Here is a 72,089-nt window from a genome sequence, read left to right on the forward strand (position 1 = left end):
CCGCCTTACGCTGCCGGAACTGCTCATCATAGCGGAGCCATCCCACTCCGCCGTAGACCCAATATGCCTCCCTTATGGCATCTTGGTAACAGAATAGCGCCGAACAGCATTCCGGGGACCTTTCCCCAATGACACTTGCTAATATGGCAAATGCTTGCAGCCAATTAGCAAATGTGCGTGGAATCAACCTATGCCGCCGCTTATCCTCCTCCTCCTTTTTTCACTCATCTTTTTTCCCCCTATCCAAGTTAAATCGCTCCAATGGGAGCAGTGAAAATATTTCCACATACTCCCCTTTCCAGATAATCTCAAAGCACACATACACTTCCCCGGGCGCTCTGTCATCCAGTCTCTGCCCCTCCTCCTCCCCCCCGCCTGAGTCTCAACAGACACAGACCCCACTGTTCCCCCACGCGTCCCAGCTACCGGTCCTGGCAACACCCCCCAAGCCGGCAATGGCGACCCCCCGGCCGACCCCAAGCTAGACAACCATCCCGCCAGTCCCCCCAAAAACTGCCCCAACCCTTTTCCTAACTCACCAATGCCCCCCCCCAGCACCGCCCACTGGGAAGCCGCCCACTCGCTGAAGGCTGAGCGGGCCCTCTCTGCCGCAGAGGGTCCGCTGAGGGGCTCCCTACTCGGCGCCGGACCCAGGGGGGTGCTTTCAGGGCTCAGGTGCGCCGGTGGGTGACCCCGCCACGGCCGGGCAGCCTGTTCAGTGGGGGTAGCCGCAGGAACAGGCAAAACTACACAGGCACCAACCTGCTCCTGCAGCCAGCCAGGCCCCCGCACCTCCGCCTCCCTGCACAGCCGCTCCAAAAGCTCCTCCACCGATAATGCAAGCGCAGCCATTATACAGCCTGTCCGTTCGCTTGCCCTGGCCGAATGCTCCTGCTCCCGCCTCCTCCTTCCTCTGACCGTTGGCCACCCCCCCCTGTTCACCTGGCAACTCGCGCCCTTCTCGCCTTCCCTGCCTCTACCACTTAACCCCTACCTCACCTGTCCCCTCACACCCAAAACCCTCTTCATGAGCGGCCTCCCCTTACCTCTGCGCTTCCCGTCTGGCCTGACTAGCTGATCGCTGTTGGCCATAGAAGTGGGTCATTTTTTAATCAGCTTACTGTTACTTCTAAAAAGTTGACATTGTCCATACTGGATAACCCCTTTGACTAACCATTCAATTCCAAAGGAAAATAATGTATACACCCAATCATTTGTCATACCAATTAGTAATGGAAGACATCTGACATCTTCAGTGAAATGGAACCTGGCTCTTGTTCTCTGGAGATCCCAACTTTCTGTTTATCAGACTATGTTCTATAAATCTAATGTAATCATTTCTCATTCCCCACTGTGGAGCTATTAACAAGCATGTCTTCCCTTCTGAGAAAGGCAGTTATACTTTAAAAAAACAACAACTTTTCATATGTGGGGATCAGGATGCTGAGACCCCCAACGATTGCTAGAGCGATTAGAAAGAAGCACCTGCTCTTCACTGCAGGAGATGGGCTCAGTAGAAGGTCTATGAGCTCTTATCCTGCAGTAAGGAGAGACAGACAGCGCTATCTATGAATACATCTTTCTCCATGTTCTGGCAATCGGTGTAGTCTCAACAGACGGCCCCCACTTATCAAAATCTTTGATATGTCATTATGACTACTTAAGTTTACTTAAAGCTTTTTTTTACATACCAGGACACTTTAAACTCTGTGGATATAACACTGAGAGGCTGGTACCATACATAGAACCCATAGAATTGACCCCAGCAATGATGCAGTCAACAGCAAGGCTTCCTTTATTATATTTTGTTGTTGCTCTACAAACGGTAACAGTCTTTTGTTAAATGTGTATCCCCACCTTCTGTCATCATTTTGTTTTACTGATAATTGTTTTACTATATCTTTTTAGTGGTAGCTCAGTTTTTCTGATACACAGCTCCAAATCCCTCACAGGAAGAAGAAAATGTGTTGGCCTCCTGTTTCCACTAGATGGAGCTAGGGAGCTCACTGCATACTGCTTTGTTATCAAGTTCAATGTATAACTGTATTCAGTCAGCTCCTATGCTCCCTCTAGTGGTGCATAGAGCTGGCATATTATCTTACAAATCTATGTCTATGATATGGATCTCTCTCAGTATAAACTGAGCTCCCACTTCTAACAAAATATATTAAGACATAATTTAGCACAGAATTTTGAACTTTAGAGAAAAAAAAGGATTCAAGATTGGACAGTCACTTTAAGCAAATAAGCAGTCTAGTGCCATTGGAAAGGTTCACCTATAAACTGGAAAGGCAAAGTTAATATGTAATCTTTAAACATCTCTTTAGTCTGATGCAAATAAGTTCTAATAAATGAGTTGCTAAAGCCTTGGCAGTATGTCATGGAAATTGCAATGGCATGTTACTCCATTATCTGCTGCTTGTACAAGTGTCTAGAAGGGCTCTAAATCTTGAACGGTGTTGCTTCCAGCTTATTCTGCAGAACTTCTCTCTCATGCCTGTGTTATACGAATTACCTCTATAGAGTAAGGCCCCTTGCAGACGAGCGAGTATTCCGCGCGGGTGCAATGCGTGATGCGAACACATTACACCCGCACTGAATCCGGACCCATTCATTTCAATGGGGCTGTGTACATGAGCATTTTTTTTCACGCATCACTTGTGCGTTGCGTGAAAATCGCAGCATGTTCTATTTTCAGCGATTTGCACGCAACGCAGGCCCCATAAAATGAATGAGGCTGCGTGAAAATCGCATCACATCCGCAAGCAAGTGCGTATGCGATGCATTTTCCACTGATGGTTGCTAAGAGATGTTATTTGTAGACCTTCAGTTTTTTTATCACGCTCGTGCAAAACGCATTAAATCGCATTGCACCCGCGCGAAAAACTGAACAACTGAACGCGATCGCATACAAAACTGAATGAACTTGCTTGCGAAATCGCACATTTTTCACTGAACGCATCCGCCACGCATCCGGACCTTTTCCGCTCACGCTGGCCTGTAATGGGCGTAACATTACTAGTTGAATGTTGTTATTCTTTTATTTTACCGGCTATAGATCCCCCTGTGTGATATCTACGACTCTGTCATATGAGACAACCCCTCTAAACTCTATGTACAAGTCATAAAAAGTCAATAAAGTATTGATTATCTTCTTAGTTATCTAGCACATTTGTCTGCTTCATGTGCACAACCATCTATCATACCATATGCCAACCATAAACCCATATGGACCAGTCAATATCCCTTCTCACGTCAAGCTTACACGTAGGCTGTTGTAACAATGGCTATGTCAAGCTTTGTTCACATTCAGTTTTTACACTGTCTTTAGCATTAATAGTGTAATGCACATGGACTGATATATGAAGTTAAAGGCCCAAACCTTGAAGCTGCACTACTGAGACATTCTGATGACAACAGATACAGGTTTGTTGGAGACCTTACCGTACGTATACATACGTTACTGCTACTTTTCAAGCCGTTAGGTTTTGTAATATTTGGTCATGTAAATCTGCACAACTCTGCCATACATCCAACAAGGACCTGGTCAGAATGGGACAAGGTGACATCAGTTTCTCCTAGAGGTACAGGCTTTGGACCTGTAGCTTCAGGCAAAATATTAGCATAGATGTAAAATGTTAAAAAAAATTCTCACACTTTTAATGTACATTAAGGAGCCTTATTACTAGATGTATTGAAAGGGATGTCACAGGATAAGGCCTCATGCACACGACCGTTGTTTCATTCCGTGTCCGTTGTTCTGTTTTTCGTGATTTTCTGCGGACCCATTGACTTTCAATGGGTCCGTTGAAAACTCGGCTAATGCACAGTTTGTCATCCGCGTCCGTGGTTCCAGTCCGTCAAAAAAATATAACCTGTCCTATTTTTTTCACGGAAAACGGTTCACGGACCCATTCAAGTCAATGGGTCCGTGAAAAAACACGGAGGCACACAAGATTGTCATCCGCGTCCGTTTTTTTTTCTATCATTTGCATGGCAAACTTGACTTAGACTTTTTTTTACTTTCCTTCATGTCTGGTGATCCTCCAAAAATAAAGGAAGACACACGGAAACAAAAACGGAAACGGATCACGGAACATCGGAACAGCATTTTGCGGAACGGAACACAACAACGGTCGTGTGCATGAGGCCTAAGACAAAGAGGGTGAATATCCGGCTTGGGACACCCTCTATGAACCAGAGTGGAGAGCCTTCCACAAAGAGTAGCTTGCTCTCCCTGACCCAGCTCATTCATATATCACGTAGTCAGCCATTCAATTAAATGGCTGGCATGTAATAGTACTGTATATTTTTCCATGGAGAGGCCATTGCAGGTGAAACATATGGCTGACTCCAGGATGCTGCAAGCCAGTCCCTTTACACTGAGCAATTTAACAGGCGATTGTCAGGAATGAAGCGTTTCTTCCCGGCAAGCACCTGCTCATTAATGAAAGAGACCATTGCATTTACATGCAAAGATCGCCTCCACAGTATGGGGAGGAGCTGCACTATTGCGATTGCTCCTCCTCATACAGCAGAGGCAGTTTAGATGGCACAATCTGCTGCCGGCAAACAATAATTTAGGTGTAAGCACAAACAAGCATATTACCCGATGAACGGGCGTTTCACTCGTTCACCAGGTAATCGGTGGCACCATTACACCGACGGATAATCGTTAATGAGTATTCCTATGAAGCAATTATCTGGTCGATTCTCAGCCTGTGTAAAGTGGCCTTTAGGTCAGACCTGCAGCAATCAATGAATCACCAGTCCAATCTGGCTTTATCATGAAAAGGGTTTGTCTTCATGATAAAGCCCCTTTATACATGATTTGCAAAACGGGCAATTGGAGGAGCAATTGGCAGATGATGAATTTGACTTGTAGAAGAATACTGTATAAGAGCAGGTTCGCATTTGCGTTGTGAATTCCGTTACAGGACTTTTTTTCCCGTCATGAATAAAGGAAAAAGATTGAACCGTTATATGTGCCCATAGACATGTAATAGGATGGAGCAAAATGGAATGCCTCTTAAAGGCTTCCGTTTTTATTCTGTGCTAAAATTAGGTTATATTCCGTTATAACTCTTTATAACGCAAATGTGAACCCGCTCTAACGGTTTGTACTTATCTGCATAAATTTGGCTGCTAGCTTTACTTACAACGGTAATAATAAAGTATGAAAGAGGAAGTAAGTTTAACTAAATAACAGACTGTTCAGCATTCTTATATAAGTCTAAATCTATAATGCTTTTATTGGAAATTCTGACCAAAGAAGTGAAGAGCATTTCTGGGAAAATACCACATGCATTTGTGGCTGATTTTAGTTTTTTGTGTGGATGGAAAGTTTTTGCCTACATCAAAGGGGATTTTTATCTACAATACAAAAATCGCTAACTATTCAACTTTTTCACAATGTATACTTTAGTTAGATGTTGTCTTCTTCGTTTACAAGATACCCTTAGGGATGACACACACAAGGTTCTCAGCTTTAGGCCTCATGCACACGACCGTTGTTTTATTCCCTGTCTGTTTTTCGTGATTTTCTGTGGACCATTGACTTTCAATGGGTCCGTTGAAAACTCGGCTAATGCACCGTTTGTCATCCTCGTCCGTGGTTCCAATCCGTAAAAAAAATATAACCTGTCCTATTTTTTTCACTGAAAACGGTTTGCGGACCCATTCAAGTAAATGGGTCTGTGAAAAAACGCGGAGGCACACAAGATTGTCATTCGCGTCCGTCTGGAGATCCTCCAAAAATAAAGGAAGACACACGGAAACGGATCACGGAACAACGGAACCTTATTTTGCGGAACGGAACACAACAACGGTCGTGTGCATGAGGCCTTATGTACAGGTGAAACTGAAAAAATTTGAATATCGTGCAAAAGTCCATTTATTTCAGTAATGCAAATTAAAAGGAATTGCATTAATGCAGCTTAAAATTAGAATTTTGTGAAAAGGTTCAATATTCTAGGCTCAAAGTGTCATACTCTAGTCAGCTAATTATTCCATACCCCCTGAGCAAAGGGTACCTGAGATTGTGACTTCGGGGTTTCATAAGCTGTAAGCCATAATCATCCAAATTATAACAAATAAAGGCTGGAAATATCTCGCTTTGCATGTAATAAGTCTCATATGTTAGTTTTACATTTTAAGTTGCATTACTGAAATAAATGAACTTTGCACGATATTCTAATTTTTCGTGTTTCACCTGTATGTACCAAAAAACATCCAACCAAACACTTGAGCCCATGCCATTACCAGCAGTATGGGGACTTTCTATAAGAGCTGCACTTCTGCACTAACATTATTGATTGCAGAGACCTCTGGTTTCTACAATTTACACAGCAAATACTGGTAATATTGATTGTTGGGGATGGAGGTACCTTTGATGATGATCTCTGGGATTTCAATAAATGAACAGACAGCTTTGGGTCCTGTTGGAGTACTTTAGTTATGTAATAAGATTTGCCTTGAAGGTGGCAGCGGGGGAATGTGAGTGAGCCGAGGTAAGTGTATTTTTGTTTTTGATTCAACCCTATACATCACCACTTCTGGGGGACACCAGAAGCTATATATTACCTGGCACTACAGAGCTGGGCATTATTTACTAGGGGCACCAAGGGGGGAGCATTATATATAACTAGCATTACAGAGGGGTTCATTATCTACAGAGGGCACTAAATGGGAGCATTGTATATACCTGGCACTTCAGGGGGGGGGGGGGGGCATTTTCTACTGGGGCACCAAGGGGGGGGGGGAGCATTATATATAACTGGTACTGCAGGGAGGAGGAATTATCTATTGGGAGCACCAAGGGGGATAGCATTAGATATACCTGGCACTGCAGAGCGGGCATTATCTACTGGGGGCACCAAGGAAGGCAGGGGGAGTACTACATATACCTAGCACTACAGTGGGGGTCATTATCTACTGGGGACTATATATATATATATATATATATATATATGAGATACTCAGGGAGAATTATCTACCGGCATTACAGGGGGAGCATTATATGTACTGGGCACTACGGGGTGCACATATATACTGGTACTATGGGCGGAGGAACATTTTATAGTGGAACTATAGGGGGAGCATTATAGATATATAGTGGTACTACCAGGGGGTATTATAATACAGGGAGTACTGTTGATCTCACTGACATTAGCCCCCCTTGTCCTTCTCTCCCTCCCCTCTTGCCCAATCCCCTTTCCTTACCCTCTTTTCCTTTATTGCTAGCTCTATCTTCTCTTCATTCTCTCCTTTCTCTTCTCCTCAACTGGTTATATACTCACCTTTATCTTGACAACTTATAAGTTCATGTTCATCTATGACACAGTCGCTGCCTTATGAATACAAAAATCAGGATATACCCCGCGCTACACCGAATTTATTGAATATGGCTGTACCGTTATTGAATACTTATTTTATTGTTATATATACAATTCACATGTATGAACAAATGCTATGTACACATGTTGCATGCATGAGTATTGAATAAAAACAGTTTAAACATAATACAGGTAGTACTACAGGGGGGTTATAACTGCATGGGGGCATTAGAACAACAGGGGCACTATGGTTATATTACTACTGGGGTAATGTAGGGGTATTATTATTGGTCACAAGATATAGGCATTGCTACTAATGGCGGCCCTCTTGGGGAGTATTATAACTTTTGGGGGCACTATTACTAATTAGGGTAGTCTGGGACTACTGTTACTATTGTGGGACTGTATGGCACTGCTATTTCTGACAGTATAGTGTTTGTGGGAATGAGGGAGCACAGCGGGCACAGTATTGGGAGTAGCAGCAGGATAACAGTGGCCTGAATAAATTTGGGGGCTAATTTGGTGTCTGTATAAATTTAGGGTCTGAGTTGCAAAATCTGTCACAGTGCCCCATCTATTATGTGCCATATAGTAATACTGGTGTCTTCTTATGTAGCAGAGCGGGCTGCACACCCCTGACCAAAGACACCTGCCTGTGATGGTCTGGATGAAAAGGAGAAAAAAAGGAAAGTGAACAAATCTGTAAAGATGTCATCTATAAGTCACTAGATCTGTCCTTGACTGCTTCTTTTAGATGTGTTTTAAAGAGGACCTCTCATCGACCTTCGGATCATATATCTGAAGTCGATTTATCATTTGTTTAAATACTTTGATTTTAATGCTGTATCCATACAACATAAAAATGTATTGGCTCCATGGAGCCAAAGTTTGTTTCGCCTAAATCTGCAGAAGACTTTGGTTAATTCCTACTGTTTGCAAATATGCATATTGAAAAACAAATTAAAATAGCAATCCGAACCAGGATTTTGTACTGGCTGTTACCTCGGAAGCAAAGCCTAGTTCCGATTGCAATAGCTCCTCTTTAATATCTTTATTAGAAAGTAAGTACACTTTAAATTGATTTAGTTGGCGGGGGTCGCAATTTTCCTACACTGCCTAGGGCACCAAAATACTTTGTCCCGGCCCTGGACATGGCCATGCACACTTTAGTCTATACTGGATGTTACAGTTAAGCAAGCTGGACGTACATGTTCAATGAAACTGGGCTATGGACTAAAGGCGTTTCTGGGAACATACCTTTTGGAAAACAAAATCTTTTTTCTTGGTTGAAATTGTCTCTTTTGATCAACTTTAGACTAATATGTACCGTATGGCCTCCTTTAACAGCTCTCTGTCTTTTCCTGTGTGTAAAGGTGGTGTCACATAAAGTAGGGAACAGTGGAGCCCTGTACTCCATCTGAACCACTGTTCCTACCTACGTGCACAATCCTCTGTAAATTGTGGCCCACAGCTTGGCGACTGTCCCTGCCTTGACTAAGTGCAGGGACCTAAACCTAGTTGCCTAAAAGAGTATTCTAATACTGTCGAAAGAGGTCAAAACCAGGCAGGCAAAGCCAGGACTGGATCAGAATCCAAACCAGAGACTTATGCCAGAACCAACACAAGATATAAACACAGAGTCAAATACCAGACAGGGTCAGTGCCAGGAGATAACATCAGAGGAATAGTCAGCAGTCCAGAGTGAGCTCAGGGACAATCCAAAAGTCAGAAAACCAGGAATCCAAACAATAGTACAATTGTCAGGAGCTTGCCTTGTATTGCTATGCAGAGTTAGTCTGGGAAGGTTGCTATGCCAGCTGCTGAACTTGTCAGTATAACTCGAAACCGAACCAATCAGGGTTCATTCTCTGTGTCCAATCATAGACCAAGGCGGGTTATTTAAATCACTGCCTGGTATTTTCATTCTCTAGGCTCTGTACAGTGTGAATAGTATTTTACTCTCTGATTTTGACCCATGCTTGTTTTTAATTTTTCTTTGGTTGCTGATTTTGCTCATATCATCTCTCCTGGCTTCTACTCTGGCTTGCACCTGGATTTCCTTTTGTTTCCTCAATCAGCGTGTTTGTCTCTCCTGGTATTCTGACCCTGCCTGCTGACGCTTCTTGTACTTACCTGGTTCTCCTAAGAGATCTGCTACTAGTGTGCCTGCCCCAGTAATCTGTTATCTGGATCCGCAGACATATTGTGAGTTCTTGGCAGCCAAGTCCATCCTGCTTTGCGGCAATCTCTGGTAACACCTAAGGGTGGCCTTAGTTTCCTACCCAGAGAGGTTTGAGAAGGCTGGTAGCAGGTTTTGAACACAGTAGCAGTGGTCTGGACGGTGACTTCAGATTCCTTAACAACAATACAACCTAGTGAGGCAAAGAAAACCAATCACAGGCAACTGTGGCAAGCAAGTGCCTGTTTAAATAGCTCACCCTCACAAAGCATGTGACGCCGGAGCATAGTTGAATTGGCCCAGGCATCCCTGCTGAGTGATAGGTCGACCAGCCCCAATGTCAGCGGGGTTGGTTGCCATAGCAACATAGCAACACCCATTGTGATGCTTTAGTGCGGCCAGACTTGATGCAGGAGCACAGATTGGTAAGTACATGACAGGTGGCCATACACATTTTACACACAATCTGAAGTTGATCAAAATGGACATCAACCAAAATGATTGTTGGGTAAATTTTAACAATGAAGGATCATTTTAACCAACTTATGATGGACCATTGTTGTCTAAAAAGGGGAGGAGCAAAGATATCTCATGATGTTAAAGTACACTAAATAAATATATGTGCCATCGTATTAGAAAGACATAATCCAGGGAGCATGGAGAAAGAAAATGACTAAACATCTAAGAAGTGATTAGGATGTTTTTAGTAACAGTTATTACATATCCCCATATTTGATATGCTCATACACAGAACAACTGTCAGTAAGCTTAAAATATTAATATCTAAGCTTCTAGTAATGAGGCAATCTGGTCTGGCTAAAAACAAGGCTTTGTACAGCTACATCAACATAGCAACAAAATTATAATCATACAAATGCTACAGGGTAAGGATGAGAGAACCAGTTCGGACTGAATACAGGTTAGTTTCAGACAAATTAACTAAACAACTAGGGAGGAAGAAGAAGGGCATGACCCTGAGAGGAAGTGGGGGAAAGAGCTTGCCTGCTTGCCTCCCAGGTTGACAGACAGCCTCAATGAACCAATCAGTGCTGCAGCAGGCAGGGAATTACCCTAGCAGAACGAGTAGAATGGCATTCTGTGCTGGGCTGTGAATGAGGGTGGTTGAGTGTTAAGGTGTCTGTCACAAAAACGATCATAGGGAGTCAATGACAGTCAGAAATCAATCAGGGACAGTCAGAAATCAATCAAGTTTGTATTTTAATGCCAGGAACAGTGAAGGGAAAGGCTAGGATTACAAAGAAGAATTGTGTGTGTAGAATAGAGACAAGCAGGGAAGCTGTCAGCCAGGGAGAAAGAAGACTGGACTCCAATGACGTTTATGTGCTGGACAGGACCTGGGAGCCAGATCGGGGTGCTGAGGAGGAGGCCACATCAGAGGAGGAAGGTGATAGCAGCAATAAAGAGCAGAGGCAGTGTACCTCCCAAAGAAGAGCCAGGGCCATGTGTTCCTCGGGATCTGGTAATGCCACCGATGCTGTAGGTGGGTTAGGCCAAAAATGTGCCAGAGCTAAGCTTAGCTCGGCTGCCTCTACCTCTGCTGCGCGAGTATCTCCCATCTGGCATTTTTTTCTCCACTTTGCCAGAAGACAATAGCATTGCCTTGTGCAGGCTAGCAAGAGCAAAATAAGACGTGGGTAGGCAAAGACAATTGTAGGCACCATAGCTCTATTGAACCACATGCAGTGGCATCACCCCATCCCATGAGCAAATAGAGGTGACAGACAGCCACCGCAGCAGGAGTTCCCTACTTCTCCAGGTCCCCCTTGCGCCAGCCAGGTCGCATTCACAGTACAGTGTATTCCACATGGTCATCATCTTTTTCCTCTTCTCCTGCTTAGACTCCTCCTCTTCCTCCTCTGCTCCATCATCAGCCATTAATAACAGAATGTGTGGCTAGGAAGCAACTCTAAGCGCCTAACAATCTGATATTGCACAAGCTTAATTCCCACCTGGCTGAGTTGCTGGCGGTCCAGTTGCTGCCGTACCATTTAGTCAAGTCTGCTGCTTTTAGGGAGATAATGGCGTGTAATCAGCCTTGCTGGAAGATTCCTATCTGGCATTATTTCTCCCTAAAAGCCATCCCTGCCTTGTACTCATGTGGCGGACAATGTGGGCCTCTCCTGGAGTTTCTTTCTGTATGGCAAGGTTCATACCACGGTGGACATTGGGAGTAGCCCTTACGGGCAGGAACAGTACATGTATTTCACGGCCCACTGGATCAATGTTTTTTTCTAGCAGCATCAAGGCAGCACCTTGGCAACGAGGCCAGGTCCTTTTGACCCCGTCCATGATTGTCTCAACCTGGCTCCTACAACAGGCACTTATCTGCCTCCCCCCCCCCCATGAACATGTTTTCATTCCCAACAGCAGCAGGGCATAGGGTCGCTCCCACTAGCCCTTTTTTCTATTACATGGGTCAGGTCAAGCATTGCCACGCTGGGATGGAGCTGATCGACCTGGGAGAGACTTGGTACACGGGTGAGCAGTTGAGTACACGGGTGAGCAAGTACATTAATCAGCAAACATCCCTCTGGCTGTCACCCCACCGACTCCAACTGGGCAATGTAGTCAGCTACAATGGGAGCAACATGGTGGCATGTCATTAACCTAGTGGTGCAGCGCTTTCTGAATAAGTACACTGGCTTGCGCAAGGCCCTGGCAAAGTCGAGGCGACTGTCCAAGCACTTCAGCCACTCTTACGTGGCGAGGAACACTCTTCTGGACCTGTGAAGACAGAACGGCCTGATGCTACACTGTTTAATCCGTGGTGTGCCAACTCGCTGGAATTCCACATTGCACATGCTCAAGTGTCTGTACGAGCAGCAGAAAGTTGTAAACGATTTGGTCATGCACCAGACAGCCTCAGCAGCAGTGAGCATGTGGTTCTTTGAGGTCAGGCAGTGTCCAAGACATCACTTTTATCAAAATGAACAAAATCCAGGGATTTAGGAGGATTTTCACACTCCACCGGCTGATTCCGATGAATAGATCTAGCCCTGCTAGCAGTGCCCCATCTTTATACTGTTGCTGTCAACAACCATCTTTCTGTACAGCTGCCGCCTCCATCATGCCACTAATGTGACCTGCCAACCATCACGTTCTGTACGGCTGCTGCTGCCATCTCCATGATGCCACTGCTGTCTGTCTGTTTACCATCACTTTCTGAAAGGCTGTTGCTGTTGCATCCATTGTGCCACTAATGCAACCTGCCAACCATCAAGTTCTGTATGGCTGCTGCTGCATCATGCCACTGCTGTCTGTCTTTTTACCATCACGTTCTGAATGGCTGCTGCTACCGCCTCCATTATGCCACTAATGCGACCTGCCAACCATCACGTTCTGTACAGCTGCTGCCACCTGCATCATGCCACTGCTGTCTTTCTGTTTACCATCACTATGTGAAAGGCTGCTGCTGCTTCCATTATGCCACAAATGCGACCTGCCAACCATCACATTCTGTACCGCCGCCTCCATCTTGCCACTGACACCATCATGCCACTGCTACAACCTGCCGATCAGTATCTTCCATAAGGCTGCTGCTGCCTCCATCATGCTGCTGCCTTTCTGCCAACATATACCATATGGCTGCTGCTGCTCCTCGCTGTTAATCCCCTTCAGTCACCACCATTAACACAAAGCATCTGCCGCCACTATCACTATTACTACTACTACTGTTGCTACTACTACCCATAGACAGCCTTGTATGTTCCATGATATACTGCTCCTGCTGCTGCCACTATTGCAGCTACATGCCACTATATCCGTACCATACCCTTTCATCCACGCTGCACTGCTGCTGCTCCCAATTAAAAGACAATCATCACTTGTGCATGTCGTATGAGCAGGCAGTCCGACCCTGTCAAGGCATAATTTTTGGATGCTTGGTCCACCAAGCCACTTTTTCATTTTTATCCCATAACACTGTGTGTTTAAACATCATCTGCCCCTGATAAGGGACAATTTTTGGAAGCTTTTGAATATGAAAAAGCAGAACACATGTGACGGCGTAGTGTGTTTTTAAACACACTGTATGTTAACATCGTCAAATGTACGTCTACCCATAACTATGTATGCCAGAGTCACTCAGACATCATTTACTATTGCAGTCATTGCATTCCACAGCTTGGGGAGGGGGAAAAAAATCATAAAAAAAATAATGAAAATGCTCAGTCCCAGAGGGGGTTATATACCAACTTTCAGCGCAATTGGAGCAACTTTGTATCATCCCGAATCGATTTGGGTCCGGACCAAACTTTTTCAAAAAAATTGGGCGAATCGGACCCAAAACAAATCTAGACTGGTTTTCTCATTTCTACTACAGTAAAAAATGTTTAAAAAAAATATTTTGGTCTTTTAGTTGAAAATTGGTTGCAGATTCAAAGGAATAATATTACAGGCTATAGCTACTAGAGAGGGGTCGTTGATCGAGGGAGTTATTCTGATTGCCTGATTGGAGTCGGGAAGGAATTTTTTCCCCCTTAAGTGCCTTCCTCTAGATAAACTTGCAGGATAACATGCCGAACTGGATGGACAAATGTCTTTTTTTCGGCCTTATATACTATGTTACTATAATAATAACAGGATAAGGGATAATTGTTTGATTGCTTGCAGTCGTAGCACTGGAATCCCCTACAAATCATAAGAATGGGGGTCCCAGTACCCTTTTTTATTGGAGCAGGGGTCATATATGTGCATTACTGCTCCATACACTGTATATGGAGCTGATGGAGATAACTGTGCAATGAACATGGCTTTCTACACCAGTCCCACAGATAGTGAATAATAAAACATTTGAGCTGGCATATTTTCATTCTCATAAGATGATATCTCCTTGTTACTCAATCTTAAAGTTGTTTTTCTAAAATAACCTCCTCAAAATTAATTGAACTGATACAGAGATAAAGAAAAGTGTGTCTGACCTTATCTCTACCTTGTGCAACTGCCTTTTCACTTGGTCAATATGAAGCTGATGCTTCCTGTGGTCAAGTGGCAGTATTTTCTTAGACTGTCCCAGCAGCCAAAATGAGGAAGGAAGTTCCTGTCTTCTTGAGATTTCACTAACAGCATTTGGAGCCCGATCCAGCTGAGCTTGTATGAGTTTATTGGGCAACATTTAAGATACAGTTATCATGATCAGAAACTAAAACCCTCCTCTTCTTTGGAATATATGTATATCTCTATCTGAACGGCTCAGGCAAAAAAATAGTGACTGTTTTCTCAGTAATAAAGGAATTACCAGTTACAGGAAGTAAAGATATAACTGATAGCCGCCTGCTGCCTTATTTACTAAATTGCAAAATGGCAAAATGGCCCTATATTTATAACCCTTGCTTAACCTCAAACTGTGCAAAGTATGGCTACGAAATACCTTATAATTTACTATGATATTGATTTCTGTCTTTGTACGCTTTTTTTTTTTCTTTTTCTAGACTAAGTTATTATTTGAGCTTTCAAATTGTCATTGTATACAAAGGATTAGCAAACTGTGGTGAGTTTAGTTATACATTTTTACCCTAGAAAACATAGCAAACTATCATAACCAGGGTAGGTGGATTGGTGGGAGCCTGCACCCTGAACAGATTACATCTTATGGTAGACACATTTAAAAAAGAGAGCTATATGCATGCAACTCCACCTCTCTTGGATTGAAGAGATCACTCCAACAGGCATCAGTAATTCCCATTTTCCTGAAAAGTGAGTATACACTAGTCATATAAGCAGTGACTTGCAGGGGCCTAACTTAAAATATAGGTGGTAAAGGTCCCTTATGGTATTGTAAACAATGAGCCATGTGCCCTATGTGCCCTCCCAGTCCCGATCATAAATGTTACATCTGGCTAATGTATAAAGCATTTCAAAGTTTTACTTCTGAAGCCTCACCAGAAGTCCAAGAAGGACTATAAGGCTACTTTCACACTTGCGTTTTTCTTTTCCAGCATACAGTTCCGTCACAGGGGCTCTATACCGGAAAATAACTGATCAGGCATATCCCCAGGCATTCTGAATGGAGAGTAATCTGTTCAGTTTGCATCAGGATGTCTTCAGTTCAGTCGTTTTGACTGATCAGGCAAAAGAGAAAACGGTAGCATGCTACGTTTTAATCTCCGGCGAAAAAAACGGAAGACTTGCCTGAATGCCGGATCCGGCATTTTTTTCCATAGGAATGTATTAGTGCCGGATGCGGCATTCAAAATACCGGAATGCCGGATCCGTCCTTCAGGTCTGCGCATGCGCAGACCTTTAAAAAAAAAACAAAAAAAAAACGGATCAGTTTTGCCTGATGACACCGGAAAAACGGATCCGGTATTGCAATGCATTTTTCTGACTGATCAGGCATTTTTCTGACTGATCAGGATCCTGATCAGTCTGAAAAATGCCTGATCAGTCAGAAAAAGTGACATCCGTTTGCATACAGTTTGCCTGATCAGGCAGTCAGTTCAGGCAGCGGAACTGCCTGCCGGAATCAAACAACGCAAGTGTGAAAGTACCCTAAGGGCTCTTTCACATCTGCGTTCTTTTCTTCCGGCATAGAGTTCCGTCGTCGAGGCTCTATGCCGGAAGAATACTGATCAGGATTTTCCTAATGCATTCTGAATGGACAGTCCGTCCTTCAGGATGCATCAGGATGTCTTCCGTTCCGGAACGGAACGTTTTTTGGCCGCAGCAAATAGCGCAGCATGCTGCGCTTTTTGCTCTGGCCAAAAATCCGGAACACATGCCGCAAGCCCGGATCCGGAATGAATGCCCATTGAAAGGCATTGATCCGGATCCGGCCTTAAGCTAAACGTCGTTTCGGCGCATTGCCGGATGCGACGTTTAGCTTTTTCTCAATGGTTACCATGGCTGCCGGGACGCTAAAGTCCTGGCAGCCATGGTAAAGTGCAGTGGGGAGCGGGGAGCAGCATACTTACCATCCGTGCGGCTCCCGGGGCGCTCCAGAGTGACGTCAGGGCGCCCCAAGCGCATGGATGACGTGATCGCATGGATCACATGATCCATGCGCATGGGGCGCTCTGACGTCATTCTGGAGCGCCCCGGGAGCCGCACGGTGGTAAGTATGCTGCTCCCCCGCTCCCCGCTCCTACTATGGCAACCAGGACTTTAATAGCGTCCTGGGTGCCATAGTAACACTGAAAGCATTTTGAAGACGGATCCATCTTCAAATGCTTTCAGTATACTTGCGTTTTTCCGGATCCGGCGTGTAATTCCGGCAAGTGGAGTACACGCCGGATCCGGACAACGCAAGTGTGAAAGAGGCCTTAGTTAGACAATCAGGATGAGACACCACAAAATTCTCAGACAACTTTGCTCAATTGGCCTGATTTATACTTAGTGGGGCGATACCTCTACAGACGTTTTTTAGGTAACCACACACTCTTCAGTCACTACTACTGTCTTTCTCCAGGGAATACTCTGCATCTGCTCTCTCTCTCTCTCTCAGACACACAGAGTTAGGCCCAGCTCTGCTTAACTGATGGTCCCCTAACTCTAGGGTGCAGATGATCAGTTTACTGGACTGCTGCTCTGCCACCTTACTGGACTGCTGCTCTGATGGGAAATAAGCCCACCTTACACTAAATATCAGCCCCAATCCACATTGATGATGGACACCAAGGCTGGCACATATCCCTCCTCTCGTATACCTATACCCTATTCACCCCTGCATCCCATCACTGGTGATAAATAGATATATGTATATGTATATATGTTTTGAACGCTGAACTACTAACTGGCAGAAAACTAGTGCCAAAGCATGCATGTTTATGCACATCATTGCTGTGGGGAATAACTGACATCTGTAAACTACAGAATAATTACGGTATCTCTTTGTTGCAGGGGGGACCCACAGGAATGGGCCTATTCCCTCCCCATGGACTCCCTTTGTCTAGCTTCTGTGGAAGCATTTTTTCAGGCCTTAGGGGTACTATATGATGAACCCGATAAGGCGACTGTGGCAAAATCTCAGTTGAAGTCTCTCACTCAGGGGGACAGACCGGTGGAGGAATACTGTGTTCCCTCTGGCTGGAATGAGCCAGCGCTTAAGTGCCAGTTTAGATCAGGGCTCTCTGAAAAACCTTAAGGATATGTTGGTCAGTTATCCCTGTCTTACACCTTAGAGCAGACTACGACTCTGGCTGTTAGACTGGACCGACGTATTAGGGAAAAGCAACAAGAACATCTGACCTTTCCACAGGTGGTAGTCAAGCCAGACTCCTTACCCATGGGAGTCAAGATAGAGAATTATCCTGATGAACCCATGCAGCTCGGAATAACCAGATGGGATCAGAGAAGTATAAGGGGTGCCTCCTTTCATTGCGGAAAATCTGACCACTAGGTACGACAATGCCCTAAGACTCCTCACTATCGGAGATCCTCACGGCCGGACATCTTGAAGGATAAGGTACTTCCAGAAGTGGTTAAAGAGAAAGTATTAGTAACGGTGGTTATTTATTTGGGTTCTTGTAAGGGTTCTGGGAAGGCGTTTATTGACTCGGGGTCCGCTTTTAATTTTATTGACCATATTTTTGCACTTTCCATTGGGGTACCCATGTTGTCTCATCCTAACCCTATCCATATTATTGCCATTAACTCTACTCCTTTGGTGGGCGGAACTGTGGAATTTTGTACTCCTAAATAGTGATGGACGAACATCAGCTGGGTAGATTCGCGATCGCGATCAAATGTTTGCGAACCGCAAGTTCGCGGCAGGCCCCATTCACTTTAATGGCAGGCGAACCTGAAAAACCTTCAGGTCATATTTGCAGCCACCAAATACTTACTAGAAGTGCACAAATTGTCCCACAACTGGGACAGTGACATACCAGAGGGGGTCAATGGCAAAAATTCCCACAAAAAAATATGTATTTTAATCAGGGGCCATTTTTATGCTTCTTAAAAGGGAAACTCTCAAAAATGTTTCCTGCTGGAGCCTAGACCACGGGAGTACAGGCCCCAAACATTAGGCATTCATTGGACAGAAAACATCAAATTATTATGTGGCTGGAGGTATATTAGACGGTCATTGGATACCAATTTTATTGCAGGTCAGTGGACTATAGGCCCCAAAAATTATTCATTCACCATACAGAAAAAAAACTATTGATAATGTGGCTGGAGGCACATTAGGCGGTCACCGTATAACAATTTTAATGTTGGCCAGTTAAATTACAGGCCCCAAAAATTATGCATTCAACGTACAGAAAAGATCAAGTCATTATGTGGCTGGAAGTATATTAGACGGTCAATGGATATCAATTTTACTGCAGGCCAGTGGACTACAGGCTCCAAAAATTATTCATTCACCAGACAGAAAATATCAAGTGATTATGTGGCTGGAGGTATATTAGACGTCAATGGATATAAATTTTACTGCAGGCCAGTACAAATACATATGTTTAAAAGAACGTGGTTATCACAGGTGTTGGTTTCCTCCGAGGCCCCAAAAATTATGCATTTAACGTACAGAAAAGATCAAGTCATTATGTAGCTGGAGGTACATTAGGTGGTCACCGTATAACAATTTTAGTGTTGGCCAGTTAGATTACAGGCCCCAAAAATTATGCATTTACCGTACAGAAAAGATCAAGTCATTATGTGGCTGGAGGTATATTAGACAGTCATTGTATATCAATTTTACTGCAGGCCAGTGGAGTACAGGCCCCAAACATTAGGCATTCACCGGACAGAAAACATCAAGTGATTATGTGGCTGGAGGTATATTAGACGGTCGTTGGATATCAATTTTACTGCAGGCCAGTACAAATACATTCAGCAGGTGGCGTTTGGAAACTAAAAGTTTAATTAAACACTAAAATTTGGTACATAAGACATAAAACATTAAAAGTAATAGAAGCTGATGAAAATCGATAATATATATCGTATACACTAGTAGACATTCACATATGTTCAATATTCAATTGAATGTGCAATTGGTTGTGCATTAGCCCATCAGATTTAGGCAATATGATTCAGTACATTGATTGCTTAGTGTCCTGGATAGGTTATTTTGGGAAAAAGTCTCTTTCAATAATGTAGCGCTGATTACTCCTGGATATTGAATTGGTGTCTCCACTAATGTCACTCCTTCTCATATATCTATGGTTTCAGAGTTTTATAGTGCCGGAATTTGTAGGGCAGATTATGGAGGCAACAGTCTCTTACCTTCCTTCTATCTGTCCCCCACACTTTCTTTCCTCCAGCATTGGAAACACACGATAAGGATGGCGTGGCTCCGCACGCTACTCCATAGACTCACCCAGTTGTCGCGGGAGTTGGAGATCTCTTCCGGCTAAGTCCGTTCACGTGACTTGTATCTTACGTGACACATACAGCAAAGAGTCGGTCTTTTCCAGATTATTCAATTTCTCGCATGGCCATGCAAATTGTTGCGGAGATATTTGCTGTCCTTGTTACCGCGATCCTGCCCAGACGCGTTTCGGGAACTCTATCCCTTCATCAGTGGTATCGCATCTCTAGCATTCTCCGCCTTTTATACCCACGATCTTGATACAAGATGTGGATACCTGGATTTTACTAGACCAAAAAGTACTCCATTGCGTTTTGTATGCGTTTTTTTATGTACTTATGCGTTTTTCGGGCTGTAGATTCCTTTTATCAATCTGAAGCTCTTGTATAAAGGAAAAAGTTCTCCAGGATTGCACATATGAGTTATTTGCAATTTAATTTTCAAGATGCTATTATATAGATTAAAAGGTCACTTGCTTATCTGATGAGTCCTTTGATGAACCTCACATTATACCACATTTTTAATCAAAATATATAAAAGAATATATAAAAAGATATATAAAGAATATAGAAAATATATTTAAATATAAAAAGTTATAAATATCTTAAATTTTTTTTAAAAAAGGTTAAAACCATAGCATGGACATAAGGTGCTGTTAATTGACAATTCATATGGGGCAGTTCTCCATAGGTTGTGGGTAATTGACCTCAAGTTAATGGGAACCCGGTTTTGAACCCATGATACAATATGGGTTACCGTCTAACCTTGACCTATTGGTCAGATGGTAAACTACCTATTTATAGGAATCCAAATAGTTCTAACTCGGCATTCAAGCCAGCAGGTAACATAGATCCAAATTCGTAAATACGACGTGACTCAATTTTTGACATCTGTTTGATGTAGTTACCCCCTCGCCAGTGTTTATCTACCCTCTCCAATGCCATGAATATTAAATTAGTTGGATCTTTATTGTGTACTTCCAAAAAGTGTTTTGATAGACAGTGTTTTTCATAGCCTTTCTTTATATTGGCTATATGTTCAGACAGTCTTATTTTTAACAGACGTTTTGTTCTGCCTATATACTGTCTATTACATGGACATTGGATGAGGTAGATAACACCTTCAGTATTACATGTTAGGCAATCTTTGATGTCCCACTTATACGTATTTTGGGTAGAGGAGACTGATGTTATTTTTCTCGGTGTAGGATTATGTTTACAAGCTGTACATTTTCCACATTTAAAAAATCCCTTAAGGTTTATCCACGTCCCCAAAATTGTGTTATGGTTGCCCATTTTGGATTTCGGTGTTTTAATAGATGGGGCTATTTTTATACCCAAATTGGGTGCCTTTGTAAATGCAACCAATGGAGTGACAGGTAAAAGATGACCTATCTTTTTGTCGCCCAAAATATGATGCCAATGGGTTTTCACAATTTTTTGGACTCTCTTGTATTGGTCATTAAAGGGGAGGACCATTCTAGTTTTTATAACCTCAGAATTTTGATTTATTACGACTGGTATTTTCTTTTTGAGACAATCTTGTCTATCCAGTTTTCTAGTTTTTTCTAGAGCTAATTCTACAATTTTTTCAGGGTATTTTTTCCCCAGAAATTGAGCCTTCATCTTTGATGCCTCCAACTCAAAGTCTAGATCTTGCGTGCAATTTCTTTTTATTCTGCGAAACTGGCCGAATGGGACATTTGTCAGCCAGTTTGGCAGATGGCAACTTGAAAATTGTATGAAACTGTTTTTAGATACCGATTTAGAGAAAGTATTACATATATATTTTGTCCCTTCTTTTCTTATATTTAAATCCAGGAATTCTGTTTCATCTGATATATTTGAAGTGAATTTTAGATTCAGCTCATTCTGATTAATCTCTCTGAGGAATATCTGAAGTTCTTCATTCCCTCCCCTCCAAATAAAAATAATGTCATCAATGAAGCGTCGCCATAGGGCCAGATTCACCCCCAGTCTAGGCACTATATGCTGATGTTCCCATTCTGCCAAAAACAGATTGGCATAACTAGGGGCGAATCTGGTCCCCATGGCGGTCCCACATTTCTGTAAATAATAGTCCTTCTCAAAATAGAAATAATTATGGGTAAGAATGTATTCAATGCCCTCTATTATGAATTCTATATGGGGTTGTTCCAAAATTCCTTCCCTATTCAATTGATTCTTCACCGCTGACACTCCTTGATTATGACCTATCACCGTCATAATCAAGGAGTGTCAGCGGTGAAGAATCAATTGAATAGGGAAGGAATTTTGGAACAACCCCATATAGAATTCATAATAGAGGGCATTGAATACATTCTTACCCATAATTATTTCTATTTTGAGAAGGACTATTATTACAATTTTCAAGTTGCCATCTGCCAAACTGGCTGACAAATGTCCCATTCGGCCAGTTTCGCAGAATAAAAAGAAATTGCACGCAAGATCTAGACTTTGAGTTGGAGGCATCAAAGATGAAGGCTCAATTTCTGGGGAAAAAATACCCTGAAAAAATTGTAGAATTAGCTCTAGAAAAAACTAGAAAACTGGATAGACAAGATTGTCTCAAAAAGAAAATACCAGTCGTAATAAATCAAAATTCTGAGGTTATAAAAACTAGAATGGTCCTCCCCTTTAATGACCAATACAAGAGAGTCCAAAAAATTGTGAAAACCCATTGGCATCATATTTTGGGCGACAAAAAGATAGGTCATCTTTTACCTGTCACTCCATTGGTTGCATTTACAAAGGCACCCAATTTGGGTATAAAAATAGCCCCATCTATTAAAACACCGAAATCCAAAATGGGCAACCATAACACAATTTTGGGGACGTGGATAAACCTTAAGGGATTTTTTAAATGTGGAAAATGTACAGCTTGTAAACATAATCCTACACCGAGAAAAATAACATCAGTCTCCTCTACCCAAAATACGTATAAGTGGGACATCAAAGATTGCCTAACATGTAATACTGAAGGTGTTATCTACCTCATCCAATGTCCATGTAATAGACAGTATATAGGCAGAACAAAACGTCTGTTAAAAATAAGACTGTCTGAACATATAGCCAATATAAAGAAAGGCTATGAAAAACACTGTCTATCAAAACACTTTTTGGAAGTACACAATAAAGATCCAACTAATTTAATATTCATGGCATTGGAGAGGGTAGATAAACACTGGCGAGGGGGTAACTACATCAAACAGATGTCAAAAATTGAGTCACGTCGTATTTACGAATTTGGATCTATGTTACCTGCTGGCTTGAATGCCGAGTTAGAACTATTTGGATTCCTATAAATAGGTAGTTTACCATCTGACCAATAGGTCAAGGTTAGACGGTAACCCATATTGTATCATGGGTTCAAAACCGGGTTCCCATTAACTTGAGGTCAATTACCCACAACCTATGGAGAACTGCCCCATATGAATTGTCAATTAACAGCACCTTATGTCCATGCTATGGTTTTAACCTTTTTTAAAAAAATTTAAGATATTTATAACTTTTTATATTTATATATCTTTATATTTGTATATATTTTTTATATATTCCTTTATATACTTTGATTAAAAATGTAGTATAACGGGAGGTTCATCAAAGGACTCATCAGATAAGCAAGTGACCTTTATAATCCATATAATAGCATCTTGAAAATTGAAGTGCAAATAACTCATATGTGCAATCCTGGAGAACTTTTTCCTTTATACAAGAGCTTCAGATTGATAAAAGGAATCTACAGCCCGAAAAACGCATAAGTACATAAAAAAACGCACACAAAACGCATACAAAACGCAATGGAGTACTTTTTGGTCCAGTAAAATCCAGGTATCCACATCTTGTATCAAGATCGTGGGTATAAAAGGCGGAGAATGCTAGAGATGCGATACCACTGATGAAGGGATAGAGTTCCCGAAACGCGTCTGGGCAGGATCGCGGTAACAAGGACAGCAAATATCTCCGCAACAATTTGCATGGCCATGCGAGAAATTGAATAATCTGGAAAAGACCGACTCTTTGCTGTATGTGTCACGTAAGATACAAGTCACGTGAACGGACTTAGCCGGAAGAGATCTCCAACTCCCGCGACAACTGGGTGAGTCTATGGAGTAGCGTGCGGAGCCACGCCATCCTTATCGTGTGTTTCCAATGCTGGAGGAAAGAAAGTGTGGGGGACAGATAGAAGGAAGGTAAGAGACTGTTGCCTCCATAATCTGCCCTACAAATTCCGGCACTATAAAACTCTGAAACCATAGATATATGAGAAGGAGTGACATTAGTGGAGACACCAATTCAATATCCAGGAGTAATCAGCGCTACATTATTGAAAGAGACTTTTTCCCAAAATAACCTATCCAGGACACTAAGCAATCAATGTACTGAATCATATTGCCTAAATCTGATGGGCTAATGCACAACCAATTGCACATTCAATTGAATATTGAACATATGTGAATGTCTACTAGTGTATACGATATATATTATCGATTTTCATCAGCTTATAATACTTTTAATGTTTTATGTCTTATGTACCATTTTAGTGTTTAATTAAACTTTTAGTTTCCAAACGCCACCTGCTGAGTGCTCACCATAAATTCTTTGTTATAATACTGTTTTTTTGGACTAGAGGGTGGGTGTCCCTCCTGTTGGTTAGTAGCACCCATTCCCTGACCACATCCTGAGTGAGCCACCATTTTTTGAATATTTGATTCAGTACAAATACATGTCAAATACATATGTTTAATAGAACTAAAAATATAAAATTGGATTTAAAACAAAATCCCCCCTCTTGAAAAACCCCCAATGGTAATAGGTGAAATTTAATTAAATGTGGTCATCACAGGTGTTGAATTCCTCCGAGATCCATGCCTCATTCATTTTTAGAAATGTGAGGTAGTCAACACTGTCGTGAGCTAGGCAAGTGCGCTTATCGGTCACGATCTCCCCTGCTGCGCTGAACGTCCTTTCGGACAGGACCCTCGATGAAGGGCAAGCCAAAAGTTCCATGGCAAATTGTGCCAGGTCTGGCCACAGGTCAAGCCTGCACACCCAGTAGTCAAGAGGTTCCTCGCTTCTCAGAGTGTCCACATCGGCCGTTAACCCGATGTAGTCGGACACCTGTCGGTCTAGGCATTCCCTGAGGCTGGATCCGGAGGACGGCTGTTGATGGGTTGGCTGCAAGAATGAACTCATATCAGAAGTGACCAACACATCTTCAAACCCCCCTTTTCTTGTATGTGCGATAGGATTGGTACCCGCAACTGTTTCTCTGTGTGTGGAAATTCCTCTACCAGCGCCCGCGACAGCAGAATGCAGCATCTATTGAAGCAAGGCCTGGAAATGCTGCATTCTGACAGCCCTCTCTGATGCTGGTAACATGTCTGCCATTTTGTGTTTGTACCGAGGGTCTAAGTACTTTGCCACCCAGTACTGGTCCTTGCCCTTTATGCTTTTATACGGGGGTCCGTCTTCAAACACTGGAGCATTAAGGCCTCATTTGCACTAAATTGAAAGCGGTGGAGCGGCCTGGCTCCTGCTCATCGCCAAGGAGAATGTCTTCCTTGGACTCCTCCCCCATCCACGGACAACACCAGGGATCCCAGAAAAGTTTAAAGCCTGCTCCTCTTGCTCCTCCTCCTCCTCCCCCCAGGCACCATCCTCCTCTGACTACTCTTCAGACTCCTGCTAACTTGTTTCAGATGGAGTAGCCCCCCTGGGAATTCATTCAGCATTGCGACTTCCTCATTCATCTTCCTGCTCCTCGACTGCTTGATCAATGACACGACGCAATGCACGCTCCAGAAATAAGGCGTAAGGTACGATGTCACTGATGGAGCCCTGGCTTGCGACTGACCAGTTTGGTGATCTCATCAAATGGCCGCAGAAGTCTGCATGTGTCGGCCATGAGCAGCCACTGGCGCAGTGTAAAAAAAACAAGCTCCCCAGAACATGTCCTTCCACAGAGTTTATACAGGTAGTCGTTAATGGCACATTTCTGGTGGAGCAGCCTATCAAGCATATACAAAGGTGGAGTTCCAGCACGTCGGGCAGTCACAAATCAGACATCTGACGGGCAAATTATGTCACTACTGAACGTTAGCAAGGCGAGCCATGGCCATGTAAGATCTTCTAAAATGGCCAGAGATTTTCCTGGCGTGCCTCAAGACCTTCTGGACCCTGGAGTATTTGGCAACGAATCGCTGCACGACTAAGTTCAGGAATGCACGGTACGCGTGTCATTTTGCCCTGTTTCAGCACGCTCAGCAGATTGGCACCGTTGTCGCACAGCACTTTACCAACTGTCAAATTGAGCGGAGTTAGCCACTGATCGGCCTGTGACCGCAGAGCTGAAAGGAGTGCAGGACCGGTGTGGCTCTTGGCTTCCAGGCACAACAACCGCAGCACAGTATGTTAACATCTCACTTGGCACGTCGAAGAGGTTCTGGGGAGCTGGGGGGGGGAGTGATTGAAGTTGCGGTCATGCATGCGTTCTGCAGCTCCATTCAACTGTATAAGACTGCCAATGAAAAAACTAAATACAGTGCTCAGCTAACTTTGGTAGTCCCATAGACTGCTACTTCTGACCACTGGGATAGGGGTAACAGTTTTATGGTGGGGCAGCCCTTTTAATCATTTCCCGACCGCCCATTGACTATAAACGTCCTTGGGCGGTCGGTTTATCTCTGAATGGACGTTCTGGAACGTCCATTCAGAGATGGCATTTGCATACTAATAGTGCAGCTGCCGAGCTGGGGGCCCGCTGTCAGTGACAGCAGGGCACCCCAGAGAGAAGGCAGGGACCGTTCCTGGGTGTCCCTGCCTTCTAGATCGCTGCATACACAACGCTCACTGAGTGCTGTGTATATAGATCAGGAAGCGCTATGCCGCTTCCTGTCCTGGCCCGGTGATCATGTGATCGCCGGGGCCGGGTGAGTGCAGGATCTGTCGAGTCTTCCATAGAAGACGCTGTATTATGCTGTACAGCCTCTCTGGGGGGTGTATTTCCCCTGTAACTGGGGCTACTATGTCAGCCCCATTTACAGGAGAAATCAATAGTTAAAAAAAAAAGAAGTTAAATGTTCCCCAGGGGTCTTGAATTACCTTACGGTGGACACAAAGTGTAAAATAAAAAATAAAAAAAATAATAAAAAATAGAGAATTTTTTTTAAATAAACATATTTGATATCACCGCGTCCACAACGACCAGCTCTATAATAATATCATACAATCTACCCCATCAGGTGAACACCGTTAGAAAAAATAAAAATAAACATAGCGCCAAAACAGATTTTTTAATGAGCTCACCTCCCAAAAAACATAATGTTGATCAATCAAAAAGTCGTATGTACCCCAAATTGGTAGCAATAAAAACATCACCTTGTCCCGCAGAAAATGAGCCCCCACACAAGACCATAGCCAGAAAACTATATATATGGCTGTATGAAAATTGTAACACAAAAACATGATTTTTTTTCTAAAACTGCCTATTATGTAAAATGAAAAAAAATAGATATATTTGGTATCTCTGCATGCGTAACAATTTGCTCTACAAAAATATCACATGACCTACCCCATCAAATGAATGGTGTAAAAAAAAAAATTATGCCAAAATAGTTTTTTTTTGTCACCTCACCTCACAAAAAACATAATATCAATCAATCAAAAAGTTGTATGTACCCAAAATGGTAGCAATAAAAATGTCACCTTGTCCTGCAACAAAAAAGCCCTCACACAAGACTATAGCCAGAAAAATAGAAAAGAAATATGGCTCTAAGAAAATGGCAACACAAAAACATGATTTTTTTTTCTAAAAATGTTTTTATAGTGTAAGGCTACTTTCACACCTGCGTTCGGTGCGGATTTGTCTTGTATCTGCACAGACGGATCCGCACCGATAATGCAAATGCTTGTATCCGTTCAGAACAGATCCATTTGCATTATTCATTCAAAACGGATCCGTCTTGACTTATATTGAAAGTTAATGGGGGACGGGTCCTTTTCAATTGCACCATATTGTGTCAGTGAAAACGGATCCGTCCCCATTGACTTACATTGTAAGTCAGGACGGATCTGTTTGGCTCTGTATTGCAAGCTGCGTTTTAGTATGCGCCTAAAAAGCGGAACGGAGACCAAACGCAGCCAAATTGATGCATTCTAAACGGATCCTTATCCATTCAGAATGCATTGGGGCTGAACTGATCCATTATGGCCGCTTGTGAGAGCCCTGAAACGGATCTCACAAGCGGACCCAGAAACGCCAGAGTCAAAGTAGCCTAAAACGTAAAAATAAAATAAAAACTAGGCATATTTGGTATCGTTGTGTCCATAATGACCAGATCTATAAAAATATCACATGATCTATCCCATCAAGTGAACGGTGTAAAAAGAAAATGTGAAAAATGACTTTACCACCCAAAAATGATATAAAAAGCAACCAGAAAGCCAAATGTAACCAAAAATGGTGTCAATTAAAACTACAGCTTGTCTAGCATAAAATAAGCCCTCGCGCAGCTCATTCAACAAAAAAAAAAAAGCTGTTGCTCTTAAAAACCATGACAGAAAATTCCATGTTAGAAAGTCCAGATGCCGCTCCTTCCCTTCTGAGCCCTGGCATATCCCCAAATAACAGTTTACGTCCACAATTGGGTTGTTACTGTATTCAGGAGAAAGTGGGTAGCAAAGTGTGGGGGGGGGGGGGATATTCTCCTGTTATCTTTTGTGAAAAAGAAAGTTTTTCTTGTAAAGTTTTTTCTTGTAAAAAAAAATGTAATTTTTCATTTTCACACCCAAGTATTAAAAATTCTAGCTGTTTCGCGTGTAGCTTCCTCAGGTGAAGGGGAAGCTACACGCGAAATGCGCGTCAGGGTTTTTGGGAACCATACTGGTCTGTATTATTTATTATTACCTACTCTCCTTTGTTGTCTATAGATTGTTTCGGCACTGTGCACTTTACATAAATACAGTCAGGTCCATAAATATTGGGACATCGACACGATTGTAACATTATTGTCTCTACACACCACCACAATGGATTTGATATGAAACTCACAAGATGTGCTTGAACTGCAGACTGTCAGCTTTAATTTGAGGGTATTTACATCTAAATCAGGTGAACGGTGTAGGAATTACAACAGTTTGCATATGTGCCTTCCACTTGTTATGGACAAAAAGTAATGGGACAATTAGCTTCTCAGCTGTTCCATGGCCGGGTGTTTGTTATTCCCTCATTATCCCAATTACAATGAGCAGATAAAAGGTCCAGAGTTCATTTGTGCTATTTGCATTTGGAATCTGCTGCTGTCAACTCTCAAGATGAGATCCAAAGAGCTGTCACTATCAGTGAAGCAAGCCATCATTAGGCTGAAAAAACAAAACAAACCCATCAGAGAGATAGCAAAAACATTAGAAATGGCCAAAACAACTGTTTGGAACATTCTTAAAAAGAAGGAACGCTCAGCAACACCAAAAGACCACGGAAAACAACTGTGGTGGACCGAAGAATTCTTTCCCTGGTAAAGAAAACACCCTTCACAACAGTTGGCCAGATCAAGAACACTCTCCAGGAGGTAGGTGTATGTGTCACGGAAGGTGTACAGGAAACAAGAAAACACAAAATGAATATACGACTGACTGGATCCAAAACTAAGGAACAAAAAGGGAGAGCCCTGCATCAGACCTGGCTCTCTCCCTTACTGCTCAGCCTATGCAAAAATCCCAATGGTAGATGATCGCATATCCTCGTACCTCGACTGTATAACACCTGAACACCCTATAATAGTGAGGGGACACGACCACCGGCTCCCTACACTAGATACGGAGGGAGTCAGGGTCACCTGGGATCCAGCAAACAGAAAAACACAAATGAATGAACAAAACTTATCTTGTAGAAGACTCAGAAGTAGGATCAACATGCACACACTCCAGGAAGTAATATAAACCGCAAACTGATGCACTATGGGGAGGGATTTAAAGGGATGCAATCAGTGCAACTACATGACAGCTGAGAGAGGCTAACGAGATGAGAAAATGAAAGCAAAACAAAGGAACCTCAAGGAGGAGGTTCTGAAAGGCATCTGTCAGAGCTTCTCAGATGTCTGGTGGTGACAATATATGTGTCGAAGTCAACAATCAAGAAAATACTTCACCAGAGTGAATACAGAGGGTTCACCACAAGATGTAAACCATTGGTGAGCCTCAAACAGGAAGGCCAGATTAAAGTTTGCCAAATGACATCTAAAAAAGCCTTCACACCGAGGAAGGGGCACACCCCCGAAACGCGTATGGGACGAACCTTGTACCGGCATGCTGGAAAAATCTCCCCTGGATCCGAATAGACCTCTGAAGTAAGACCTCCACAAATACCGCACCCGATTGTACCAAGTACGCTGACAAGACTGCACTCAGAGTCAGCTGTTACGGACCTACTCATTGATCTGACTTACTCACTAATACCTCAGAGGAACAAAGCGACTACACCAAGGTAATATTGCGCAAGTGAGTGGGACGCCACTACGAGCGCTTACTGTCTTGTACCTGGGGTCAGCTTGCAAAGACCGAAAGGATCAGTGAACCACTAACCTTTTCTATAGCCCTATGAGGTAGGAGCGGAACTGTCTTTATTCAAATTTCCTGGATTCGGAGTTCACCTTATGGTTCTCTATAAGGAACTATTTATGCTGCTATTCATGCTGCGATTTTTGCTATCAACCTAATTCTATAGACACACATGCGATTTATTTTGGATCCAAACATCGTTACCGATTGCGATTTATTACCCTTTTCTACTTGTGATACACTGTTGCATGTATTATTGCTGCCTTAATTATTGCTGCTTTAATTGTTATTGTTGTTGCTGCCACAGTATATATTTTATCATTTAGGTGTATTATACATTTTACCATTTTTTCACTGTGTGAAATAAATATCTCATTATAGTAATATATATTGAGTGCCTGGTCTATCCATTTTACGACATCTAAAAAAGCCTTCACAGTTCTGGAACAACATCCTATGGACAGATGAGACCGAGATCAACTTGTACCAGAGTGATGGGAAGAGAAGAGTATGGAGAAGGAAAGGAACTGCTCACGATCCTAAGCATACCACCTCATCAGTGAAGCATGGTGGTGGTAGTGTTATGGCGTGGGCATGTAAGGCTGCCAATGGAACTGGTTCTCTTGTATTTATTGATGATGTGACTGCTGACAAAAGCAGCAGAATGAATTCTGAAGTGTTTCGGGCAATATTATCTGCTCATATTCAGCCAAATGCTTCAGAACTCATTGGACGGCTCTTCTCAGTCCAGATGGACAATGACCCAAATCATACTGCAAAAGCAACCAAAGAGTTTTTTTAAGGGAAAGAAGTGGAATGTTATGCAATGGCCAAGTCAATTAACTGACCTGAATCCAATTGAGCATGCATTTCACTTGCTGAAGACAAAACTGAAGGGAAAATGCCCCAAGAACAAGCAGGAACTGAAGGCCTGGCAGAGCATCACCAGGGATGAAACCCAGTGTCTGGTGATGTCTATGCGTTCCAGACTTCAGGCTGTAATTGACTGCAAAGGATTTGTAGCCAAGTATTAAAAAGTGAAAGTTTGATTTATGATTATTATTCTGTCCCATTACTTTTGGTCCCTTAACAAGTGGGAGGCACATATGCAAACTGTTGTAGATCCTACACCGTCTACCTGATTTGGATGTAAATACCTCAAATTAAAGCTGACAGTCTGCAGTTAAAGCACATCTTGTTCGTTTCATTTCAAATCCATTGTGGTTGTGTATAGAGCCAAAAATGTTAGAATTGTGTCCGTGTCCCAATATTTATGGACCTGACTGTATATTTACTTGCTGGTGTATACTTATGGTATATTGTATCCTAGCTCAGGGTTTTATATTGGTATTACTAGATATCTGTTCCAGCATCAGTATAGAACTTGGAATGTAGTTAAAGGATAACTGTCACATTTAGACCCTAATTTCAATTTCCATATATGTAGTTACTAATAACATGATATTCCAGAATCAGTTACTATTAGACTGACTTACCCCATATTTAATAAGATTTAGCTCTTAGCAGGGGTGGGCTGGGTCTTTAACAAAAATTATTATTATTTTTTTATTCCTCAGGGCCGCACCGCCGATCACCACAGGCGGCGCGGCCCTGGATGTAATTGCGGCGGGCAGTAGGAGATGAGCGCTCATCTCCATATTCATCTGTATCGCCGTCCCCAGGACAGAGATACAGATGCCTGTGCTGCGGCAGGGGAGGGAGAGGCGTGTCCCTCCCCTGTTCTTCTGATAGGCCGCAGGCACTAATGCCTGCAGCCTATCAGAGGCCGGCTCAGGCAGCGCAATGATGTCATTATCATCGCGCCGCCTGAGCCGGGCAGCACACAGCAGGGACACAGGCTGGAAGAGGCCTGCATCGCTGCTGATGGAGGTAAGTATTAGGGCCAGATTTATCATGACTCTGACAGCTCACTCCACTTTGACATATGGCTAAAGTCAGTTTTAGCCAAGTCAGATTTATGATCGGCCCTTTAAGACTATAATAAATGTGGTTTGACGGTAGCAGTTTATCCGTCAGTAAGCAGCTTTACAAAAGTCGCACATCTTTACGAAAAAGTTGCAAGTTTTTATGAAAAAGTCGCATGTTCTATTAAAAAGTCTCATAAGATAAGCATGGTCCTCACTGGAGTAAAATTGCGACTTTTTGCGACTTTTTAAATAGTTTCAATTGTAAATCTGTCTAGAGATTCGTTTACATAAGAAAACACGCAAATTTGTGCGCAGTTTTAGCGTTTGGGACTTTTTGGGGGACTTCCTCACTCCATTATTGTGAGCTGAGCTAATGATCAATGGGTCCTGAAAAAAAACGGACAGCACAATGTCAGATTTTTTTTCAGGACCCATTAAAAATGAATGGGTCCAGATCTGGTCCAGATCTGTTCAGCAAAAAACGGAACAGATCAGGAAAGAAACAACGGACGTGTGAATGGACCCTTAGGCCCCTTTCACACGGGCTAGTTTTCCGTGCGGGTGCGATCCGTGCGGCGAACGTATGGCACCCGCACTAAATCCTGACCCATTCATTTCTATGGGGCTGTGCACATGAGCGATGTTTTTAACGCATCACTTGTGCGTTCAGTTGAAATCGCAGCATGCTCTATATTGTCCGATTTTGACGTGACGCAGGCCCCATAGAAGTGAATGGGGTGTGTGAAAATCGGATGGCATCCGCAAGCAAGTACGGATGCCGTGCGATTTGCACGCATGGTTGCTAGGAGATCATCGGGATGGAGACCCGATTATTATTATTTTCCCTTATAACATGGTTATAAGGGAAAATAATAGCATTCTGAATACAGAATGCATAGTAAGACAGCGCTAGAGGGGTTAAAAAATAATAATAAATAATTTAACTCACCTTAGTCCACTTGCTCGCGAAGCCCGGCATCTCCTTGTGTCTCCGCTGCTGATGAACAGGACCTGGGGTGAGCTGCTCCATTAAATAGAGCTTAAGGACCTTCGATGACGTCACTCCGGTCATCACATGGTCTTTTACCATGGTGAATCACCATGGTAAAAGATCATGTGACGTACCATGTGATGACCGGAGTGACGTCATCGAAGGTCCTTAACCTGTATTTAATGGAGCAGCTCACCCCAGGTCCTGTTTATCAGCAGAGGAGGCACAAGGAGATGCCGGGCTTCGCGAGCAAGTGGACTAAGGTGAGTTAAATTATTTTTTATTTTTTTTAACCCCTCTAGCGCTGGTTTACTATGCATTCTGTATTCAGAATGCTATTATTTTCCCTTATAACCATGTTATAAGGGAAAATAATACAATCTTCAGAACATCAATCCCAAGCCCGAACTTCTATGAAGAAGTTCGGGTTTGGGTACCAAACATGCGCGATTTTTCTCACGCGAGTGCAACGCATGACAATGTTTTGCACTTGCGCAGAAAAAATCGCGCATTTTCCCGCAACGCACCCGGCTCTTATCCGGGCAAAAAAACTGACGCCCGTGTGAAAGAGGCCTTAGTGTTTTGTTTGTTTTTCTTTGCGGGGGGAGCTGTCACTATGGCTATGGGGGAGCTGGCACTATGGGGGGAGGGGGGCTGGCACTATGGGGGGGAGCTGGAACTATGGGGGGAGCTGGCACTATGGCTATGAGGGAGCTGGCACTATGGCTATGGGGAGCTGGCACTATGGCTATGGGGAGCTGGCACTATGAGAGGCTTGCACTATAGGGGGAGCTGGCACTATGGGGGGGCTGGTACTATTAGGGGAAGTGGGCACTATGGGGGGGAGCTGGCACTATGGGGGGAGCTGGCACTATGGGGATGCTGGCACTATGGGGGGAGCTGGCACTATGGGGGGCTGACACTATGAGGGAGCTGGCACTATAGGAGGAGCTGGCACTATGGGGGGGCACTATGGGGGCATTTCTTACTGGCACATTATGGGGGGGCACCATGGGGGAGAAGAGCACTATGGGGGTATCTGGGGGCTCTAAAGGGGCTTTTTTAATTATTGGCACATTATTGGGGGCACTATAGGGGACAGCAGCACTATGGGGCATCTGGTGTTACTATAGGGGCATTATTTGGGGGCACTATGGGGAAGTGGGGGCTCTAAAGGGGCCTTTTGTATTAGGACATTATGGGTGGCACTATGGCATTTGGTGGCACTAAGGGGGAATTTTTTACTGGCACATTATGGGAGGCACTATAGGGGAGAGCAGTACTCTGGGGCATTATTTGAGGGCACTATGGGGAGTGAAGCACTGTTGGGGCGTATGGTGGCACTAAGAAGGGGCATTTTTTACTGGCACATTGTGGGGGAGAGGAGCACTATAGGGGCATCTGCTGGGGGCACTAAGAAGCAGGAATTTTTTTACTGGCATATTATGGGGGACACTATGGGGAAGGGAGAGAGGGCATTTACTGGGGCACTATATAGGGGTATTTTATACTGGCATACATTATGGGGACATTAGCTCAACTGTGGGCACTAAGCGGGGGTATTTCATGGACTGTCATATTATAGGGAGAATTAGTACTACTAGGGGGTATTATGGGGAGCTTTACTACTACTGGGGGCTATGAGGAACATGATTACTAGGGCACTATAGGTGCATTATTACTACTAAGTGTGCTCTGGCAGAAAATTATTTCTATTGGTGGGATTTTGGGGAGCACTGTTACTTTGGGGGCACCCTGGTATAGTATCAGCTTAGCACAATTATTTTTGGGGGACATTATCTTTATACTATTAGTGTCTGGGCGCAGTTATTTTTAGAGCACTGTTCGCCAATAATTGTTTAAGGGGGCACTATCTGCGTGGTAGTAGTATTTTTCAGGGGGACTGTTTTTGCAGTATAGTATTGGGGGCATAGCGGGCACAGTATTGGGGCACTATCTGTGTGGTAGTAGTATTTCCAGGGGGACTGTTTCTGCAGTATAGTATTGGGGGTGGCAGGAAAGGGTGTTCAGAAGATGTGAAGATGATGGAAATGTGGGAAACTAATGTCTGTTTCTCAATCTCTGCAGAGACGGGAGATGGTAGAAAAATCATCATGGCGGTCTGGTCTGAATGTAAGAGGTATGCGGCGCTATGTAGGAGAGGAGATGCTCCTGTTCCTCCCCCTGCCATTTGCAGAAGGAGGATTCAGAGCTGGGTGAAGACGGCGAAAGGGGGCAGCAGGCCACGGGCGGGTGACAGATGGTGGGGGGGGGGGAACCACAGGCCTTGAGCAGGATCTGGGGAGGGAGAAGAGTGGAGGAGCTTCCTGGCTGTAGCCTGCTGTTTATTGTATAATGTGAAGCAGGCAGTGCAGCCAGGACAGGTCTCCCCTCTCCATATGATGTGTAGAGACAGGCCTCAACTATAGAATGTCAGCTGTACAGTGTTTGTTGGGAGTGGCCTATTATATGTAGGAGGGGCTTTTAATAATGGGCGGGGCTAAAATGGGCCACTTGACTGGATTTGCCCCCCAGGACTAAGGCTGCCAGCCCTCCCCTGGCCCCTTAGCAACCAGTCTGCCTAAAACTTCACTATTCAGTTAAGATGGCCGCCACTGCCCTCCCCCTGGGGCTAATCCCGCCTGCCCCTTACTAGCCAGTAACAATAGCCCCCCAAAAGTGTCAGTAACCAGAGCCCTCCCCCCTAAAGGGTTAATCTCCTGCAGCACAAAGGGGTCCTCTTACCACATGTTGCTTTCATTTATACACTGAGCAGATGGCAGATCTCCCTTCCCTGGTCTGCGCTGCTTGGACTCTGCATTGTCCCAGTCTGCTGAGTGAGGGAGCGTCTGCCAAGCGCAGGGACAGGGAGAAGTGCACACAGCCCAGGCACTGTTATCAGCTGCTGGGGAGGACCTGGCTTTAATCATTTACTTACAGTCCCTGGCTGTCTGTAACGTGACCTTGCACACAGGTGCTCTGTCTATAAACATAGACGGACCATGCCTAGCAACCCTATTTCAGACATACCAACCTGCAAAAACTAATTTCAGGGAGGTGCACTTCTCATTTCCGGGAGGTTTTCTTTTTTTTTCTTTCACAAACTTTTTATTACATTTTCCAAACCTATGCAGTATCTGCACACTTTGCTCTATGGTGTGGAGGACTGGGCTCATTACCCTTCCCCAAATTATCATATTTATGTATATGATTAAGGCCTCATGCACACGACCGTTGTTGTGTTCCGTTCCGCAAAATGGGGTTCCGTTGTTCCGTGATCCGTTTCCGTTTTTGTTTCCGTGTGTCTTCCTTTATTTTTGGAAGATCACTAGACATGAAGGAAAGTAAAAAAAAAGTCTAAGTCAAGTTTGCCATGCAAATGATAGGAAAAAAACTGACGCGGACGACAATCTTGTGTGCCTCCGAGTTTTTTCACTGACCCATTGACTTGAATGGGTCCGCAAATTGTTTTCCGTGAAAAAAATAGAGCAGGTTATATTTTTTGGACGGACTGAAACCACGGATCACGGATGCGGATGACAAACGGTGCATTAGCCGAGTTTTCAACGGACCCATTGAAAGTCAGTGGGTCCGCAGAAAATCACCAAAAACGGAACAACGGACACGGAATGAAACAACGGTCGTGTGCATGAGGCCTAAGGGAATTCTGTCACCACCTATAAGCCCTGTGAGCTAAACATCTGCTCATGTCCAGGGTAGCATTCTGATTTCTAAGGTGACCTTATAAAAGCTATTTGTGGCTTTATTCTGCGGAAAAACAGGTTTTACTAACCTGTCAATCATTGAATTAAGGTGCCCAAGCAGGGGAGGTCTGTGGATGCATGGTGCCCGGCCGCACGCATCGCCGTTCGTGCCCAGTGCCGCCTTCTACTCCTCAGTGCCGCCTCTCCCTCTCTTTCTCTCCTCCTCCTCCCACTTTAATATCCTGCGCGTGCGCACAGGCTCAGCCTGATGCGCCGTTGCGGACTGCTGGCATCGGCTTCTTCTTGCACTGTGCGCAAGTGCTGAGAAGGGGACACTGCTACAGGTTGCCGGAAAGTTTTACTGCGAGTAAACCTTTCCGGGATATATTGTTTCACATGCGGGCGTCAGGGAGCAGCTATCTAATAGCGGGAGACATATGGTCCTGTTTGTTCCTGTGTGTTTTATCCGCTGTTACTTTATGTAAAGATTTAGATTTTTACTAATAAAGACAATATTTTACTATCTATGCTGTGCACATTTAATTCGTGTGGTTGATTGTATGTGATTGTGCATGGCACTTATGTACTTTTGAGCTGTTCATTAGGTGTCATGAAGTACAATGTGTCACAAGAAAACAATCTCAGAATGGCTTGGATAAGTAAAAGCGTAGTTATTACCAAATAAAGTGACACGTGTCAGATTTTCAAAAATAGGCTTGGTCAGGAAGGGGGTAAAGGGCCCAGTCTGGAAGTGGTTAACGGAAAAACAAATACACCAGTGACAGTTTCATGATATGACTTTGGCTTTGTAAACCAGTGACCACTGCATGTGACACAAGATATCACAAAACACAGATCTGCAAATTTCACCGTATTTCCCTAGAATGACATTGGGTGAGTTATGTTTCCCGTACACAGTTACCACTGCTGAACATCAAATGTTTCATATATTGCAGTTCTCAAGTTGTTATGTTTTACTTGTGAAATCTTGGGAAACCAAGACTTGCTTTGTCATGCCCCCTCTGCACAGTGACAGTAAAGCGTCTTGCTACTCTGACTTGTTCAGCTCTACTGCCACCTGGTTGTTCCAGTTTAGAAACATAGAAACATAGAATGTGTCGGCAGATAAGAACCATTTGGCCCATCTGGTCTGCCCAATATACTGAATACTATGAATAGCCCTTGGCCCTATCTTATATGAAGGATGGCCTTATGCCCATGGGTGTAGGAACCCCCAAAAATCTGGGGGGACAGCATTTTTGCTCGCCGGGTATATTCTTATTCAGTAAACTGCGAGTTGTTTATATCGTTAAATTTAAAACAAAAAAAATATGCAAAAGGAACAGTTCTTTGTTTATCAGGTCACAGAAATTGGCATATATTTCAGTTATTCCGAGTACTTTCTCTGGCACATCCCCGCCCCCTCCTCAAGCAACAATAATCTCCCCTTATATATAATTTACTTGCAGTTCTGAAGACTCAGGGGTGCTGACAGGCTTGGCCTCAGGGGTGCTGGCTGGCTTGGCCTCAGGGGTGCTGGCTGGCTTGGCCGGGCAGAAGGAGTGTGGGAGACTGTGAGGCCTTTTTCTCCAAGCTGCTCCGGATCAGTGCTCTGGGAAGCTGGGCTCCGGGCTGGAAGTGGGCACAATAAGAAAAAAAGACCTCAGCTAACAGCCCCAATAAGATCCCCAATGTTAATAAGACCTCAGATCACACCTCAGCTCAGACCCCAATATGAATGACCCCCAATCAGACCTCAGATAAAAGCCCCATGCCTCATAGCAGCCCCCAGTGCCTCTCATCAGCCAGTAATACCAGGGCCCTCCAATCATGTGCCAGTAATACCAGGGCCCCCTCAATCATGTGCCAGTAATGCCAGAGCCCCCCCAATCATGTGCCGGTAATACCAGGGCCCCCCCAATCATGTGCCAGTAATACCAGGGCCCCCCCAATCATGTGCCAGTAATACCAGGGCCCCCCCAATCATGTGCCAGTAATACCAGGGCCCCCCAATCATGTACTAGTAATACCAGGGCCCCCCCAATCATGTGCCAGTAATACCAGGGGCCCCCCAATCATGCGCCAGTAATTCCAGGGCCCCCCCAATCAGGTGCTAGTAATACCGGGGCCCCCCAATCATGTACCAGTAATACCATGGCCCCCCAATCATGTGCCAGTAATACCATGGCCCCCCCAATCATGTGCCAGTAATACCAGGGGCCCCCCAAACATGTGCCAGTAATAACCGGAGCCCCCCCCCATTATGTGCCAGTAATAACAGCCCCCCCCATTATGTGGCAATAATAACAGGCCCCCCCAATTATGTGCCAGTAATAGGGCCCCCCAATTATGTGCCAGTAAAAAAAACTAAGTATTGTATATAGTTTAAAAAAAATTAACACTTATACTTACCTCTTTGGAGCGATGCAGGCCTCTTCCGGCCTGTGTCCTGACTCCAGCGCTGTACGGCTCAGGCGCGATGACGTCATCGCACCGCCTACGCCGGCCTCTGATAGGCTGCCGGCCTAGTAGTGCCGGCAGCCTATCAGAGGTACAGGAAAGGGACACACCTCCCTGCCCTGCTCCTCCGCAGCCTTCTGTTTGTATCGCTGTCCTGAAGACGGCGATACAAACAGATCACTATTGAGATGAGCGCTTTCTGGGGGGAGGGGGGGATCCATCCCCCCTGTCGTCCCCCCCGCTTCCTACGCCCATGCTTATGCCTATCCCATGCATGCTTAAACTCCTTCACTGTATTTGCAGCTACCACTTCTGCAGGAAGGCTATTCCATGCATCCACTACTCTCTCAGTAAAGTAATACTTCCTGATATTACTTTTAAACCTTTGCCCCTCTAATTTAAAACTATGTCCTCTTGTAGCAGTTTTTCTTCTTTTAAATAATCTCTCCTCTTGTACCTTGTTGATTCCCTTTATGTATTTAAAAGTTTCTATCATATCCCCTCTGTCTCGTCTTTCTTCCAAGCTATACATGTTAAGGTCCTTTAATCTTTCCTGGTAAGTTTTATCCTGCAATCCATGTACTAGTTTAGTGACTCTTATCTTAACTCTCTCCAAAGTATCAATATCCTCCTGGAGATATATATGGTCTCCAGTACTGCGCAAAATACTCCAAATGAGGTATCACTAGTGCTCTGTAGAGCGGCATGAGCACCTCCCTCTTTCTACTGGTAATGCCTCTGCCTATACACCCAAGCATTCTGCTAGCATTTCCTGCTGCTCTATGACATTGTCTGGCTACCTTTAAGTCTTCTGAAATAATGATCCCTAAATCCCTTTCCTCAGATACTGAGGTTAGGACTGTATCACTGATTTTATATTCTGCTCTTTGGTTTTTACACCCCAGGTGCATTATCTTGCACTTATCAACATAAAATTTTAGTTGCTAGATTTTTGACCATTCCTTTAGTTTTCCCAAATCCTTTTCCATTTGGTGTATCCCTCCAGGAACATCAACCATGTTATAAATGTTTGTGTCATCAGCCAAAAGACACACCTTACCATTGAGGCCTTCTGCAATTTCGCTGATAAAGTTATTAACCCTTTCCCGACCGCCTAACGCAGGGATGCGTCCTGCGGGCGGCCGGGTTATTCCTCATGGATGCAGCGGTGCGTCATCCCGCGAGAGCTGAGATTTCGCGTGACGCGAGGCTGAGAAGTTAATCTACAGCCTGCCAGCAGCGATCATTCACTGGCAGGCTGTAGATGCGATTTTTTTAACCCTAAAAAAGTATATTAGACGCTGTTTTGTTAACAGCGTTTAATATACCTGCTACTTGGTCCTCTGGTGGTCCCTTTTGCTTGGATCGACCACCAGAGGACACAGGCAGCTCTGTAAGTAGCACCAATCCCCACACTACACCCCCCTGTCACTTATTAACCCCTTATTAACCCCTGATCACCCCATATAGACTCCCTGATCACCCCCCTGTCATTGATCACACCCCTGTAAGGCTCCATTCAGAAGTCCGTATGTGTTTTGCAGATCCGCGGATCCGCAAAACATGGACACCGGCAATGTGCTTTCAGCATTTTGCGGATCCGCACATTGCCAGAACTATATAGAAAATGCATTTTCTTGTCCGCAATTGCGGACAAGAATAGGACATGTTCTATAGGCTCTACAAAAAACACAGTGTTCACCCGATCAGGCCTGATCTTGTGCGTACACTTGCGTTCAGTCCGCCCCACTGCAGTGACAGAATTATTTTTTTTCTGATCACTGCAAAAACACCGTAAAATCGCTGCGGCGCTATAAAGATCACTTTTGAGGGGCATGGCGAGTTCATATAAGATTTTTTTTTTTTTTGGCACAGGTTAGCGGAAATAGATTTTTATGTTGTTTTTTTGTTTTTAATTACAAAGTCTCATATTCCACTAACTTGTGACAAAAAATAAAATCTTACATGAACTCACCATACCCCTCACGGAATCCAAATGCGTAAAAATGCCCTGTGAAATCCTAAAGGTACTCATTGGAATTTGGGCCCCTTTGCGCATCTTGGCTGTAAAAAAGTGTCACACATGTGGTATCGCCGTACTCAGGAGAAGTAGGGCAATGTGATTTCCGCTAACTTGTGCAAAAAAAAAAAAACTTCTATGAACTCGCCATGCCCCTCACAGAATACCTTGGGGTGTCTTCTTTCCAAAATAGGGTCACTTGTGGGGTATGTATACTGCCCTGGCATTTTAGGGGCCCTAAAGTGTGAAAAGTAGTTTGGAATACATGTGCCTAAAAATGCCCTCCTAAAAGGTACTCATTGGAATTTGGGCCCCTTTGCGCACCTAGGCTGCAAAAAAGTGTCACACATGTGGTATCGCCATACTCGGGAGAAGTAGGGCAATGTGGTTTGGGGTGTATTTTTACATATACCCATGCTGGGTGAGAGAAAAATCTCTGTAAAATGACAACTTTGTATAAAAAAAATGGGAAAAGTTGTCTTTTACAGAGATATTTATCTCACCCAGCATGGGTATATGTAAAAATACACCCCAAAACACATTGCTTTACTTCTTCTGAGTATGGCAATACCACATGTGTGACACTTTTTTGCAGCCAAGATGCGCAAAGGGGCCCAAATTCCATTGAGTACTTTTAGGATTTCACAGGGCATTTTTACGCATTTGGATTCCAAACTACTACTCACGCTTTAGGGCCCCCTAAAATGCAAGGGCAGTATAAATACCCCACATGTGACCCCATTTTGAAAAGAAGACACCCCAAGGTATTCCGGGTATGGTGAGTTCATGTAAAATTTTATTTTTTGTCACAAGTTAGTGGAATATGAGACTTTGTAAGAAAAAATATATAACAATAATAATTTTCCTCTAACTTGTGACAAAAAATAAAAACTTCCATGAACTCACTATGCCCAACAGCAAATACCTTAGGGTGTCTACTTTCTGAAATGGGGTCATTTGTGGGGTGTTTCTACTGTCTGGGCATTGTAGAACCTCAGGAAACATGACAGGTGCTCAGAAAGTCAAAGTGCGTAAATTAATTTTTTTGCACCATAGTTTGTAAACGCTATAACTTTTACCCAAACCAATAAATATACACTTATTGCATTTTTTTTAATCAAAGACATGTAGAACAATACGATTAGAGAAAAATGTATATAGAAATGTAGTTTTATTTGAAAAAGTTTACAACTGAAAGTGAAAAATGTCATTTTTTTGCAAAAATTTCGGTCAATTTTGATTAATATAAAAAAAAGTTAAAATGTCAGCAGCAATGAGATACCACCAAATAAAAAAGCTCTATTAGTGAGAAGAAAAGGAGGTAAAATTAATGTGCAGAATTGTAAAAAGTGTTCTGGTCATTAAGGGGGTTTAAGCTAGGGGGGTTGAAGTGGTTAAACAATATGAGTCCCGGAACAGATCCCTTAAGGTACCCCACTGGTAACAAGACCATGGTCTGAATATACTCCATTGACTACAACCCTCTGTTGTCTGTCCCTCAGCCACTGCCTAATCAATTCAACACTATGGGAGTCCACACACAAAGACTGCAATTTATTGATAAGCATTCTATGTGGGACAGTATCAAAAGCCTAATCAAGTCTAGATAAGCGATGTCTACTGCAGTTCCGCCATCTATTATTGTAGTCACCCAATCAAAAAAATCTATAAGTTTAGTTTTACATGATCTCCCTGAAGTAAACCCATGCTGTTTTTCCTCTTTCAATCCATGGGATTTTAGATGTTCCACAATCCTCTCCTTAAGTATGGTTTCCATTAATTTCCCCACTATTAATGTCAGGCTTACTGGCCTATAGTTGCCCTATTCCTCCCTACTACCTTTCTTGTGAATGGGCACAACATTTGCTAATTTTCAATCTTCTGGGACGACTCCTGTTACCAGTGATTGGTTAAATAAATCTGTTAATGGTTTTCCTAGTACACATCTAAGCTCTTTTAATAGCTTTAGCTGTATTCCATCAGGCCCCTGTGACTTATTTGTATTAATTTTAGACAGCTGACTTAGAACCTCTTCCTCTGTAAAGACACATGCATCAAAAGATTCATTAGTCTTCCTCCCTAACTGAGGTCCTTTTCCTTCATTTTCCTTTGTAAAAACTGAACAGAAGTATTCATTAAGGCAGTCAGCTAGTTCTTTATATTCTTCCAAATACCTTCCTTCTTTTGTTTTTAATTTGGTAATTCCTTGTTTTAATTTCCTTTTTTCATTTATGTATCTGAAGAATGTCTTATCATCTTTTTTTCACTGTCTGAGCTAATTTCTCTTCTGCCTGTGCTTTAGAAGCTCTTATAACTTGCTTGGCTTCTCTCTGCCTAATCTTATAAATTTTCCTGTCATCCTCAATTTTTTTATTTATTTTTTATAATTACTAAATGCTATCTTTTTTTTTAAATGATTTTGGCCACTTCTGTACCACAGTACCACAGTGGTCTTTTCCTTTTTTTTGCTTTTACTGACAAGCCTAATGCAATTATCTGTTGCCTTCAATAGTGCCACTTTTAAGTAGTCCCATTTCTCCTGGACTCCATTGAACCTGTTCCAGTCTGATAGGGACTGGTATACCACTAATCTAATTTTAAAAAAGTCTGTTTTTCTAAAATCTAAAACTTTAGTTTTTGTGTGGTGTGACTCAGTCACTGTACTTATAGTAAACCACACTGACTAGTGATCACTAGATCCAAAGCTTTCCCCAACAGTAATATCAGATACCAAATTCCCATTTGTGAATACTAAATCTAAAATGGCCTCCTTCCGGGTTGGCTCCTCCACTACTTGCTGTAGAGATAATCCCAGTAGGGAATTTAGAATATCTGTACTCCTGGCAGAACTAGCTATTTTGGTTTTACAGTTTACATCAGGAAGATTAAAGTCTCCCATAATTACAACTTCACCTTTCAATGTAATTTTAGCTATTTCCTCAACTAGTAGATCATCTAATTCTTTGACTTGGCCAGGTGGTCTATATATCACACCTACATGAGTAACCTTATGATTATCAAGCTGCAACGTAACCCAAACAGACTCTAAATTGGTCTCGCTAACTTGTATTAGATTCGATTTTATGCTATCTTTCACATACAGGGCCACCTCTCCCCTTTTCTCTGTCTTTCCTATATAGAGAGAACCCTGGTATTGTGATATCCCAGTCATTACTCTCATTGAACCATGTCTCAGTAACAGACACTAAATCTATATTCTCATATGCCATTATAGACTCAAGTTCATTGAGTTATTCCCTCAACTGCGAGCATTTGTAGACAGGACTCTGAGCTTGTCATTTCTTAACCTATGTGCTACTGACATTTTCTGGCATTGTTCCGGTGGGCAGTCAAACTGCTGTATTATCACTCTTTTGCCCCCCTTTCATAGTTTAAATGCTCCTTAGCAAATACTTTGAACTGTTCAATGAGGACATTCGTTCCCTTGAGAGAAAGATGCAAACCATCTTTCTTGCACAGTTCTTTTCCATTCCAACTAGAACTAACATGAGACACAAAGCCAAACCCTTGGTTTAGACACCATTCACCAAGCCATACATTGAAATCCCTAATGCACATCTGCCTGTCATGGTGAAGGTTATGCACAGGCAAAACTGCAGAGAATGAAACAGTCGATCCAACCTCCTGATCTGAGGTTTGCAGCATATGATGATTTTTAGGACCACATGAATTCGGGGTCTGATCTGAGATCCCACTTAATGGGTGGTGGGACAGGGGTTATAGGGGGCCACATGAATTTGGGGTCTGATCCTGGGGTCTGTATGTATTTTTGGTCTGTATAAATTTGGGGTCTTATCTGGGGTTTATATGAATGTGGGTCTATCAGGAGGTCTGTATTAATTTTGGGGACTGGTCTGGAGTTTGATGCCTAAAGTTTACTTTGGGTCCCATCATATTATAGTTCTTTAGTCATGTCCTTTGGCTCTTTTATTTTGGCAGTACAGTAATTGGCGGCATTGGTCAGCACTGTTGGTACAGTTATGTGGGCACACAGGGCAGCAGCAGGCACAGTATTGGTGGAAGCTACAGGATCACAGTGTTAAAGGTGCAGCTGTGTAGGGGGTTCTTTACTATAGAGGGTGGGGATAGACTGCAGAAGCAATGAGTGAAGGCAGTAGTGTAACCAAATTTCCTGGGCCCTAATGTAAAATCTGTAACAGCCCCCCATCTACCACTTGCTACTCATTAATACTGATGTCTTCTCATATAGCAAAGGGGGTAGTACACCCCAACCAAAGACGTCTGCACATTAGGGACTGAACCAAAAGGAGAAGAAAACGAAACAACTTAAATTTGTGGAGACATAACCTTTAAGTCACTGGATTTACAATTGGGTATACCTATGAGTACTTCTTATAAAATGTGTTTAGATCTCTTTATTAGAAAGTAAGGTCAGTGTGAATTGATTCCTGGAGAGCAGGCGCAATTTGCTTGCTTTGCCTAGGGCGCCAAGATACCTTGTCTCGGCCCATGTCCCAAACTCAAATGTTCAGTGGATATAAAAAGTCTACACACCCCTGTTAAAATGTCAGGTTTCTGTGCTGTAAAAAAATGAGACAAAGATAAATCATTTCAGAACTTTTTCCACATTTAATGTGACCTATAAACTGGACCACTCAATTCAAAAACAAATTAAAATCTTTTAGGTGGAGGGAAGAAAACAAAACAAAAAACTAAAATAATGTGGTTGCATAAGTGTGCACACCCTCTTATAACTGGGGATGTAGCTGTGTTCAGAATTAAGCAATCACATTCAAAATCATGTTAAATAGGAAAAGGAGTAAATGTGACGCACTGGACTGGCTAATGACCCAAGAGGTGCACTCAGTTGAGTGGACTCACCCAGTCCACTCTGAAAAGGATAATAAAATAAAACAAAGATGACTGGGCACTCTCAGGATATCTGGACCATTTGAAATTTATTAACATATAATAGCATAAGTAACTGTACGTGCTGACAGTAATATTATTAAAATATACAAAACCATAAAACACAACATGCAGTAATACAATAAGACCAATGGAAAATGGTATACTAAAAATATAAATACTAAAATCCGAGGAATAAAATGGAATATTAGATAATATCTCATATGAATATTCAACAAATATTCGTATGGGAAAGTTTCAAACTAAATGGTTGCGATAAACCAATGTCCTTTAACAACGTCCCTTTCGATATGTATCATGGATGTCCGAAAATAAGTAAAGTCCCAATGCGCAATCAAATGAACAAACTCAAGCGGCGTCCCGCTAATAGCATCCACCAGCGGCGTCCCACTGGAATCTTAATGCAGTTTTTAAATAGCTGGATAAAATCGAACGGTCTTACCGTCTCCCTTGATAAATCGACAAAGATGAAGTTATGGTCCTCTGAGTTTGCAGACCAATATTTCGTAATAAACTCGCACACAGGCAAATTTTGGCACATGTAGTCAGGCCTTCCCCATGGAATCAGGCCTTGCAAGTTCTTTTACAAATATGCCCTTCGTGTGACAGATGATTCTTTCTTTGCGATTCTCCAGTCAAGTCTCCAGCTTCCCAAGTGGTCCAAGATTTGGGGTCCTGTCTAGGCTAGACGCGTTTTGGGGTTTAACATCACCCCTTCCTCAGTAGCTTATTGTATTACTGCATGTAGTGTTTTATGGTTTTGTATATTTTAATATTATTACAAGCACGTACAGTTACTTATGCTATTATATGTTAATACATTTCAAATGGTCCAGATATCCTGAGAGTGCCCAGTCATCTTTGTTTTATTATCATGTTAAATAGGAGTCAGCATACACCTGCCATCATTTAAAGTGCCTCTGATTAACCCCAAATAAAGTTCAGCTGCTCTAGTTCTTCTTTCCTGAAATTTTCTTAGTCGCATCCCACAGCAAAAGCCATGGTCCACAGAGAGCTTCCAAAGCATCAGAGGGATCTCATTATTAAAAGGTATTAGTCAGGAGAAGGGTACAAAAGAATTTCCAAGGCATTAGATATACCATGGAACACAGTGAAGACAGTCATTATCAAGTGGAGAAAATATGGCACAACAGTGACATTACCAAGAACTGGATGTCCCTCCAAAATTGATGAAAAGACAAGAAGAAAACTGATCTGGGAGGCTACCAAGAGACCTACAGCAACATTAAAGGAGCTGCAGGAATATCTGGCAAGTACTGGCTGTGTGGTACATGTGACAACAATCTCCCGTATTCTTCTTATGTCTGGGCTATGGGGTAGAGTGGCAAGACGAAAGCCTTTTCTTACGAAGAAAAACATCCAAGCCAGGCTACATTTTGCATAAACACATCTGAAGTCTCCCAAAAGCATGTGGGAAAATGTGTTATGGTCTGATGAAACCAAGGTTGAACTTTTTGGCCATAATTCCAAAAGATATGTTTGGCACAAAAACAACACTGCACATCACCAAAAGAACACCATACCCACAGTGAAGCATGGCGGTGGCAGCATCATGCTTTGGGGCTGTTTTTCTTTAGCTGGAACTGGGGCCTTAGTTAAGCTAGAGGGAATTATGAACAGTTACAAATACCAGTCAATATTGGCACAAAACCTTCAGGCTTCTGCTAGAAAGCTGAACATGAAGAGGAACTTCATCTTTCAGCATGACAACGACCCAAAGCATACATTCAAATCAACAACGGAATGGCTTCGCCAGAAGAAGATTAAAGTTTTGGAATGGCCCAGCCAGAGCCCAGACCTGAATCCGATTGAAAATCTGTGGGTGATCTGAAGAGGGCTGTGCACAGGAGATGCCCTCACAATCTGACAGATTTGGAGTGGTTTTGCAAAGAAGAGTGGGAAAATCTTGCCAAGTCAAAATGTGCCATGCTGATAGACTCATACCCAAAAAGACTGAGTGCTGTAATAAAATAAAAAGGTGCTTCAACAATGTATTAGTTTAACTAGCTCCCGACCGCCTAACGCAGGGATGTGTCCTGCGGGAGGTCAGTTTGTTCGTCCTTGACGCATCTACGCATTATCTCGCGAGACATGAGATTTCCTGTGAACGCGTGCTCACAGGAGCGCGCGATCACAGAATCGCAAGGTAAACGAGTTGATCTACAGCCTGCCAGCGGCGATCATTCGCTGGCAGGCTGTAGATGCGATTTTTTTTAACCCCAAAAAGGTATATTAGACGCTGTTTTGTTAACAGCGTCTAATATACCTGCTACCTGGTCCTCTGGTGGTCCCTTTTGCTTGGATCGACCACCAGAGGACACAGGCAGCTCTGTAAGTAGCACCAATCGCCACACTACACTACATCAATTATTAACCCCTTATTAACCCCTGATCACGCCATTTAGACTCCCTGATCACCCTACTGTCATTGATCACCCCCCTGTAAGGCTCCATTCAGACATCCGTATGTGTTTTGCGGATCCGCGGATCCGCAAAACACAAACACCGCGGATCTGCAAAACACGGACACTGGCAATGTGCTTTCCGCTTTTTGCGGATCCGCACATTGCCAGAACTATATAGAAAATGCCTTTTCTTGTCCGCAATTGCGGACAAGAATAGGACATGTTCTATAGGCTCTACAAAAAACGCAGTGTTCGCCCGATCAAGACTGATCTTGTGCGCACACTTGCGTTCAGTCCGCCCCACCGCAGTGACAGAATTTTTTATTAATTTTTTTGGCACAAGTTAGCGGAAATAGATTTTTATTTTTATTTTTCTTACAAAGTCTCATATTCCACTAACTTGTGACAAAAAATAAAATCTCACATGAACTCATCATACCCCTCATGGAATCCAAATGCGGAATTTTTTTTAAACATTTATATTCCAGACTTCTTCTCATGCTTTAGGGCCCCTAAAATACCAGGGTAAAATACCCCACATGTGAACCCATTTTGGAAAGAAGACACCCCAAGGTATTTCGTGAGGGGCATGGCGAGTTCATGTAAAATTTTATTTTTTGTCACAAGTTAGTGGAATATTAAACTTTGTAAGAGAAAAAAAAAAAATCATTTTACGCTAACTTGTGCAAAAAAATATATATTCTAGGAACTCGCAATGCCACTCACGGAATACCTTGGGGTGTCTTCTTTCCAAAATGGGGTCACATGTGGGGTATCTAAAATGCCCTCCTAAAAGGTACTCATTGGAATTTGGGCCCATTTGCGCACCTAGGCTGCAAAAAAGTGTCACACATGTGGTATCACCGTACTCAGGAGAAGTAGGGCAATGTGTTTTAGGGTGTATTTTTACATATACCCATGCTGGGTGAGAGAAATATCTCTGTAAAATGACAACTTTGTATAAATAAATGGGAAAAGTTGTCATTTACAGAGATGTTTATCTCACCCAGCATGGGTATATGTAAAAATACACGCCAAAACACATTGCCCTACTTCTTCTGAGTATGGCAATACCACATGTGTGACACTTTTTTGCAGCCTAGGTGCGCAAAGAGGCCCAAATTCCAATGAGTACTTTTAGGATTTCACAGGGCATTTTTACGCATTTGGATTCCAAACTACTTCTCACGCTTTAGGGCCCCTAAAATTCCAGGGAAGTATAAATACCCCACATGTGACCCCATTTTGGAAAGAAGACACACCAAGGTATTCAGTGAGGGGTATTGTGAGTTCTTGAAAAATTTAATTTTTTTGTCACAAGTTAGTGTAATATGAGACTTTGTAAGAAAAATAAATAAATAAATATAATTTTCCGCTAACTTGTGACAAAAAATAAAAACTTCCATGAACTCAATATGCCCATCAGCGAATACCTTAGCGTGTCTACTTTCCGAAATGGGGTCATTTGTGGGGGTTTCTACTGTCTGGGCATTGTAGAACCTCAGGAAACATGACAGGTGCTCAGAAAGTCAAAGTGCGTAAATACATTTTTTTGCACCATAGTTTGTACATAGTTTGTAAACACTATAACTTTTACCCAAACCAATAAATATACACTTATTGCATTTTTTTTATCAAAAACATGTAGAACAATACATTTAGAGAAAAATGTATATAGAAATGTAGTTTTATTTGAAACATTTTACAACAGAAAGTGAAAAATTTCATTTTTTTGCACAAATTTTGGTCAATTTTGATTAATATCAAAAAAAGTAAAAATGTCAGCAGCAATAAAATACCACCAAATGAAAGCTCTATTAGTGAGAAGAAAATGAGGTAAAATTCATTTGGGTGGTAAGTTGTATGACCAAGCAATAAACCGTGAAAGTAGTGTAGTGCAGAATTGTAAAAAGTGGTCTGGTCATTAAGGGGGTTTAAGCTAGGGGAGCTGAGGTTGGTTAAGGGTGTGTGCACTTATGCAACCATATTATTTTATTTTTATATTTTTTCTTCCCTCTACCTAAAAGATTTCAGTTTGTTTTTCAATTGAGTTGTACAGTTTATGGTCACATTAAAGGTGGAAAAAGGTCTGAAATGATTTATCTTTGTCTTATTTTTTTACATCTCAGAAACCTGACCTTCTAACAGGGGTGTGTAGACTTTTTATATCCACTGTATCTGTGTCGTGTGGGCAGATACAGTTGAATACAATGGTGAAACAGCAGCTGTTACTTCCTGTTTCCTATCGTGGAATTGTCATTCCGATATCTTTCAGATGCAGTTTACATGCTACAATTCTCGTAATTGACAGACCTATTTTTATGCACTTGGTTTTCTAGCAGATGAAACCAATCACAGATCTGTTGGATTTGGATTTGCCACTAGGGATGAGCGAACTCGAACTGTATAGTTCGGGTTCGTACCGAATTTTGGGGTGTCCGTGACACGGACCCGAACCCGGACATTTTCGTAAAAGTCCGGGTTCGGGTTCGGTGTTCGTCGCTTTCTTGGCGCTTTTGTGACGCTTTCTTGGCGCTTTTTGAAAGGCTGCAAAGCAGCCAATCAACAAGCGTCATACTACTTGCCCCAAGAGGCCGTCACAGCCATGCCTACTATTGGCATGGCTGTGATTGGCCAGAGCACCATGTGACCCAGCCTCTATTTAAGCTGGAGTCACATAGCGCCGCCCATCACTCTGCTCTGATTAGCGTAGGGAGAGGTTGCGGCTGCGACAGTAGGGCGAGATTAGGCTGATTAACTCCTCCAAAGGACTTCACTTGATTAATCGATCGATCTGCAGCTGTGCATCATTGATCTGCTGAAATTCAAATGCTCACTCACTGTTTTTAGGCTGCCCAGACCGTTTGTCAGTCACTTTTTTCTGGGGTGATCGGCGGCCATTTTGTGTCTTGTGCGGTGCTGCGACCAAGTGCATCCAAGCTGCGACCAAGTGCATTTAACCCTCAATGGTGTGGTTGTTTTTTGGCTAAAGCCTACATCAGGGTGAAGCTGTCACACCAAGTGCATTTAACCAGCAATAGTCTGTTCATTTTTTGGCCATATACTAAATCAGGGGCAAGCTGCGCCTGTCACCAAGTGCATTTAACCCTCAATGGTGTGGTTGTTTTTTGGCTAAAGCCTACATCAGGGTGAAGCTGTCACACCAAGTGTATTTAACCAGCAATAGTCTGTTCATTTTTTGGCCATATACTACATCAGGGGCAAGCTGCGCCCGTCACCAAGTGCATTTAACCCTCAGTAGTGTGGTTGGTCAAGCTATCACACCAAGTGCATTTAACCAGCAATAGTCTGTTCATTTTTTGGCCATATACTAAATCAGGGGCAAGCTGCGCCCGTCACCAAGTGCATTTAACCAGCAATAGTCTGTTCATTTTTTGGCCATATACTACATCAGGGGCAAGCTGCGCCCGTCACCAAGTGCATTTAACCCTCAGTAGTGTGGTTCGTCAAGCTGTGACACCAAGTGCATTTAACCAGCAATAGTCTGTTCATTTTTTGGCCATATACTACATCAGGGGCAAGCTGCGCCCGTCACCAAGTGCATTTAACCAGCAATTGTGTGGTTATTTTTCGGCCATATCCCAGTCTAATTCTGTCACTAAATCCATACCGGTCACCCAGCGCCTAAATACTAGGCCTCAAATTTATATCCCGCTAAATCTCTCGTTACCGCTGTCCTGTTGTGGCTGGGAAAGTTATTTAGTGTCCGTCAAAGCACATTTTTTGTTCTGGGTTGAAGTACAATTCCCAATTTAGCAATTTCATAATTTAGTGGTTCCTGCTATATCAGAGCTATTTGAAATCTATCCCTAAAAGGGTATATAATATTCAAGGTGCACATTGGGTCATTCAGAATAACTTCACACACACCCGCTACTGTGTATTTCCAAGTCTAATTCTGTCACTAAACCCATACCTGTCACCCAGCGCCTAAATACTAGGCCTCAAATTTATATCCCGCTAAATCTCTCGTTACCGCTGTCCTGTTGTGGCTGAGAAAGTTATTTAGTGTCCGTCAAAGCACATTTTTTGTTCTGGGTTGAAGTACAATTCCCAATTTAGCAATTTCATAATTTAGTGGTTCCTGCTATATCAGAGCTATTTGAAATCTATCCCTAAAAGGGTATATAATATTCAAGGTGCACATTGGGTCATTCAGAATAACTTCACACACACGCTACTGTGCATTTCCAAGTCTAATTCTGTTAGTAAATCCATACCGGTCACCCAGCGCCTAAATACTAGGCCTCAAATTTATATCCCGCTGAATTTGAATACAATACATTGGGCCAAATAATATTTTTGTTGTTGTGGTGAACCATAACAATGAGAAAAACATCTAGTAAGGGACGCGGACGTGGACATGGTCGTGGTGGTGTTAGTGGACCCTCTGGTGCTGGGAGAGGACGTGGCCGTTCTGCCACATCCACACGTCCTAGTGTACCAACTACCTCAGGTCCCAGTAGCCGCCAGAATTTACAGCGATATATGGTGGGGCCCAATGCCGTTCTAAGGATGGTAAGGCCTGAGCAGGTACAGGCATTAGTCAATTGGGTGGCCGACAGTGGATCCAGCACGTTCACATTATCTCCCACCCAGTCTTCTGCAGAAAGCGCACAGATGGCGCCTGAAAACCAACCCCATCAGTCTGTCACATCACCCCCATGCATACCAGGGAAACTGTCTCAGCCTCAAGTTATGCAGCAGTCTCTTATGCTGTTTGAAGACTCCGCTGGCAGGGTTTCCCAAGGGCATCCACCTAGCCCTTCCCCAGCGGTGAAAGATATAGAATGCACTGACGCACAACCACTTATGTTTCCTGATGATGAGGACATGGGAATACCACCTCAGCATGTCTCTGATGATGACGAAACACAGGTGCCAACTGCTGCGTCTTTCTGCAGTGTGCAGACTGAACAGGAGGTCAGGGATCAAGACTGGGTGGAAGACGATGCAGGGGATGATGAGGTCCTAGACCCCACATGGAATGAAGGTCGTGCCACTGACTTTCACAGTTCGGAGGAAGAGGCAGTGGTGAGACCGAGCCAACAGCGTAGCAAAAGAGGGAGCAGTGGGCAAAAGCAGAACACCCGCCGCCAAGAGACTCCGCCTGCTACTGCCCGCCGCCATCTGGGACCGAGCACCCCAAAGGCAGCTTCAAGGAGTTCCCTGGCATGGCACTTCTTCAAACAATGTGCTGACGACAAGACCCGAGTGGTTTGCACGCTGTGCCATCAGAGCCTTAAGCGAGGCATTAACGTTCTGAACCTGAGCACAACCTGCATGACCAGGCACCTGCATGCAAAGCATGAACTGCAGTGGAGTAAACACCTTAAAACCAAGGAAGTCACTCAGGCTCCCCCTGCTACCTCTTCTGCTGCTGCCGCCTCGGCCTCTTCTGCTGCTGCCGCCTCGGCCTCTTCCTCCGCCTCTGGAGGAACGTTGGCACCTGCCGCCCAGCAAACAGGGGATGTACCACCAACACCACCACCACCACCTCCGTCACCAAGCGTCTCAACCATGTCACACGGCAGCGTTCAGCTCTCCATCTCACAAACATTTGAGAGAAAGCGTAAATTCCCACCTAGCCACCCTCGATCCCTGGCCCTGAATGCCAGCATTTCTAAACTACTGGCCTATGAAATGCTGTCATTTAGGCTGGTGGACACAGACAGCTTCAAACAGCTCATGTCGCTTGCTGTCCCACAGTATGTTGTTCCCAGCCGCCACTACTTCTCCAAGAGAGCCGTGCCTTCCTTGCACAACCAAGTATCCGATAAAATCAAGTGTACACTGCGCAACGCCATCTGTGGCAAGGTCCACCTAACCACAGATACGTGGACCAGTAAGCACGGCCAGGGACGCTATATCTCCCTAACTGCACACTGGGTAAATGTAGTGGCAGCTGGGCCCCAGGCGGAGAGCTGTTTGGCGCACGTCCTTCCGCCGCCAAGGATCGCAGGGCAACATTCTTTGCCTCCTGTTGCCACCTCCTCCTTCTCGGCTTCCTCCTCCTCTTCTTCCACCTGCTCATCCAGTCAGCCACACACCTTCACCACCAACTTCAGCACAGCCCGGGGTAAACGTCAGCAGGCCATTCTGAAACTCATATGTTTGGGGGACAGGCCCCACACCGCACAGGAGTTGTGGCGGGGTATAGAACAACAGACCGACGAGTGGTTGCTGCCGGTGAGCCTCAAGCCCGGCCTGGTGGTGTGCGATAATGGGCGAAATCTCGTTGCAGCTCTGGGACTAGCCAATTTGACGCACATCCCTTGCTTGGCGCATGTGTTGAATTTGGTGGTGCAGAAGTTCATTCACAACTACCCCGACATGTCAGAGCTGCTGCATAAAGTGCGGGCCGTCTGTTCGCGCTTCCGGCGTTCACATCCTGCTGCTGCTCGCCTGTCTGCGCTACAGCGTAACTTCGGCCTTCCCGCTCACCGCCTCATATGCGACGTGCCCACCAGGTGGAACTCCACCTTGCACATGCTGGACAGACTGTGCGAGCAGCAGCAGGCCATAGTGGAGTTTCAGCTGCAGCACGCACGGGTCAGTCGCACTACAGAACAGCACCACTTCACCACCAATGACTGGGCCTCCATGCGAGACCTGTGTGCCCTGTTGCGCTGTTTCGAGTACTCCACCAACATGGCCAGTGGCGATGACGCCGTTATCAGCGTTACAATACCACTTCTATGTCTCCTTGAGAAAACACTTAGGGCGATGATGCAAGAGGAGGTGGCCCAGGAGGAGGAGGAGGAGGAGGAGGAGGAAGAGGGGTCATTTTTAGCACTTTCAGGCCAGTCTCTTCGAAGTGACTCAGAGGGAGGTTTTTGGCAACAGCAGAGGCCAGGTACAAATGTGGCCAGACAGGGCCCACTACTGGAGGACGAGGAGGACGAGGATGAGGAGGAGGTGGAGGAGGATGAGGATGAAGCATGGTCACAGCGGGGTGGCACCCAACGCAGCTTGGGTCCATCACTGGTGCGTGGCTGGGGGGAAAGGCAGGACGATGACGATACGCCTCCCACAGAGGACAGCTTGTCCTTACCCCTGGGCAGCCTGGCACACATGAGCGACTACATGCTGAAGTGCCTGCGCAACGACAGCAGAGTTGCCCACATTTTAACCTGTGCGGACTACTGGGTTGCCACCCTGCTGGATCCACGCTACAAAGACAATGTGCCCACCTTACTTCCTGCACTGGAGCGTGATAGGAAGATGCGCGAGTACAAGCGCACGTTGGTAGACGCGCTACTGAGAGCATTCCCAAATGTCACAGGGGAACAAGTGGAAGCCCAAGGCCAAGGCAGAGGAGGAGCAAGAGGTCGCCAAGGCAGCTGTGTCAATGCCAGCTCCTTTGAGGGCAGGGTTAGCATGGCAGAGATGTGGAAAACTTTTGTCAACACGCCACAGCTAACTGCACCACCACCTGATACGCAACGTGTTAGCAGGAGGCAACATTTCACTAACATGGTGGAACAGTACGTGTGCACACCCCTCCACGTACTGACTGATGGTTCGGCCCCATTCAACTTCTGGGTCTCTAAATTGTCCACGTGGCTAGAGCTAGCCTTTTATGCCTTGGAGGTGCTGGCCTGCCCGGCGGCCAGCGTTTTGTCTGAACGTGTATTCAGCACGGCAGGGGGCGTCATTACAGACAAACGCAGCCGCCTGTCTACAGCCAATGTGGACAAGCTGACGTTCATAAAAATGAACCAGGCATGGATCCTACAGGATCTGTCCGTCCCTTGTCCAGATTAGACATTAACTACCTCCCCTTAACCATATATTATTGGACTCCAGGGCACTTCCTCATTCAATCCTATTTTTATTTTCATTTTACCATTATATTGCGAGGCTACCCAAAGTTGAATGAACCTCTCCTGTGTCTGGGTGCCGGGGCCTAAATATATGCCAATGGACTGTTCCAATGTTGGGTGACGTGAAGCCTGATTCTCTGCTATGACATGCAGAATGATTCTCTGCTGACATGAAGCCAGATTGTCTGTTACGGGACCTCTCTCCTCTGCCTGTGTGCTGGGCCTAAATATATGCCAATGGACTGTTGCATTGGTGGCTGACGTGAAGCCTCATTCTCTGCTATGACATGCAGACTAATTCTCTGCTGACATGAAGACAGATTCTCTGTTACGGGACCTCCCTCCTCTGCCTGGGTGCTGGGCCTAAATATATGCCAATGGACTGTTGCAGTGGTGGCTGACGTGAAGCCTCATTCTCTGCTATGACATGCAGACTGATTCTCTGCTGACATGAAGACAGATTCTCTGTTACGGGACCTCCCTCCTCTGCCTGGGTGCTGGGCCTAAATATATGCCAATGGACTGTTGCAGTGGTGGCTGACGTGAAGCCTCATTCTCTGCTATGACATGCAGACTGATTCTCTGCTGACATGAAGCCAGATTGTCTGTTACGGGACCTCTCTCCTCTGCCTGTGTGTGTGCTGGGCCTAAATATATGCCAATGGACTGTTGCAGTGGTGGCTGACGTGAAGCCTCATTCTCTGCTATGACATGCAGACTAATTCTCTGCTGACATGAAGACAGATTCTCTGTTACGGGACCTCTCTCCTCTGCCTGTGTGTGTGCTGGGCCTAAATATATGCCAATGGACTGTTGCAGTGGTGGCTGACGTGAAGCCTCATTCTCTGCTATGACATGCAGACTGATTCTCTGCTGACATGAAGCCAGATTCTCTGTTACGGGACCTCTCTCCTCTGCCTGTGTGTGTGCTGGGCCTAAATATATGCCAATGGACTGTTGCAGTGGTGGCTGACGTGAAGCCTCATTCTCTGCTATGACATGCAGACTGATTCTCTGCTGACATGAAGCCAGATTCTCTGTTACGGGACCTCCCTCCTCTGCCTGTGTGTGTGCTGGGCCTAAATATATGCCAATGGACTGTTGCAGTGGTGGCTGACGTGAAGCCTGATTCTCTGCTATGACATGCAGACTGATTCTCTGCTGACATGAAGCCAGATTCTCTGTTACGGGACCTCCCTCCTCTGCCTGGGTGTGTGCTGGGCCTAAATATATGCCAATGGACTGTTGCAGTGGTGGCTGACGTGAAGCCTGATTCTCTGCTATGACATGCAGACTGATTCTCTGCTGACATGAAGACAGATTCTCTGTTACGGGACCTCTCTCCTCTGCCTGTGTGTGTGCTGGGCCTAAATATATGCCAATGGACTGTTGCAGTGGTGGCTGACGTGAAGCCTCATTCTCTGCTATGACATGCAGACTAATTCTCTGCTGACATGAAGACAGATTCTCTGTTACGGGACCTCTCTCCTCTGCCTGTGTGTGTGCTGGGCCTAAATATATGCCAATGGACTGTTGCAGTGGTGGCTGACGTGAAGCCTCATTCTCTGCTATGACATGCAGACTGATTCTCTGCTGACATGAAGCCAGATTCTCTGTTACGGGACCTCCCTCCTCTGCCTGTGTGTGTGCTGGGCCTAAATATATGCCAATGGACTGTTGCAGTGGTGGCTGACGTGAAGCCTGATTCTCTGCTATGACATGCAGACTGATTCTCTGCTGACATGAAGACAGATTCTCTGTTACGGGACCTCCCTCCTCTGCCTGGGAGTGTGCTGGGCCTAAATATATGCCAATGGACTGTTGCAGTGGTGGCTGACGTGAAGCCTGATTCTCTGCTATGACATGCAGACTGATTCGGGTTCGGATCCCGAACCCGAACATTTCCGGGATGTTCGGCCGAACTTCTCGAACCCGAACATCCAGGTGTTCGCTCAACTCTATTTGCCACCAATCACTTGACAAATGAGCTACCAGGAAATTGCACATCTACCTGTGTAAACAGAGGATGCGCTGCTGAAAATAAAACTGCATTATCATCTTGTTAACAATTGTTCATCCCCCATCAGGACTTGTTATCGGTCAGAATATCTACCAATGTAAAAGGACCCTAAAGGCCATTTTTCAGCCCGATTATTGAGGACGAGCTTTTGTATAAACGCTTGTTCCTGATAATTGTAAACGCTGTGTAAAAGGTGCCAGAAGTCACCTGATAAATGTCACAACCAGACATCTGAGAAGCTCTGACAGATGCCTTTCAGAACCACCTCCTTGAGCTTTCTTTGTTTTGGTTTTCAGTTCCTCATCTCCTTAGCCTCTCTCAGCTGTCTTGTAGTTGGACTGATTGCATTTCCCAGTCTTCTACAAGATAAGTGTTGTACATTCATTTGTGATTTTCTGTTTGCTGGATCCCAGGTGACCCTGACTCCCTCCGTATCTAGTGTAGGGAGCCGGTGGTCGTGTCCCCTCACTATTGTAGGGTGTTCAGGTGTTATATAGTCGAGGTACGAGGATATGCGATTATCCACCATTGGGGTGTTCGCATAGGCTGAGCAGTCAGGGAGAGTGCCAGGTCTTATGCAGGGGTCTCCCTTTTGTTCCTTAGTTTTGGATCCAGTGAGTCATATATTCATTCTGCATTGTCTTGTTTCCTGTACACCATCCGTGACAATAAATGAGCAAGTGCTCAAACATCAGGTGCTTGTGCCATCCTGTCGGCACTAAAAATCATTCCTTTGAAGCAGATCGTGCTTGTATACAGGGGCAAACTGACCATATACCGTACAGGGAAAGTTCCCAGTTGGCAGATGCCCAGGGGGCCGCCTGAACCCCTCTCACAGTGGCCATCCAGGTACATAATGCTCTGATGTCCTCAAAATTTATAAATTTAGGAGCATCAAGCTCCTGGTTGGCTGCCCTACTGAATTGAACTGCATCACCATCCTGAGGACAGTGATACAGTTGAATACTACAGCGAGGGTGGTTGTATTTTGCGCTGCACTGTGGCATTTGGTTCTGCAGAGGCGTTTTTTTCTGCTGCAATACAGTATTGCTGGCCCTGCCTACTTGTGTTGTCTCTGCTTACTTGTTTGGACTCGCCTACAACATCGGGCCACTTTTAAGTTTTCAGGGCCACTTTAAGCGATCTAAATAGACATCTGGTGCCTAGAAACAGTGCAGCTGTATGGGGACAAGCGATCGCAATAGCCATCCCTCTTCCTCATACTGTTGAGGTGATCGCAACATGTAAATGTAGCGGTCTCCTTCACTGAACAAGCAGCTGACTGTCGGGAAGGAACGCTTCACAGGGGCGTAAAAAGTTATATGTTTTGCTGAGATGATTTTTTAGAAAATAATTGTGAAACAGCCCACAAGCAGCTCAGTAAATGGAGATTTTGGTGACTATGAATCAGGAAACAGAAGCTGAAAAGGGGAAGTCCATGAAGACTGCTATTTCAGTCTGAAATTAATTCTGCATTTCCGTATGGATGATATTATTGTTCTGCCTGCCTTTTCCTGAAATACCAGTATATATCTACATGGCATTTAATAGCATGAAAAGGCAAGACGGACACACCTTTTTGTTGCAGACATATTAACTCATCTGATACCAAAGCCTAGCCATTGGCAGAGGAGAACGGTATAATGGGCAGTGCATATTCCCTGGCTGGAGTTTGCTCAAGTAAAGCCTAAGCTGTTAATGAGGCCTTGGGACCTAGTGTGGGGGCAAAAAGTAGAGTCCCTGGCTAAGGACGAATAGCGGTACTGAAGGAGAGATGGCTGCTAATATGAGACCATGATTGCCTTAGCATGAGAACAAAGTGTCAGTTGAGTCGGGTATCCTTAAAGGGGTTTTCTGAGTGTTTTATACTGATGACCTATGCTCAGGATAGGTCATCAGTATCTGATCAGTGGGGGGAGGGGGGGTCTGACAACCATTACCTGCCTGTCAGCTGTTTAAGGAGGCAGCAGCGCACCACTGAGCATTGTAGCCTCCTTGCTACTTACCAAGCACAGCACCATCCAGAGGATAGATCATCAGTATAAAGCACTCAGAAATCCCCTTTAAATGTTCACTAATGTTTCACACAACATTACATAAATCAATAGTACAAGCAACCACAAGAAACGTTGTAATATGTGTTATCAAAGAGAAATATCTAGTTCTCATGCTATTAACCGTTTAAATTCCCTGCTAATTGCATTTGTGTTTGAAATATGCTTTAAATCCATCTCAAGATGTAGCAGCTCTGCTGAAGTATCATAGAAATTAGGGATGAGCGAACTCGAACTGTATAGTTCGGGTTCGTACCGAATTTTGGGGTGTCCGTGACACGGACCCGAACCCGGACATTTTCGTAAAAGTCCGGGTTCGGGTTCGGTGTTCGTCGCTTTCTTGGCGCTTTTGTGACGCTTTCTTGGCGCTTTTTGAAAGGCTGCAAAGCAGCCAATCAACAAGCGTCATACTACTTGCCCCAAGAGGCCGTCACAGCCATGCCTACTATTGGCATGGCTGTGATTGCCCAGAGCACCATGTGACCCAGCCTCTATTTAAGCTGGAGTCACATAGCGCCGCCCGTCACTCTGCTCTGATTAGCGTAGGGAGAGGTTGCGGATGCGACAGTAGGGCGAGATTAGGCAGATTAACTCCTCCAAAGGACTTCACTTGATTAATCGATCGATCTGCAGCTGTGCATCATTGAGCTGCTGAAATTCAAATGCTCACTCACTGTTTTTAGGCTGCCCAGACCGTTTGTCAGTCACTTTTTTCTGGGGTGATCGGCGGCCATTTTGTGTCTTGTGCGGTGCTGCGACCAAGTGCATCCAAGCTGCGACCAAGTGCATTTAACCCTCAATGGTGTGGTTGTTTTTTGGCTAAAGCCTACATCAGGGTGAAGCTGTCACACCAAGTGCATTTAACCAGCAATAGTCTGTTCATTTTTTGGCCATATACTAAATCAGGGGCAAGCTGCGCCCGTCACCAAGTGCATTTAACCAGCAATAGTCTGTTCATTTTTTGGCCATATACTACATCAGGGGCAAGCTGCGCCCGTCACCAAGTGCATTTAACCCTCAGTAGTGTGGTTCGTCAAGCTGTGACACCAAGTGCATTTAACCAGCAATAGTCTGTTCATTTTTTGGCCATATACTACATCAGGGGCAAGCTGCGCCCGTCACCAAGTGCATTTAACCCTCAGTAGTGTGGTTGGTCAAGCTATCACACCAAGTGCATTTAACCAGCAATAGTCTGTTCATTTTTTGGCCATATACTAAATCAGGGGCAAGCTGCGCCCGTCACCAAGTGCATTTAACCAGCAGTAGTCTGTTCATTTTTTGGCCATATACTACATCAGGGGCAAGCTGCGCCCGTCACCAAGTGCATTTAACCCTCAGTAGTGTGGTTGGTCAAGCTATCACACCAAGTGCATTTAACCAGCAATAGTCTGTTCATTTTTTGGCCATATACTAAATCAGGGGCAAGCTGCGCCCGTCACCAAGTGCATTTAACCAGCAATAGTCTGTTCATTTTTTGGCCATATACTACATCAGGGGCAAGCTGCGCCCGTCACCAAGTGCATTTAACCCTCAGTAGTGTGGTTGGTCAAGCTATCACACCAAGTGCATTTAACCAGCAATAGTCTGTTCATTTTTTGGCCATATACTAAATCAGGGGCAAGCTGCGCCCGTCACCAAGTGCATTTAACCAGCAATAGTCTGTTCATTTTTTGGCCATATACTACATCAGGGGCAAGCTGCGCCCGTCACCAAGTGCATTTAACCCTCAGTAGTGTGGTTCGTCAAGCTGTGACACCAAGTGCATTTAACCAGCAATAGTCTGTTCATTTTTTGGCCATATACTACATCAGGGGCAAGCTGCGCCCGTCACCAAGTGCATTTAACCAGCAATAGTGTGGTTATTTTTTGGCCATATCCCAGTCTAATTCTGTCACTAAATCCATACCGGTCACCCAGCGCCTAAATACTAGGCCTCAAATTTATATCCCGCTAAATCTCTCGTTACCGCTGTCCTGTTGTGGCTGGGAAAGTTATTTAGTGTCCGTCAAAGCACATTTTTTGTTCTGGGTTGAAGTACAATTCCCAATTTAGCAATTTCATAATTTAGTGGTTCCTGCTATATCAGAGCTATTTGAAATCTATCCCTAAAAGGGTATATAATATTCAAGGTGCACATAGGGTAATTCAGAATAACTTCACACACACGCTACTGTGCATTTCCAAGTCTAATTCTGTCGCTAAATCCATACCGGTCACCCAGCGCCTAAATACTAGGCCTCAAATTTATATCCCGCTAAATCTCTCGTTACCGCTGTCCTGTTGTGGCTGGGAAAGTTATTTAGTGTCCGTCAAAGCACATTTTTTGTTCTGGGTTGAAGTACAATTCCCAATTTAGCAATTTCATAATTTAGTGGTTCCTGCTATATCAGAGCTATTTAAAATCTATCCCTAAAAGGGTATATAATATTCAAGGTGCACATAGGGTCATTCAGAATAACTTCACACACACGCTACTGTGCATTTCCAAGTCTAATTCTGTCGCTAAATCCATACCGGTCACCCAGCGCCTAAATACTAGGCCTCAAATTTATATCCCGCTAAATCTCTCGTTACCGCTGTCCTGTTGTGGCTGGGAAAGTTATTTAGTGTCCGTCAAAGCACATTTTTTGTTCTGGGTTGAAGTACAATTCCCAATTTAGCAATTTCATAATTTAGTGGTTCCTGCTATATCAGAGCTATTTGAAATCTATCCCTAAAAGGGTATATAATATTCAAGGTGCACATAGGGTCATTCAGAATAACTTCACACACACGCTACTGTGCATTTCCAAGTCTAATTCTGTCGCTAAATCCATACCGGTCACCCAGCGCCTAAATACTAGGCCTCAAATTTATATCCCGCTAAATCTCTCGTTACCGCTGTCCTGTTGTGGCTGGGAAAGTTATTTAGTGTCCGTCAAAGCACATTTTTTGTTCTGGGTTGAAGTACAATTCCCAATTTAGCAATTTCATAATTTAGTGGTTCCTGCTATATCAGAGCTATTTGAAATCTATCCCTAAAAGGGTATATAATATTCAAGGTGCACATAGGGTCATTCAGAATAACTTCACACACACGCTACTGTGCATTTCCAAGTCTAATTCTGTCGCTAAATCCATACCGGTCACCCAGCGCCTAAATACTAGGCCTCAAATTTATATCCCGCTAAATCTCTCGTTACCGCTGTCCTGTTGTGGCTGGGAAAGTTATTTAGTGTCCGTCAAAGCACATTTTTTGTTCTGGGTTGAAGTACAATTCCCAATTTAGCAATTTCATAATTTAGTGGTTCCTGCTATATCAGAGCTATTTGAAATCTATCCCTAAAAGGGTATATAATATTCAAGGTGCACATAGGGTCATTCAGAATAACTTCACACACACGCTACTGTGCATTTCCAAGTCTAATTCTGTCGCTAAATCCATACCGGTCACCCAGCGCCTAAATACTAGGCCTCAAATTTATATCCCGCTAAATCTCTCGTTACCGCTGTCCTGTTGTGGCTGGGAAAGTTATTTAGTGTCCGTCAAAGCACATTTTTTGTTCTGGGTTGAAGTACAATTCCCAATTTAGCAATTTCATAATTTAGTGGTTCCTGCTATATCAGAGCTATTTGAAATCTATCCCTAAAAGGGTATATAATATTCAAGGTGCACATAGGGTCATTCAGAATAACTTCACACACACGCTACTGTGCATTTCCAAGTCTAATTCTGTCGCTAAATCCATACCGGTCACCCAGCGCCTAAATACTAGGCCTCAAATTTATATCCCGCTAAATCTCTCGTTACCGCTGTACTGTTGTGGCTGGGAAAGTTATTTAGTGTCCGTCAAAGCACATTTTTTGTTCTGGGTTGAAGTACAATTCCCAATTTAGCAATTTCATAATTTAGTGGTTCCTGCTATATCAGAGCTATTTGAAATCTATCCCTAAAAGGGTATATAATATTCAAGGTGCACATAGGGTCATTCAGAATAACTTCACACACACGCTACTGTGCATTTCCAAGTCTAATTCTGTCGCTAAATCCATACCGGTCACCCAGCGCCTAAATACTAGGCCTCAAATTTATATCCCGCTAAATCTCTCGTTACCGCTGTACTGTTGTGGCTGGGAAAGTTATTTAGTGTCCGTCAAAGCACATTTTTTGTTCTGGGTTGAAGTACAATTCCCAATTTAGCAATTTCATAATTTAGTGGTTCCTGCTTTATCAGAGCTATTTGAAATCTATCCCTAAAAGGGTATATAATATTCAAGGTGCACATAGGGTCATTCAGAATAACTTCACACACACGCTACTGTGCATTTCCAAGTCTAATTCTGTCGCTAAATCCATACCGGTCACCCAGCGCCTAAATACTAGGCCTCAAATTTATATCCCGCTAATTCTCTCGTTACCGCTGTACTGTTATGGCTGGGAAAGTTATTTAGTGTCCGTCAAAGCACATTTTTTGTTCTGGGTTGAAGTACAATTCCCAATTTAGCAATTTCATAATTTAGTGGTTCCTGCTATATCAGAGCTATTTGAAATCTATCCCTAAAAGGGTATATAATATTCAAGGTGCACATAGGGTCATTCAGAATAACTTCACATACACGCTACTGTGCATTTCCAAGTCTAATTCTGTCACTAAATCCATACCGGTCACCCAGCGCCTAAATACTAGGCCTCAAATTTATATCCCGCTAAATCTCTCGTTACCGCTGTCCTGTTGTGGCTGGGAAAGTTATTTAGTGTCCGTCAAAGCACATTTTTTGTTCTGGGTTGAAATACAATTCCCAATTTAGCAATTTCATAATTTAGTGGTTTCTGCTATATCAGAGCTATTTGAAATCTATCCCTAAAAGGGTATATAATATTCAAGGTGCACATAGGGTCATTCAGAATAACTTCACACACACGCTACTGTGCATTTCCAAGTCTAATTCTGTTAGTAAATCCATACCGGTCACCCAGCGCCTAAATACTAGGCCTCAAATTTATATCCCGCTGAATTTGAATACAATACATTGGGCCAAATAATATTTTTGTTGTTGTGGTGAACCATAACAATGAGAAAAACATCTAGTAAGGGACGCGGACGTGGACATGGTCGTGGTGGTGTTAGTGGACCCTCTGGTGCTGGGAGAGGACGTGGCCGTTCTGCCACATCCACACGTCCTAGTGTACCAACTACCTCAGGTCCCAGTAGCCGCCAGAATTTACAGCGATATATGGTGGGGCCCAATGCCGTTCTAAGGATGGTAAGGCCTGAGCAGGTACAGGCATTAGTCAATTGGGTGGCCGACAGTGGATCCAGCACGTTCACATTATCTCCCACCCAGTCTTCTGCAGAAAGCGCACAGATGGCGCCTGAAAACCAACCCCATCAGTCTGTCACATCACCCCCATGCATACCAGGGAAACTGTCTCAGCCTCAAGTTATGCAGCAGTCTCTTATGCTGTTTGAAGACTCCGCTGGCAGGGTTTCCCAAGGGCATCCACCTAGCCCTTCCCCAGCGGTGAAAGATATAGAATGCACTGACGCACAACCACTTATGTTTCCTGATGATGAGGACATGGGAATACCACCTCAGCATGTCTCTGATGATGACGAAACACAGGTGCCAACTGCTGCGTCTTTCTGCAGTGTGCAGACTGAACAGGAGGTCAGGGATCAAGACTGGGTGGAAGACGATGCAGGGGATGATGAGGTCCTAGACCCCACATGGAATGAAGGTCGTGCCACTGACTTTCACAGTTCGGAGGAAGAGGCAGTGGTGAGACCGAGCCAACAGCGTAGCAAAAGAGGGAGCAGTGGGCAAAAGCAGAACACCCGCCGCCAAGAGACTCCGCCTGCTACTGCCCGCCGCCATCTGGGACCGAGCACCCCAAAGGCAGCTTCAAGGAGTTCCCTGGCATGGCACTTCTTCAAACAATGTGCTGACGACAAGACCCGAGTGGTTTGCACGCTGTGCCATCAGAGCCTTAAGCGAGGCATTAACGTTCTGAACCTGAGCACAACCTGCATGACCAGGCACCTGCATGCAAAGCATGAACTGCAGTGGAGTAAACACCTTAAAACCAAGGAAGTCACTCAGGCTCCCCCTGCTACCTCTTCTGCTGCTGCCGCCTCGGCCTCTTCTGCTGCTGCCGCCTCGGCCTCTTCCTCCGCCTCTGGAGGAACGTTGGCACCTGCCGCCCAGCAAACAGGGGATGTACCACCAACACCACCACCACCACCTCCGTCACCAAGCGTCTCAACCATGTCACACGGCAGCGTTCAGCTCTCCATCTCACAAACATTTGAGAGAAAGCGTAAATTCCCACCTAGCCACCCTCGATCCCTGGCCCTGAATGCCAGCATTTCTAAACTACTGGCCTATGAAATGCTGTCATTTAGGCTGGTGGACACAGACAGCTTTAAACAGCTCATGTCGCTTGCTGTCCCACAGTATGTTGTTCCCAGCCGCCACTACTTCTCCAAGAGAGCCGTGCCTTCCCTGCACAACCAAGTATCCGATAAAATCAAGTGTGCACTGCGCAACGCCATCTGTGGCAAGGTCCACCTAACCACAGATACGTGGACCAGTAAGCACGGCCAGGGACGCTATATCTCCCTAACTGCACACTGGGTAAATGTAGTGGCAGCTGGGCCCCAGGCGGAGAGCTGTTTGGCGCACGTCCTTCCGCCGCCAAGGATCGCAGGGCAACATTCTTTGCCTCCTGTTGCCACCTCCTCCTTCTCGGCTTCCTCCTCCTCTTCTTCCACCTGCTCATCCAGTCAGCCACACACCTTCACCACCAACTTCAGCACAGCCCGGGGTAAACGTCAGCAGGCCATTCTGAAACTCATATGTTTGGGGGACAGGCCCCACACCGCACAGGAGTTGTGGCGGGGTATAGAACAACAGACCGACGAGTGGTTGCTGCCGGTGAGCCTCAAGCCCGGCCTGGTGGTGTGCGATAATGGGCGAAATCTCGTTGCAGCTCTGGGACTAGCCAATTTGACGCACATCCCTTGCTTGGCGCATGTGCTGAATTTGGTGGTGCAGAAGTTCATTCACAACTACCCCGACATGTCAGAGCTGCTGCATAAAGTGCGGGCCGTCTGTTCGCGCTTCCGGCGTTCACATCCTGCTGCTGCTCGCCTGTCTGCGCTACAGCGTAACTTCGGCCTTCCCGCTCACCGCCTCATATGCGACGTGCCCACCAGGTGGAACTCCACCTTGCACATGCTGGACAGACTGTGCGAGCAGCAGCAGGCCATAGTGGAGTTTCAGCTGCAGCACGCACGGGTCAGTCGCACTACAGAACAGCACCACTTCACCACCAATGACTGGGCCTCCATGCGAGACCTGTGTGCCCTGTTGCGCTGTTTCGAGTACTCCACCAACATGGCCAGTGGCAATGACGCCGTTATCAGCGTTACAATACCACTTCTATGTCTCCTTGAGAAAACACTTAGGGCGATGATGCAAGAGGAGGTGGCCCAGGAGGAGGAGGAGGAGGAGGAGGAGGAAGAGGGGTCATTTTTAGCACTTTCAGGCCAGTCTCTTCGAAGTGACTCAGAGGGAGGTTTTTGGCAACAGCAGAGGCCAGGTACAAATGTGGCCAGACAGGGCCCACTACTGGAGGACGAGGAGGACGAGGATGAGGAGGAGGTGGAGGAGGATGAGGATAAAGCATGGTCACAGCGGGGTGGCACCCAACGCAGCTCGGGTCCATCACTGGTGCGTGGCTGGGGGGAAAGGCAGGACGATGACGATACGCCTCCCACAGAGGACAGCTTGTCCTTACCCCTGGGCAGCCTGGCACACATGAGCGACTACATGCTGCAGTGCCTGCGCAACGACAGCAGAGTTGCCCACATTTTAACCTGTGCGGACTACTGGGTTGCCACCCTGCTGGATCCACGCTACAAAGACAATGTGCCCACCTTACTTCCTGCACTGGAGCGTGATAGGAAGATGCGCGAGTACAAGCGCACGTTGGTAGACGCGCTACTGAGAGCATTCCCAAATGTCACAGGGGAACAAGTGGAAGCCCAAGGCCAAGGCAGAGGAGGAGCAAGAGGTCGCCAAGGCAGCTGTGTCAATGCCAGCTCCTTTGAGGGCAGGGTTAGCATGGCAGAGATGTGGAAAACTTTTGTCAACACGCCACAGCTAACTGCACCACCACCTGATACGCAACGTGTTAGCAGGAGGCAACATTTCACTAACATGGTGGAACAGTACGTGTGCACACCCCTCCACGTACTGACTGATGGTTCGGCCCCATTCAACTTCTGGGTCTCTAAATTGTCCACGTGGCCAGAGCTAGCCTTTTATGCCTTGGAGGTGCTGGCCTGCCCGGCGGCCAGCGTTTTGTCTGAACGTGTATTCAGCACGGCAGGGGGCGTCATTACAGACAAACGCAGCCGCCTGTCTACAGCCAATGTGGACAAGCTGACGTTCATAAAAATGAACCAGGCATGGATCCCACAGGATCTGTCCGTCCCTTGTCCAGATTAGACATTAACTACCTCCCCTTAACCATATATTATTGTACTCCAGGGCACTTCCTCATTCAATCCTATTTTTATTTTCATTTTACCATTATATTGCGAGGCTACCCAAAGTTGAATGAACCTCTCCTGTGTCTGGGTGCCGGGGCCTAAATATATGCCAATGGACTGTTCCAATGTTGGGTGACGTGAAGCCTGATTCTCTGCTATGACATGCAGAATGATTCTCTGCTGACATGAAGCCAGATTGTCTGTTACGGGACCTCTCTCCTCTGCCTGTGTGTGTGCTGGGCCTAAATATATGCCAATGGACTGTTGCAGTGGTGGCTGACGTGAAGCCTCATTCTCTGCTATGACATGCAGACTAATTCTCTGCTGACATGAAGACAGATTCTCTGTTACGGGACCTCTCTCCTCTGCCTGGGTGCTGGGCCTAAATATATGCCAATGGACTGTTGCAGTGGTGGCTGACGTGAAGCCTGATTCTCTGCTATGACATGCAGACTAATTCTCTGCTGACATGAAGACAGATTCTCTGTTACGGGACCTCTCTCCTCTGCCTGTGTGTGTGCTGGGCCTAAATATATGACAATGGACTGTTGCAGTGGTGGCTGACGTGAAGCCTCATTCTCTGCTATGACATGCAGACTGATTCTCTGCTGACATGAAGCCAGATTCTCTGTTACGGGACCTCTCTCCTCTGCCTGGGTGCTGGGCCTAAATATATGCCAATGGACTGTTGCAGTGGTGGCTGACGTGAAGCCTCATTCTCTGCTATGACATGCAGACTGATTCTCTGCTGACATGAAGCCAGATTCTCTGTTACGGGACCTCCCTCCTCTGCCTGGGTGCTGGGCCTAAATATATGCCAATGGACTGTTGCAGTGGTGGCTGACGTGAAGCCTCATTCTCTGCTATGACATGCAGACTGATTCTCTGCTGACATGAAGACAGATTCTCTGTTACGGGACCTCTCTCCTCTGCCTGTGTGTGTGCTGGGCCTAAATATATGCCAATGGACTGTTGCAGTGGTGGCTGACGTGAAGCCTCATTCTCTGCTATGACATGCAGACTGATTCTCTGCTGACATGAAGCCAGATCCTCTGTTACGGGACCTCTCTCCTCTGCCTGTGTGTGTGCTGGGCCTAAATATATGCCAATGGACTGTTGCAGTGGTGGCTGACGTAAAGCCTCATTCTCTGCTATGACATGCAGACTGATTCTCTGCTGACATGAAGCCAGATTCTCTGTTACGGGACCTCTCTCCTCTGCCTGTGTGTGTGCTGGGCCTAAATATATGCCAATGGACTGTTGCAGTGGTGGCTGACGTGAAGCCTCATTCTCTGCTATGACATGCAGACTTATTCTCTGCTGACATGAAGCCAGATTGTCTGTTACGGGACCTCTCTCCTCTGCCTGTGTGTGTGCTGGGCCTAAATATATGCCAATGGACTGTTGCAGTGGTGGCTGACGTGAAGCCTCATTCTCTGCTATGACATGCAGACTAATTCTCTGCTGACATGAAGCCAGATTGTCTGTTACGGGACCTCTCTCCTCTGCCTGTGTGTGTGCTGGGCCTAAATATATGCCAATGGACTGTTGCAGTGGTGGCTGACGTGAAGCCTCATTCTCTGCTATGACATGCAGACTGATTCTCTGCTGACATGAAGCCAGATTCTCTGTTACGGGACCTCTCTCCTCTGCCTGTGTGTGTGCTGGGCCTAAATATATGCCAATGGACTGTTGCAGTGGTGGCTGACGTGAAGCCTCATTCTCTGCTATGACATGCAGACTAATTCTCTGCTGACATGAAGACAGATTCTCTGTTACGGGACCTCTCTCCTCTGCCTGTGTGTGTGCTGGGCCTAAATATATGCCAATGGACTGTTGCAGTGGTGGCTGACGTGAAGCCTCATTCTCTGCTATGACATGCAGACTGATTCTCTGCTGACATGAAGACAGATTCTCTGTTACGGGACCTCTCTCCTCTGCCTGTGTGTGTGCTGGGCCTAAATATATGCCAATGGACTGTTGCAGTGGTGGCTGACGTGAAGCCTCATTCTCTGCTATGACATGCAGACTAATTCTCTGCTGACATGAAGACAGATTCTCTGTTACGGGACCTCTCTCCTCTGCCTGTGTGTGTGCTGGGCCTAAATATATGCCAATGGACTGTTGCAGTGGTGGCTGACGTGAAGCCTCATTCTCTGCTATGACATGCAGACTGATTCTCTGCTGACATGAAGACAGATTCTCTGTTACGGGACCTCTCTCCTCTGCCTGTGTGTGTGCTGGGCCTAAATATATGCCAATGGACTGTTGCAGTGGTGGCTGACGTGAAGCCTCATTCTCTGCTATGACATGCAGACTGATTCTCTGCTGACATGAAGACAGATTCTCTGTTACGGGACCTCTCTCCTCTGCCTGTGTGTGTGCTGGGCCTAAATATATGCCAATGGACTGTTGCAGTGGTGGCTGACGTGAAGCCTCATTCTCTGCTATGACATGCAGACTAATTCTCTGCTGACATGAAGACAGATTCTCTGTTACGGGACCTCTCTCCTCTGCCTGTGTGTGTGCTGGGCCTAAATATATGCCAATGGACTGTTGCAGTGGTGGCTGACGTGAAGCCTCATTCTCTGCTATGACATGCAGACTGATTCTCTGCTGACATGAAGCCAGATTCTCTGTTACGGGACCTCTCTCCTCTGCCTGTGTGTGTGCTGGGACTAAATATATGCCAATGGACTGTTGCAGTGGTGGCTGACGTGAAGCCTCATTCTCTGCTATGACATGCAGACTAATTCTCTGCTGACATGAAGACAGATTCTCTGTTACGGGACCTCTCTCCTCTGCCTGTGTGTGTGCTGGGCCTAAATATATGCCAATGGACTGTTGCAGTGGTG

Source organism: Bufo gargarizans, chromosome 3 (genome assembly GCF_014858855.1).
Source record: "Bufo gargarizans isolate SCDJY-AF-19 chromosome 3, ASM1485885v1, whole genome shotgun sequence".
NCBI lineage: Eukaryota > Metazoa > Chordata > Amphibia > Anura > Bufonidae > Bufo > Bufo gargarizans.